Here is a 72,089-nt window from a genome sequence, read left to right on the forward strand (position 1 = left end):
CTTTTTTACCATTCAGGAAATTTTGGTCCAGAGATGTTAAGTAACTTTTTCAAATTAATTATAACCAGTCCAAATAACCTTACCCCCAGCCGAAGGCTTATTACATTTTTTGCCCCAAATCTAAAACGCATTAAAACGTTATCTTTGAAGTCTTATTGTAAGATGGTATTTTGTTGTTTTATCATTCTCTATTGTCTTCTATTGATCTTTGGTCTTCACACTCAATCAAAGGTCCTGCTTGCTTTTTCATTATCTAAAAGGTTTCTAGAAAAGAGTTTCTCTACAAATGATGGGGAAGGGGTGGAGAGGGGGCGCAGCTTTACTTTGAACCCTAACGTTGAATTTACTTTGAATTTCAAATACCATTAAAAGAGAGGTAGGATTTATGTAATTATGAAATGATGGCCTGGATTTTAGAAAGCTTGAGAAAGGCCATTCTAGGTCATTTTGTTTGTTTGCTTGTTTTTAGCTCACAGTTACCAGAGTTCGCTATGTGCTGAAAAGTGTATGCAGTGTTGTTTGTTTTGTCCCCTGCCCAGAATTCAAGACAACTATTTTACAAAGATTAAAACTTAAAGAAGCATTGTGGAATAAGGCCTTGTATGCATCCCCAGTTTTCTAAACTATACCTCATTATGATTTAATAGTGCAAGGCTGATCGCTAGTTGCTATCTCACATTCTAGAACAATTTGTGGTGAGTTAAATGCAATTATATGTGTCATAATTTCCTTTAATAAAGTTGATAATGATGGTGATGTTGAAACCAAATGTTGGACACAATTCTTCCTTATATTCATTTTAGCAAATAAAATGTTAAAATCTGAGGTTAATCCTCAAATTCTGTTCTTATATAACTGCACAAAAAAATAAACTTAATAAATCTAGCATTTATATTGCACATTTAATAGAAAAATTTTAGGCCATAATCACTGTAGCTGCTGGGCATCTTATTTCTTCAAGAATTCTTTCAGTGCATGCATTAACTTTGGTTAAATTTTTCTGGAGTTGAAAGGCAGAAGAACATATAAGATATATGATTTCAGAAGCATCATTGTAACAGACCAATTTCAAAAGATTCAGTTGCTAAATTTTACTTCATAGTTCCTTTGTAGATCAGTTATTTAGATTTTAAAAGAGGAGAGAATCATGTGATGTTATCTGCCTGGTCATTAGTCTCACACAATGAAAACAATAAAATAAGACTAGAGAAATCATTCTTCCAATGATTGTCATTGAACTGTTACATTAGCAAACATTCACAGTATGAAGTCTCTCTCAATCTCCAGCATATAAAGAAGTGCAAAAAAAAAAAAAATTCCAGTCCTGTTACCTGCAAACAAAACTTATTACATATTCTCCAATGTCATTTATTCTATAATGTTAGACATTTGCTGTCAAATCTTCCCAAAATTAATAACAAAATATAATCAATTTCTAGAGGCCCTTGCAGCCTTTTTAAAAGTTAATTTCCAGTTAAAAATAAACTTTAATTAAATCCAAGATAAAATTGTGACCTATATTCTATTAAATAATTTACTTTCTTTTTTCTCTACGCAGCAATTCTTACAATTTTTAAAAAACAACTACAGAATCCAAAGACATATGAGATGCTATTAAAGCACTGATAAATGACTGTTCAAATTCATTAGTTCTTACATAGTAAATACTTCAAAATGCCAACTTTTCCCATCACTGCACAATTACTAACATTAACAATTTACTTCACACACTCACACTCACACACACACTCTCTCTCCATTTTCACTAACATCTTTTCTAGTTAATGTGCAAAACTCTTGCATTCTAATAAAAATATAAAGATAGATTTGCTCCTATTTAAGCCTCCCTCTTCTCCAGGATATATCATTTATTTGATATGTAATACAAGTTTAGGTACAATTATGCCATGTATAACCATTAAATGGTGTACTACTGTATGCATTGGATCATTTGCATATTTCATTTTCATAACTGCACTCTCTATGCATAAATATATTTGGAGATGCTTGGGGGGGCAGTGGCAGGTGGAGAAAGCAATTCACACATCAGTCTCCACAGCCTTTGCATTAGAACAGTTGTTTTTATCTGTCTCACTGTCATCCCCCTTTCCCTGACACTTCTCCTCCTTTGCACACAGAGATTCCTTAACTCCTTCTTCCATCTCTAGATACTCTGACTTGTCCCCCAGGGAAGAAGAAGTAGAGCTCCGAAATTTCTTGAGCAAATTAGAGGGGAGGTATGGGCAGCTGACTGCATTCTGCGTCAGCTGTGTCTGTTCCTCATTTTCAGTTTCTCTGTGGTAGAAATAGTTAAAGTTAGAGACAATCACTGGCACTGGCAAAGCAATGGTTAAGACACCCGCAATGGCACACAGGGACCCCACAATCTTGCCCCCCACAGTGATGGGCTTCATGTCCCCATAGCCCACAGTTGTCATGGTCACCACAGCCCACCAAAATGCATCTGGGATGCTTTGGAAATGGGTATTAGGTTCATCCGCCTCTGCAAAATACACAGCGCTGGAAAAGAGGATGACCCCAATGAAGAGGAAAAAGATCAGAAGGCCCAGTTCCCGCATGCTGGCTCTGAGGGTGTGGCCCAGGATCTGCAGGCCTTTGGAGTGCCTGGAGAGTTTGAAGATCCGGAATACTCGGACCAGACGAATGATTCTGAGGATGGCAAAGGACATGGCCTGCTGCTGCTGACCATTGCCACCCCCCTGTTGCTGGGCCAGGTCGGTGCCCAGTGTGATGAAGTAAGGCAAAATGGAGACAATGTCAATGATGTTCATGATGTTTTTGAAGAACAGTGCTTGGCTTGGACAAGCAAAGCAGCGAACCACAAACTCAAAGGAAAACCACACAATACAGACCGTCTCCACGATGAAGAAGGGGTCATTGAATATCGTGTGCCCTGAGTTCTCCAGGTGGGGTGCTGAGGTGTCATTCAACAACCCACCATGCCCTCCAGCACTCAGTGCCATGACGAGATCCCTGTCGTCCCTAAACTCAGGCAAGGTTTCCAGGCAAAAGATGACAATAGAGATTAAGATGACCAGGACGGACACAATGGCTATGCCCCTGGCGGGACTGGAGCTCTCTGGATATTCGAAGAGGAGCCAAATCTGCTTTTTAAATTCATTCTCAGGGAGGGCCCTGTCCTCCTCTTCTCTCACAAAGCCCTCATCCTCCCGAAACTTCAACAGGGCCTCCTCCCCCAACTGATAGAACTTCACCTCCTCAGTGAAGATATCAAAGGGGACGTTGACTGGCCTCTTCAGGCGGCCTCCTGACTGGTAATAATATAAGATGGCATCAAAGCTGGGCCTGTTCCTGTCAAAAAAGTATTCATTGCGCAAAGGGTCAAAGTACTGAGTCCTCTTTTCAGGGTCTCCCAGCAAAGTCTCTGGAAACTGGGCCAGAGTTTTCATCTGAGTCTCAAAGCGTAGGCCTGACACATTTATCACCACACGTTCACAACAGTCACTGTAGCGGACTGAACTGTAGCCACCACCGCCCTCATCCTGGGGCAGCAGGTCCGTGTAGGAACACTCATCACCGTGGTCATCTTCACTATAGTAAAACCTTCCCTCTTCTTCCTCCTCCTCCTCCTCTTCCTCATCTTCCTCCTCCTCACTCAGCTCCCTCAGGATCTTCTCCTCAGAGCCACTGGGCATCAGGTCAGAGCAATGAGGGAAGCTGCTCTGCCGGTGGTGGGCTTTCTTCTTCTCAGGCCGCTGTCGCTTCCTCCTTCGACTTCCCCGGCTGCTCTGAGGGTCATGGGAGGTGCAGGCCCCACGTGACTGGTGGTGGTGGTGGGACCCCCCACCAGAACCCCCACTTCCTTCGACGGCAGCTGTGGCCGCTGCAACGGCAGCTGCCGCAGCTGCCCTGGAGTGAGCAAGCCTCTCCCGCTCCCGGGCCCGGGCCTGGGCAGCATAACCGTAAGGCATGTGACTGTTGCATCCTGAGCTCTCCGCACTCACCATTGCAACCTCCATGGCGGTGGTTTTCGGAAATGACTGGTTCCAGTTGTAGAAGAAGAAGAAAGAAAAATAGGGCAGCTTCTTTTCTCACCAAATTAAGGTAAGTTTGGAACCCTTAAGCAGATTGCTTGGAAGACTAAGGATATTTTCAGTCCAACTTTGCATTTTCTGTTTTTAAATCAGCACGCCCCATGCTCTCTCTTCTCAGGGATTCAACATTGCTCTCCAGAGCTTGGCTGGTCGAGATAAACAGCCTAGCACTCTCAATCCTAAGAAGTCAGAAAACGCTGGAGTCTCTCAGACACCTATGTTTTGGGGGTAGATGTTCGAATTTGGAAAAGTGTCTGGGACGTGCTTAGTAATGACGCTGCAAGATTCAAAAGCAGCAAGTGTCTGACAGTCAGAAGTTATGCCTAGAAAATGAAATATATTTTTCTCCCATGGAAATTGGCCAATGCTCAGTCCATTAAATTTAAATAAAATGCAAATAAGCCTTTACTGTTCGCACTTGCCTTCTAATGATGGCTCCACCCATGTTAAGATGTGGTTTGAAGTATGTCCAGCCATTTCTGCTCAAAGTCTATCAGGATGATTCTCCAGGCTCTCCTTTTAAATTCATCAAAGGCTTCCTGGACCCAGGTGCAATGCCACACCATAGATAGAGGCAAAGACCCTGGGAGGTAGAGAAGGTGCTAGATGAGGTGTCAGCAGAAGCAAAACCAGCTCTGAAGTCTCCATAGACATCAAGGAAATGCAGAGCATCCTTCAGCCAAAATCATGCAGAAGAAGCGCTTCACCTGAAAAAGGATTGGAAACAAGCATAGGAAAAAAAATAAAAACGAAACAAATCATAAAGAGCAAACCGAGCATTTGTCTTCACATACACATCCTTCTCTTAACTTCAAGCAGGTCATATAACACACTAAGCACCCATACATTTTAAAGAGTATGGGGCAGGCTATTCTTACTCACTAAACATCCTTCTTTGCTTCTTCTTCGGTTATTATATTAGCTCAGTATTTTTTATGGCAACTCAATTATTTTTCCTCTCTCCCCTCATGGCCCACATGGCTCTTGTTTCTATCTTCCCCTTCACGAACACCAGGTCTTAATTCTCACTGTCACTCTCTTCATTCCACAAAAAATAATGCTGTGACTTTATAACTGCTTCCATCATTCATCTATGTCGAGGCAGTTTTTAAAATTTCCACTCGTAAAATGTTTCTGAATTAAGTGCCCTTCCACTCCTCCCTATCTTCTGACTCAGGATTAGGGGAGTCAGAAGAAAAAAAAAAGAAAAACAAAAACCAAACAGCATTCTTTTGTCCAGACGGCACCACTTGAATGAGCTTCAATCACCTCATCCATAAAGTACAAATAATAATGCAACTTCCCCGAGCCCATGTTTGTAAGGATTAAATGAGATAATGGATGTTGATAAAATATCACAGTGCCTTTTACCTAATGAATGGCAATGAAACACTGGCAGTTATGAATAACATGACAGTAACCTATGTTTTTATTGTCTATCTACACAGTCCCAAATGTTTGTGTCCTTAGGCCACTAAAGTAAGGGAAGATGGAATGTGAGGACATACAGGACATCTTGAGACTCACCAATGGCCTGTGTTAACTTGGCACTGCCTGACTCCCTGTAGCATGTCCCCATTGTTTTTCTGTCCCCCTTAATCCTGAACACCCCATACCACCCACAGACTAGGAACTAATGCCAGTTTCCACTTCCCTAATAATCATTTTCTCTCCTTGTGGTCGCCCCATGTTCACCTCAGTGGTTCCTCCTACACTCTGCTCAAGGGACTATCTCCTTAGTTTTTAAATTTCAGCTTGTGTGGACTTCATTCTTAGCCTATAATACACCCCCACCTTCACTTCAATAAATCCACATCCCCAACATCCCCCTCCTCTCTCCGTCTCTCTCTCTTTGCCCACTTTTATTTACAATCTTCCACTTCCTAATCACATGTCCCTTGCAGCTCTGATCTGCTCCCTCTGTCACCTGGTCCTTCTTCTTCCTTAGTTTGTTCTCCCAAGATCCAGGTAATTCATCTCCTCAGCCAAGTCCTGTAAAAGCCGCCATCCAAATCTCCTATCTCCTCTTGACTTTTCCATGTACTCTGTTCAACAAGACTTCCAAGAATGCAGGGAGTAACCCAGAGAACTGGAGAGAATGATGATAGCCAGAATTCAGGGCATCTACCAGCTTCTATTACTGGAAGCACTTGGAAAGCATAAGAGAAATGGCTTTTTGAAGCCATTAACAGGATTCAGCTCTTGACCACCTGCTGCTTCTTGCTGATCCTGTCAGCCTAGCAGCCTAAACACACTGAATTTCACGAAGTGACAAGCATAGAAGTGGCAAACAGAAGTCTTCCCAATCATATACCCCTTCCCAATCATACTCAATTTCCTAGGCAAGAAGGGCATTTTGATTGTGACACAAACCCCAGAAAATACACCACTGAGGGCATCTCACATGCTAGCTCCCTTCCTTGGCCTGACTGCTAACATCTCATACGCTGAAATGTTTACCCTCAAGGAGTCTCTAAATCTCTGCTTACAAAACCATCCTGGGGTGATATTCACTGTGGAGTGTCAGGCCAACATCCTTTCAAGACTTGCACAGACCAGATAGCTTGAGAGTTTGCTCAGTTTCTTCCCCAGCTCCCCCAAAATGATCATTTCAATGAAGCCCCAGTGTAGCCCAAGTTCCTGTATACCTGAGTACTACACATACCTGCCCTCCCACCCAACTGACTCCCAGAAGGTCATGAATTAGAGAGTCTTCTAATTCACCATCATCTCTTCGGGAGATCTAGAACTGCCCTCTTTCTGCTCTACACCAAATAATTTCACATTTATTTTATTTATTTGGGATTTATTTATTTATTTATTTGGGATTATTAGTTTTTGTTTATCTAACTCCCTCCTCCACCAGACAAATAGCAAATTGCCTTCTTTTTATTGTCTATTAGTTACTTCACTATCTCTGATTTAGAAAGAAAGAGGGAGAGAAAGAAGAGAAAAGAAAAATCATTCCTCCAGCAAACCAGACTGGTTTTAAAATCTCTCTTCTTTCTCAAGGTACTCCTGTTAAGAGAGTCTATTCAAGTCAATTCCCAGGAGCCTTTATGAGAGTGATCTTTGCAGAGGAATTTGTCTTCTTCTTTAACACCATTAAACTAACAGGATTTTGCAGACTACCTATTCCCTAATTCCGGCGCACCCCCCCCAAACAACAGCCAAACATCCCGCCCCTCCTCCTCTCACCGCCCCCCACCCCCAACAACAAGGCTGTCCGTCTCTCAGTGCCAATTCCTGCAACTGTGTCAGGGTGGTACCTGAACCTTATCTGAGAGACAGAGACAGAGAGAGAAACTGAGACAGAGAGAGAGAGAGGGAATCAGAAAAGCCAACACCGTGAGAAATATACACTTCAACGCACGCCATTTATGCAGCCCCTATGTATGTTGCTCAAATGCTCGGAAAATGCACGCGAATCCAAACATTGGGAAAGGCAGCAATTCAGACCCGTTCACCAGCTGTTCCCAAAGGAAGGGAACCGGTGAGGATCGGAGGAGGCGAAACGATGCTAAATCTTAACCCTCTCGTTGGGAAACGACATCTTTAATCGCGCCCTCGCCTCCAGACCTCAGTTCCCGCTCCAGCACATTAGCCAGGGCGCACTCACCGCATCCCCAGGGTTGGGAAAATAACAACTGTTGGCCCCCCGGAGCGCCGCGCAGCATCCGCACCTCCCTTCTCCCACCTCCTGGTTTATTTTTAACCGCCTTCCATTCATGCCCTTCTGTCACATTCCCGATATTATTTATCCCTCAGAGGTCCACTGTTTCTTAACAGCCAAAAGAAGAGGGCGGAGGAAGGGTTTTTTTGAAAAGGTATCATACTTACCGTTCCCCGGCGGGGCGAAAAATAAAAATAAAGAAAATCCACCGGCTGGCTTGTTTTTCCCCCTCAAGCTGCAACAGCTGGAGGAGGGGAAGAATGATCTTGGAGTGTTAAAGGGAATCACTCGGGTTTGGCAGGTGGAGGCTCCAAATATCCACGGAACAAGTTCTGTTGCCTGGCCCGGCGGGGGGCACAGAGTCCTCGCGGCTGGAGCCTGGGGGTGGGGGTCGGGGCTGCCCCAGAGAAGACCCCAAGACTCCTGGTTCCTCTGGAGTTCAGTACAGGAGGGATTGCCTGGGAAAGGAAGTCAAGGTTCCCCCGAAAAGAAGCAAAATCCTAGACAGCAGTGATCACTTGTTAAGCCCGAATTGCTCCTCCAACATCCATCCCTCTCTCGCTCTCGCTGGCTGCGGGAGCAGCACACGCCTCCCCTGGCCGCGAACGCGCGCCGGGCGGGGGCGGGGCCAGGGCCGAGCCGAGGGTGTGGCGTTCGCGACGGTCGCCAGGGGCGCCTCCAGGAGCGGCGGGGAGGGCGCAGTCACGACGCCGCGACTCCCCGCACTCTGGCCGGGCCCCCAGACTCCCAGGATCCGGGATCGATTCCAGGAGTCTTTGGCTGCGGTCCCCAGAGGAGAGGAGCAAATCCTGGAGAAGTGTCCCTTTTGGGGCCGGAATGGGGGTTTCGACGGCAGCGCGGGAGTCCCCAGAGGGCCTGGGAGCGGGGAGCTCCCCGGGAGGTGCAGTCCTGAAAATGGGGTCCTTTGGGACATCTTCTCCACTCCCTAACTTGCTTTCTCCAGATCTCCCCTCGAGCCTCGTCCTCTTCTCCACACCCCACCCCCTCCCAAAGCGGGTTTGTCGGGTTGGGAGCCCGGGGCACCTCCGGCGAGGTTGCAGGCGGGGAGCCCTCCTGTGCCTGCCAGCGCGCCCAGATCCCCCAGTCTCCGCCTTCCCTGCACACAGGAGTTGAGTGGCTTCAGGGTCGGGGTTGGGCCTCCGGGGTGCGGAGGAGACCGACTTTCAACCTGTATTCCACCCCGGGTAGGGGAATGTTACGAAATTGGAATCAGGCCCAGGCTAGGGGCTGTGCAAGGGAAGCAGCAGTCCTACGGGAAGAGGGTTGGAGAGATGAATGAGTTCCAGGGTGGGCCCGGGGCTGGGGGCTTTGGAAAGCGGGGAAGAGCCCGCAGATAACCTGTTGCTGCAAAAAGAAATACGGCTCTGGTACCGACCGAGGGCTCTTTGGATCCCTCAGGATAGAAATCAAGGAGATCTTAGCAGAAAGCAAGTTTCTTTGGTTTTCTTTCTTTTAATTAAATCTTGCGCGCACAAGGGAGCTAACACCAAGAAAAAAAAGTGGGCTGCTCCTCGAAGTCAGGGTATGGGTTTCTTTTACGGGCCTCTCCCATAAGGGGACATAGGGGAACTATGGACAGAGCATATAGAGGTGGAGATTTTCTGGTGCACTTCTTCATAGAACCTATGTATCATTCGCATTTTAAATCTCCACCTCTGAGCGTGAATTTTTGCATTAAAATAAGGAAAAGGTCACTGAGTTGAAAGTTAAACCTAGCTGCAAGCCGGGACCTCGGGCAAGTCCTTGGTCCCCTAAAGCAGGAACGTCTGGTTAAAAACTTCTTGGGCCTTTCATGCGGACTGGCTGAAGTTTCTATCTGAGGAAGGGTTTCTCCTTGTTTCTTGCTTATTTCTTTGGACCACATTAAAACGGTAAAGTAGACAGCTCGCCTGTCTGAGGCCTGCCAGAATCAAGCAGGCTAGAGGTTTGGCTCCGGGAAGTCTCTGTCTTATGCTTATTATTATTATTTTGTCTTTTTGTTCTTTTCCTTTTTTGTGGAGAATGGGGTTTAAGCGTGCTCCACAGGGCCCAGCAGCCCGAGGATCTCTATCTTAGTGATCTTTCCCACTGCCCATTTCTATTAAAAAAAAAAAAAAAAAAAAAAGGTTCTACAGTTCATCCCCACCCCACTTCCACACACGCGAGCGTGCGTGAGTGAACACATGGACACACACACGCGCGCGCGCGCACACAAAACCAGAAGTTCAAGTGGCGACAGGGTCTCTGTAGAACCTCTCCCAGCGCGCCCGATGAAGCATGCAGGCAGTGGCGGCGCGTGCCCGGACTGTTGGAGCAAATCCGACCTTGGGCGGGTTGGTTGGCGCCGGGACGGTCACTGTCGTCCTCGGGGAAGCAGCTTTGTTCAAGGGCCCTATTGGGCCTCCTCCTTTTGTGATGCTCAATTAATTATTAAGGGAAATATTCCCGAGCTGAATTATAGATATGCCCTGCACTCACTCACCTAACCGCTGCCGGCTTGGAAAAGGACACCTGGAGGGCTGCTTTTTGTTGCTGTTTGATTTTTCTTTTATCTTTTTAAATAACGAACACACCCTCAAATGGAATTGTAATCAGTGTGAAGAAAAAAGAAGAGAAGAAATGAAACCTGGAGTGGACCCTGGTTTTTCTAACTTCTTTCAGCTAATGCAGCTTGAAATTTTGGCATGCATAAGTTAACCTGTAACCCCTGGCCTCAATCCTGGTGGAGGAGCTGAGAGAAAGGCAACTTCATGCTGGCTCTAGAGACATTCTTTGCCTCAATTCATTCCCTACTGCAGTTCGTTCCAAAAGCAGGGAGAGAGGTTTCTCTAAAAATGAGAAAGATCATATTCACTGGCCCCAAACCCTCTCTGTACCTCTACAATATGATATCACACTGTACCCTTTCATACATACCAGAAGCAAATAACTGGTAATATTTGTTGTTGGCTCATTCAAAGGATGTTTCTTGGGATGGTAAAAAGCAAGGGTGAGGGCACAGGATCTTGGGACCTGTTTCTCAAAAGCAATTTATGAGATCAATCCAGTGCAGCAATGGAATGCTTTCAGGGAGATGAAAAATGAGATGTAATGAGGTGCTAAAGATGAAAGTTACATTGAAGCTTGGACATTTTAATTGAATCATGTTAAAACTTTATGAATTATGCTTCCCTTTTGCTGTTTGTTCCTATCCCAGATAATTTTAAAGTTTTCAATGCCTGAGAACTTCATAAATATCTGCATTTCTTAGGTGCCGGGTAATCTGAATTACTAAAATACAACAGGAATGAGGCTGAGGAACAACTCTACTCTTGGGAGGACTTGGTTAACGCAGGTAAGATGAACTGAGTGTCCACCTAGTACCTGGCTCTGTGTTTAGTTCTTTGAATGTATGTTATATACCTTATTTGCATACCTAAATGCTTTTTTTTAAATGTGGTAAGTACTATTATTACCACTATTTTTTAGACAAGGAAATGAAGGCTTACGATGATTAGCTAACTTGCCCAAAGGTTACATAGCTAATTATGCAGCAGAACTAAGCCTTATATATCTGACTCTGCAGTGCTATATATATGACTGACCCAGTGCTAGTGATAATAATACCATGTGGTCTATGCCCGTTCGTTCATACAAACTAGTGGCTGTCACAGAGGCATACACAGATTATGAAACAAGGGGATTTGTGTTATGGTGGATGTATGAGAACATTGCTCCTTGGGTGCAAAGAGTGGAGCAGCATCTAATGCGAAGGAAGAAAGCAAGAATTCCCAAGGAAAGAGGAGCAATGTCTCAAAAATATTAAGTGTCGGTGTGGCTGCCATGGAGAATACACAGGCACATGATACTGGGATGGAACAGAAGCAGCTAGAGCTGGCAATAGGTTAGGACTGACTGGGACATGTCCCCTCCCAACCTTCTCCCACCACACATGCTCACACACTCCTAGCTCTTTGTCCATTTAAATAATTAATTCATAAAGCAAACAAGAAATATTCTATCTCTCCTTGAAATTATCCTAAGAATTCCTAGAAACTAATAAACAGTAGCAAAAAGATTCTTTGCTTGAGACCAACAAAAATCTACCTTGTCTTAGTCCCCAAACCCTGTTTACTTTTTATTTTTTTTTTTGAAATGGGCTCTCGCTCTGTCTGTCACTCAAGCTGGAGTGCAGTAGCATGATCACAGTTCACAGCAACCTCGAACTAACTCCTGGGCTCAAGTGATCCCCCTGCCTCAGCCTCCGACATAGATGGGGCTAACAGTATGTAACACCACGCCCAGTTATTTTTATTTATTTATTTATTTTTACTTTTTGTGGAGACAGGGTCTTACTATGCTGACCAGGCTGGTCTCAAACTGGCCTCACGTGTTCCTCCCACCTCGGCCTCCTAAAATACCAGTGCCTGGCATGAGCCACTGTGCCCAGCCTCTCTTTTCTTTAAAGAGGAAAATATTATTTTCTTGCTTTTCTTAGTCATCGACTAGTCAAAATTCTTTAAGCTCTCCACCACCAAATACACCTATTACCACAAAGAATGTAATCCTGGCTTTGAATTCTCTTAGTGGTGGTACAAATGTTCCAGATCACACTATGAAGCCTTTGCTTATAGAGAAAGGGGCAGAGGGCAGCAGATCGTCTCTGTACAAAGCACCATAGGAAGCCCTGTAGGATACGAGCTAGGTCCATTATACATGTTTTTGTTCTCTTTGAGGACTGTGGTCCACAGTGAATTGCAATGTTCTATTTACCCCTCTGTCTCCCCAAACATGCCTGTGATACTTCACTGAGAACAGGCACTATATCCTGAGCAGCTAGCATTGTACTTGACCCAGAGTAGAATGTGAATGAATAATGGAAGAGGCTTCCCTTTGCCAAGAAAGTTCAGTGAATGTGTTGTGAGAGAACTAGAGGATCGCTTTTTCACCTGCTCACCCCACCCTCTCAACTATCTCACTTTTAAAGTTCTGAAGTGATATGTAGGGTGGGGTATGAGAAGGCCCTGGGGATTTGGTTCCATGCTCCCATTCCCAAATTTATGGATGGGGATATTTTGAGCAACCCATCATTCCTTATAAAATGTGAGTCACTCAGCTAGTTTTTTCTTGTAGATCAGTTTTCAATGGCCGTTTGCCACCACTTCCTATTCTATCTTATGCATATCGACACTGTTCAAAAAGACATCAGAAAAGCATATTTGTCTCTTACAACAATGAGTGTCTTATTCCACTTCAGCTGCTATAACAAAGTATCATAAACTGGTAGCTTATAAACAACAGAAATGAATTTCTCACAGAATTGGAGGGTGGGAAATACAAAATTAAGATATCAGAAAATTCAATGTCTGGCAAGAGTCCATTTTCTGGTTCATAGATGGTGCCTTCTTGCTGGGTCCTCACAGTGTAGAAAAGGCAGCTCACTGAGGCCTTTCTTATAAGGGCACTACTCCCATTCATAAGGGCTCAGCCCTCATGGATTAATTAATCACCTCCCCATAAGTCCTGTATCCTAATATCATCACTTTGGGGGTTAGGATTTCGACAGAAGAATTTAGAGAAGACACATTCAGACCATAGCTGTGCAAAACATCCACCCCGGAAAGAAAGACTGACTGCTCATTCACTGACTCTGATCACAACACCCTGCCAGACACAATAGTGATTAAGACAGCTTCTGCCTGTCCTGTGTGTACACTTGTCTAGAGGGCAGGAGACAGACAAGTCAACACACTTGGGTGGTAAGGTGCTGATAGAAATCACACAAGGGGCAGAAAGAAGTGTCACCTAATTGAAGTTGTAAAGGAAGTTCCTCAAGGCAGAAGGAGTTCCATGGAAAAGCTCAATGAACAACAATAGCATGTGTGAAAATAAAGAAAAGCAGAGGATCTGCTATGAAATGGGAAAGGGAAGCAGCGAGAGAGGACTCTGATATGCCATGCTCAAAGTAGGATCCATGAGAAAACACCGCATGATAGGAATCTCAACGTTTTTCCACCTTTACACACGGGACAGATGTAGTTCATATGCACTACACACTCCCTTGAGCAAACCCAGATGAGCAACTGCAGCATTCACTAAATAGACTGAGTTGCAGGCATTTTCGGGCCTCCTGGCTGCAATGATATCACATTCTCCTTCATTTATGAATGCATCTCAGAGGCCAAGTGGGGGAAATTGAATTGGCACAAACTTAAATAATCTCAGATTTTGTTTTCTAAATGCAAGTCTATTTTCAAATGCCCCTCTTTAATTGAAGTAACTTGGTTTTTGCAACACAGCCCATTATTAACACTGATACTGTGGTGCATCACTGGTGTTGAGATCCACTCTGTCAGATAGAATCATCGTTTGATTCTTTGTTTTCCTTATATGTGCTTAGGAAATGGGGTGATTATGGAGATTCATTGAAAGTGAAGTACCAACCCTGGCACAGACAGAAATCATCCACAGCCTCATCCGCTAGCATCAATCAGGAACAAACTTGGGGTAGAGGTGAATCAAGACAAGGTTTGAATATGGGATGATGTTTTAGCTCTACAAATACTACCATCACCATGCCTTTTGCAGTAATGCCTAATAGTTCATGTCACAGAGTTTTCCCCAGATGTCTAAATGTCATCTTTTTAATAAAAGCTAGAGATCATGGTATATGCCCTGCAAAACAATGTGTTTAGAAATCATTGGCAGCCTCTTTAAACACAGTCAATGACATTAAGATAGGCCAGCGATTTCTCTTGAGAGTTGATTCTTCCCCTTCCACTCCCATTTTGATTTTGATCAACACCTTTCACCCCCACAAGGACAGCCATCACCAAAGCTGACAGAGAGTCTCTGTTCTCCAGCATAAGAATGTTTACATGCATTTCTCCAGGCTGCCAGCATCCTGACTACTTCATCAGACCAGCATTCCTTTAGATTTGGTTAAGTGTTAGAAAAAGCTTGTCCAGCACAGGCTTTTCAAAACAAGAACCATACTTGTAGGAAGGATATTCTCATGTGGAAGAAATTCCCACAGGGTACAGATCAGCTGGGAAATCTACCCAAAATTAATTCTGTTACTTGCTCACTGTCTTCCACTCCTGGCTAAAGACAGAAACACAATTTTGGGGATTAGCCAACTGATATATTTGAAAACAAAAATTTTTAATGAACCAAGCTGAGAATATGGGTTTCATAAGGATGCTAACTTTCAGTTTCTCATCATTGACTCTTGGGAACTGCACGTCACACATCAGGCTGTATGTACACTTGAAACTCCTCCAATGTATTTCTCAGTCTCACATATCAGCTCTTGTTCTGAGTAAACATAAAAATCTTAGGCTGTCATCTCCAAAGGTCATATGGGGGTACAAACACTGCCCATTTCCTTTGGATGGTTTTTAGCAGAGACCTCTTCTTCATTCATATATAGGTTTAAATGTGAAAAGAAATTTATAACATTAAATTTATAAACTTATAGTGAAATGTTAATTATTCCTGGCAACGGTTGAAAAGAGTTATGTAAACATTAGACCAAAGCAATTGCTCTTGAATTGCTTGAGGGGCTGGAACAAAGACCAGATCCTGGGGTTATACATTTATCTCTCCAGCTAAGACAACTCACCTCTGTAGTTGTCTCAATTTTCTTCTCTGTAAAAATGAGTACTATAGCATCAGTCCTATTTCACAAGATCATGAATATGGATCATATGAAAAAGCGTATGGGAAAGAATTCTACAACCATAAAAGTATAACATAAATATAGAGAATCATCATTTTAAAACAATAACCATCTGTCATGAACGGAATGCTTATGTCCCCACTAAAATCCATATGTTGGAGATGAAACCTACTGTATCAGCACCTTGATCTTGTACTTCTCCCCCAGAACTATAAGAACACAGATTTCTGTTGTTTAAGCCATTCAGACTATGGTACTTATTGAGTAAGCCAAATCCAAAAATCCAAAATCCAAAATGCTTCCTAATTCAATCTTTTTGAACACTGACATGGCACTCAAAGGAAGTACTCATTGAAACATTTCGGATTTTGGATTTTCAGTTTAGGAGCATTCAACCAGTAAATGTAATTCAAACATTCCAAAAAACAAAAAATTCCAAAATCTGAAACACTTCTGATCTCAAGCATTTCAGATAAAGGATAATCACCCTGTATTTTGTCTTTGCAGCCTTAGCTAAGACCTCATCAAAACTAGGTAACAGATATGTAGACTGTTGTTACTAGCAAACTTTGCCATGGTACCTGAAACTCAACAATGTGTTGGCTATAAATGGTTCTTACCGGTTCTCTTTAAAGGAATTGGTAGAAAGGTTTCTAATCAACCCACCATCGGGTTGATAACATGATACTAAAATTTTATTAGTCCTTTATAATCTAAAACTTACTCCTCAACCAACTTGGAGTTTTTGGCAGTTTTTGTTGTAAAATGGCTATAGATTACACTAGCTTAACCATTTAGAATGTTACCAGTATTCATTGTTCATTCAGTCAACAAAATTTTACTGAGAATCTACTTTGTCTCAGGCAGTAGTCTAAGCACTAAGCAGTAGCGATAAGTGAAGACAAGGTCCTTACCCTTGGACAAACAAATTGCAGACAACAATAAGTGTTACACAGAAAATAACAGAATAATGGAGTGTCAGGGAAGGGAGTTTCAATTCTGTTTGGGTACCTAAGAAAGCCTCACTGAGATAACAGTTGAGCTGAAGATGATACGACAAGAAAGCTTGGTCTGGGAAGATCTGGGGCAGAAAAAAGAAAAACCATTAGCCAGAGTGGTTCAAAAGTTAGTAGGTGAAGAGTAAAAAGCCTTTCCCAAAAGGAGCCCAGTGAATACAAAGCATCTAATGCACAATTGAATTCTACCATACCACTAACCTAATTAATACACCCCAAGATGGGATTTCAGAAACACATCTCTCTTTCCTTCCCTCCTTCACTTAGCACCTAATTCTAGCCTCAGCCATTCTTCACAGTGCTGGGAAATGGATAGGAGTGCACCCCTAGGAAGTTAGAGAGATAGTCCTGGGGAAGAGGGGAGAATTCACAGTTCTACATCTGAATATCACTCACACTGACTTAAGAGGCAGTGATGATTACTACTCCCAGGTGTCTTGATTTGTAGATGTAATTAAGGATTCCTTTCACTGGTCTAGTGCTGCCTGTTGTCTGAAAGGCAAGATGGGCTGCATTCTGTTATAGCTTCTGTTTTATTCAAGGTTCTTTTGGTAGCAAGGAATAGAAAGCAATTCAAGCTAGTTTATATACAACAGTGGTGAAGAGTCAGATTTTACAAGATTCCAGGAAAGAGCTGAGGAACCAAGACTCAAAGACAAAAACAAATGATTAGGTCAGGAGCAGTGGCTCACACCTGTAATCCCAGCACTCTGGGAGGCCGAGGTGGGCAGATCACAAGGTCAGGATATCAAGACCATCTTGGCTAACACGGTAAAACCCTGTTTTGACTAAAAATACAATTAGCCAGGTATGGTGGCCGGTGCCTGTAGTTCCTGCTACTCAGGAGGCTGAGGCAGGAGAATCACTTGAACCCAGGAGGCGAAGTTTGCAGTGAGCAGAGATCGCATTACTGCATTCCAGCTTGGGCAACAGAGCAAGATTCCATCTCAACAATAACAACAACAACAACGACAACAAACCCAGATGATTAGCCAGGCTTCTCTCTCTCTACCCACCCCGGACCTCACATCCCTGTCTCTACCTTTCTCTCAGTTCTGAGTCTCTGCTTTTCCATATCCCCATGCCTGTGGGCCCCTAATGGCTGACTTTGTCCCAGTGTTACTTAATCTTTCAGATCAACAGTATTTCACATACTTTCAAATTTCCAGAAGGAGGAATCTAATTGATTTCCCTATTTGAACAAGACCACTCAAATCACAGTTTACCACTTTAAGTGGTTAAGTCACCTGTGTCCCAAAGAGGAGTGGAAGAGTCACTTATCTGGGTCTGTGGGTGGGATGAGATTTTCTGAACAGAGCCAACACAAGTCCGGTACCTTAATTCTGACAGCAACAAGCCCAGTTGCTTCAAAATCTTGGGAGACCCTTGGTACTCGTACTTATAACAGACCCTCACAGAGTCATATTTAGTATGATTAAAATTTACACATTCCACATAAGAGTTTATGTAAACTATTTTACAGTTGGGTTGCAGCAAACCAGTATACAAGGTTGCAATGAACTTATGTGGGTTTTCTTCTGTCACTCAGAGCTAATAATTTCATTTTCAGAACATCAACATTTTATAGCCTCATTAAAAACTTATGGGCACAAGGCACGGCCCAGAAACTGACCATAATCCCTGCACAAAGAAGTAGCTCGTTGATTACTGTCAAATACTTAAATTTATTGGCTTTTAAAGAATTGTTGAATCATCGAATAGGCTGATAAAGTCCCTATGAAAGGTATCCTCGTTCATCAGTTTGTTTGTGCGTGACTTGCTGACGTATATGAATGCCTGTGTTTATGTTGTCTTCTATATTGTGTGCAAGCTATACTAGGAAAGTTAATTATTAAACTCTGCAAATGCACCCAGAGGCCACTGTGATGCACCCAAAATAAAATCTAAAAATAACTAAGTAATAAATAACCATTTGCAGATGGGAATTGTTCTTGCAGTTTGCTAAACAACAGCAGGTTTCTTTAAGACATTATGACATTTTTCCTGATATTTTATTAGATGTACTAAATCTTCCTCCACTTAAAGGCAGATAATTTGAATAAGAGCGTGATAAAATTGACTGGATTCTAATTAAAGTTAATTTTAAGACAATACCGAACTATTGCTTTTATCTTAGAATAATTTCATGTATGCATATTATTCTATGTTAGCTAAAGCACCGAGAGAGTCATTTCTGAGAGGCAGAGCATTCCAGCAATTATTTTAGAATCTGCATTGACAAAAATGTTAAGGGCCACTCTTCAAAGTAATATCTTGATTACTTGTTCAGGTTTATTCAGAAAGAAAAAAAATTATTCAAAAGGAACAAACTAGAGCTAAACATTTTTCTATAGCCTTCTTTGTTGCAGAAATATGTATGTGAGGAAGTTTCAGAATTTGCGGTAAGATACTTACTGAAAAATGTAAGGTGGATTAAGGATTCTTAGCAGGGCGACATATTAACCTTTACAAGACAATTAAAATAATATTAAATGACTAAGATTTAAGACCAATGTGCACAAAACTAGCTTGATATCTGATCATCTGGGAGAGTTTTTCTATCCATGACTCAAGCACAGTATTTGGTGCAGTCTTTCATGGGAGCTTTAGTTTATAAGGTTTTCTGCCACCACTAACGTGTACATATTTAGGGCCTAGCCATGTGCTTCATATTTAGCTCAACAGAGTCCCAGTACTACTAATATATTTAATAACATAATTAATTTTCTGCTCAAGATAGTGCTCATCAAATGATGGACTCTGGATCTGGTTTTAAGCTAAAAGAATAGTATAGTATACTCTTCTCTTCAACTCAAAGGAAGTTGTTGAATATCTTATTCCCAAGTTGAATGTGATGTATGAAAAAATATTATGTCTCATTTATTTTGATATGTAAATTACAGGTTAAGAGCACGGACTTCAAAATCAAAACATATCCATCAATTACTATCTATATGACCTTGATTAAGTTTTCTGAAGTTTTCTAACTATAATGTTCTCATCTGTAAAATGATAATGACAATGCCTGCTTTCTAAGGTGTTGTGAGAACTGAATGAAATAAGTTATATGAAAGACAAAATGCAAAGGACAATTGAGGAAATTATTTTATTTAGGCTAGTACAACATGAAGGGCATCCATTAACGAGGAAAATCTCAAAGAAAAGGAAGGAGCCTGGGTTTTTATAGAAACATATAGATAAGGGACTCACCCTGGAATCCTATGGGTGTTAAAGGACAGGTGATAGGAGGAAGGATGAAAGTGAGTGTTAACTTGAAATATGCCTGAGCAGGGATGTCCTTGGTGATTTTTCTTCTTATGGCTCTTTTCTGGGAACACAGAACTCAGATAATGTGATAATGTCCAACAACATTGTCAGTCTTTTCCTATTGCTCAAGATAAACGAATTTCACTCATTACTCAACATGCAGCAACTCAGAAGCAATAATAAGCATCTCACGTGGGGTGAGGCAGGGTTAAATAAATAGTCTCAATGGTTCTTGTTGGCATTGTTACTGTAAAACTAGTTGAACTGGTCAGTTGTTTCATAGGCCTGAGGTGAGGCATCTTAAAAGAGTGATACCTAAAGTGGAAAAGAGAAAACATCAATGTAATAGGTGGCACTAAAAAGTCGGTTGTGGAACCTGAGTGTGACCAGTGCAGCAGATTCTAAGAGGTTGCTGGAGGAAACCTTTTGGTCATACAATACCATTGGTTAAGCATCTTGAAGCTCTCCAGCTAGAATAGTCTATGTGAAAATCTATGGTTTTCTTAAATAATCAAGGATATAAAAAAGCCAACAGAAACAGAATCTTTGCTACTGAGGTAGATTACACAGAAGCTAAAGAATAACCATTTATTTTCTCTTATTAAGAGCAGGCTAGTAATTTTTTAAATGCTACTTTAATAGAGAAAACTAAATGCTAGTTTTGCAACAGTATAATATTTGATATAACATTCTTTTTAAAAATGTTATTAAAAAATCAAACTTTAGCCAGCTGTGGCTATGACAAATAAAATTCCTTTACCAAAAGTATTTTATGCCTTTTCAGAGTCATATATATCCTTACAATACAACTCTTCAAAGTGGTGAAAATGAACATGTTCATTAACAAACCCAAAAATATGTAGCATATAAAAGTAAAAGTAAAAAGTATACAAACTTAAAACTATGATAAGTAATTGTTTTGACATTTTATGTTACTTAGAAATAATCTAGGAATCTAACAAACAGCCCATAAGTAACTCAATTTATTTATTTATTATCAGTCAAAGATTTTAAGCTACCTAAAGATTCTGGAAATTATCTTCAAGCTGGCATACTAAAAAATATAATTGCCAATGAAATAAAGTTTTCAAAATAATTATTAAATTTGGTAAATACAAATTTACATCTTTTATGACTTAAACACTAAGTAGAAGAAATATTAGCATAGTTACCAGTAAACCTGTAAAAGTTTCAAAAAGACATAACCAAGTAAAATAGAAATCTACATGAGTAGTAGAGTTAACATTGATAAATTAAACAAAACGTGGCTGTTTTTATTAAACTAAAAATATTGATGTCTCATTGGTAAAGATTTATCTAAATTATGTGAACTTGAAGTCTTAAAACATTTCTGAGTTGGTTTTTATAAGAACATTTAAAAAAATTAGCATGCTAAAAGTCTTAGAATTTCTGGTAATTTTGGGAATATTCCATTTATAAGCAATAATTTACCTCTAAGCCAATCAGAATAGAACTTTAAGAAATTTTACAACCAAATTTGGTAAAACCACCTAGAAGCAGGAAAATATACTCATACAATGAGAGGTAAACGCCTCTCAAAATATAGACATAAATGTACAGAGAGAGAAACTGTTGTGTATAGCCTCAACTCTAAAATTCAGTCATGGGTCAAGCATAAACACAGAAATACAAAACTCACTGGTCCATGTCAAAGAGCTATTCTCATCTCAGTGAGTACAAGGTCTCAATTGATTTGACTTCAAAATAGACACATAGACAAACACAAAAATACACTAGAGTTTCTGACATCTTTCACCCAACAGAGACAAGATCTCTATAAATCATTCATTTCTTTACAGAGATCAGCAAATGCTCAGACCGCAAAACCAGAAGAAGTGGGCACCAGAAATCAAGTGAATATTCAAAAAAGAAACCAAATCAAATCCTTACCATGCTACTGGTAGACAAGAGCCCATATCACAGGACCAGAAGTCAGAATCACCACTGGGTCTTGAGTTCCAGATCACTAGTCAGGAGCACACCACAAAGGGCTCCAAGAAGCCTTACCTAGGTATAGTAAACAGGTACTCCCAAGACAAGGGCTGATCATATCCTGGTTATGGCACTAAACTGAGAAAGATAAGTGTACCAAAGAAATTATTTTATTTGTTTGTTTGTTTTATTTTTGAGACGGTGTCTCCCTCTGTCACCCAGGCTGGAGTGTATTGGTGGGATCTCAGCTTACTGCAACCTCCACCTCTGGGGTTCCAGTGATTCTCCTGCCTCAGCCTCCCGAGTAGCTGGGATTAAAGGCATATGCCACCACACCCGGCTAATTTTTGTATTTTTTAGTAGAGACAGTGTTTCTCCGTGTTAGCCAAGCTGGTCTCAAACTCCTGACCTCATGATCCACCTGCCTCGACCTCCCAAAATGCTGGGATTACAGGTGTGAGCCATTGTGCCTGGCTTAGAGATGGTTTTATTTAGACTACTGCAAAGAATATTCAATAATGAGAAACATCTCAGAAAAAATGAAGGGGGTCTAGGGTTTTTTAGTGACAGGTAAGCAAAGAAGCGATGCAGGAGTTAGTGGGGGTCATGAGGAGGGATGGAGCTTGAAATACATCAGCTCAGGGTGATCCTTATTGAGTAGGAGGATTTCTTCACCATTGCTGCTTTCCAGGAGCTAAGCACTCAAAATTTTACATTGTTACATTGTCAATTATATAACATGTTTGTTCATTAAGAACACAGTAGTAGCAATTGTTGGAAATGGCAGCACACTTCACAGTACACTTTCTGTATTTTAACTGCCTAGGATCAAATCCTGACTATTCTTCACTAACTATATGACTTTGGAAAAATATACCATCTCTGATTCTTATTTTCTTATCAGTTCATTGGGCATTAAGATAGTAGCTTCAGCATAAAGCTGTTGTGAAGATCAAAAACAGTAAAGATGAAAAATTCTGATAAGCTGGTGATCTGTCATAAACAATACTATTAACATCACCAGTTGTAACTAAATGAATGCCTCAAGAAAGAATATAATTGTTCTATTCCTAAAATCTATTTGACAAAGTAAACATTTTTATAATTCAATGACACATTTTTTTATTTACCAGGTTAGTTTGGTAATTTTAATAGAAACTTTTTATAACTCTTAACATAACTAAACATTTTCATCACTTCATAAAGATAGAGGTGAATTTTTAATTTGTTTCTTCAAAAGAAATATTTTCATTGCACAGTAAACAGAATATAAAACAATTAATTAAATATTAAAAAACTAAACCAAAATAAAATTCAAAGAAAACTAAATGGTGTTTCTCTGTGTTGTGTTAAAATCCATAATTCTGCTTTTTTCTACCCTTGCTGATGCAGACTACCAGGACAACTGCCTAAGGATGGTTTAAAAATATATGTATTTTAAATCTTACCATCTTCTTTCTCTTTGGATGATTGAAGTGAATGGAAAGAAAATCTCAACAGATCATGGTTCCTGTGGACATAGTTCTGGGAGAGCAAAGGTTTTGCTATTGAAGAACAGAAATAAAGCAGGCCTATAAATTCCTTAACAATCATTTTAATTATCTTCCTCTACATGGACTTTAGAGTGCTTCATCACAAGTTAAGTCTACACCTTTTTCAGTTCTCAGTCTCCCACTGATGCTAGCAATGCCATTTAAATAATGACCTTTACAATATTAAGGAGAAAAATAATTTATGCTGATTTTCTTGACTCTCTTCCTGTGATGAAGGAAAGTTTACAGAAGATGGGAGGTGGGCAAAAGCAAGTTGAGGAAGTTTTTGTCCTTTTAGGCTGTCTTTCAGCCTTTTACTTCTGCATTGCAAAGATGTATTACCTGCTTTCTAAGGAAAATCAAACTAATAACCTTTGACTAAGTAATCATTTGAATCATCCCAAACATTAAAATATAAGACGAGAAAAAATTTCATTCATTCCAAACACTCAGAAAAACAGGCAATTGTGAACAGGAGAGGTGTAGCCTTAAGAAGCTTCAAATCTACCCAAATGCTTCAGAAGGCAAGGATAACCCTTATGTGATATGGCAGCAAGTATTTAAGACAATGTAGACATTTGTGTGATCTCTAAAATTAGATGGCCTTAGCTCAACTCTGATACTTATAGGCCATGGGTAAATAACAACTATAAACTTCCGCTTCTTCATCTAAAGAGTAAGAATCCTGGAAGCATACACATTGCAGAATTGCTTTGAGGATTAAAAGATACAATTTAAGGACAATGTTGATCCTTGAACAACATGGTATGAACTTGTGGGTCCACTTTGATGAGGATGTTTTTCAATAAAAGTTAGGATGAGTGTGTCTTCTTCTCCTGCCTCCCCTTCTACCTCCTCCACCTCTTCTGCCTCTGCCACCCCTAAGACAGCAAGGCAAACCCCTCTTCTTTCTCCTTCTCCTCAGCCTACTCAATGTGAAGAGAATGAGGATTAAGACCTTTGTGATGATCCAGTTCCACTTAATGAAGAGTAAATATATTTTCTCTTTTTTATGATTTTCTTTATAATATATTTTCTCTAGCTTACTTTCGAGTAGGTATAAAATATTTAATACATATCACATACCAAATATATGTTGAATGTCTATATTATTGGCAAGGCTTCTGGTCAACAGTGGGCTATTAGTAGTTAAGTTTTGGGGGAGTAAAAAGTTATACACGCATTTTTGACTGTGTGGAGGTCAGCACCCTTAAGTGCTATATTGTTTGAAGGTCAACTGTAGTTAGCTCAGCTCCTGGCCCATGTTAAGTATGCTAATGAGAAGTAACCATAGTAGTAATGGTTGTAGTAAAATACTATATGAATAATATATATTATTAAACATACACAGGCTACATGCATAACCTATAATTAGTATATCTGAGAATATATAATTAAATAGAATTTATGGTGGTACAGATACAAATGTTATGGGAAGTCAAAGGAAGGAAGAACTGTGGGGGTATCAATAGAGAGATTACTATGACAAGTAAGCTGTTGATAAATTCTAGCTGCTTTCATTATCACCAGTAGTGATCATAGTAGACTTCATAGAGGAGGTTAAACTTTAGCAGAACCTTAAGGAATGAGTGATATAAAGATTTCAAAAGGGTCTCTCATGTGACAACAGCAGCAAGTAGAAGTCACTGATGTGGGAAAGGAGCATGATGGATTCCATTAAGGTAAAAGCAGAACTACTATTTGATCCAGCAATCCCATTACTGGGTATATACCCAGAGAAATAGAAATGATTGTACCTTAAAGACACTTGCATGTGAATGTTCATTTTAGCACTATACACAATAGCAAAGACATGGAATCAACCTAAATGCCCACCAATGAGAGATTGGATAAAGGAAATGTGGTACATAAACATCATGGAATCCTATGCAGCCATAAGAAAGAATGAAATCATATCATTTGCAGGAACATGGATGGACCTGGAGGCCATTATACTCAGCAAACTAACACAGGAACAGAAAACCAAACACCACATGTTCTCACTTATAAGTGGGAGCTAAATGATGAGAACTTACAAACACAAAGAAGGAAACAACAGACACTGGGGTCTACCTGAACATGGAGGGTAGAAGGAGGAAGAAGGGCAGAAAAGACAACTATTGGGTATTGGGCTTAATTCCTGGGTGACAAAATAATCTGTACAACAAACCCCTATGACATGAGTTCATCTATGTTACAAACCTTAACATGTACCCCTAAACCCAAAGTAAAAGTTAAAAAATTAAAATAAAATAAATTTAGAGAAGGAAAAAGAAACATAAAGAGAACCAGTGAAGATGTGCTCTGATTTTTCTACCAACAAGTACTTACTATCATCATGTTATTAACAGCCACTCTTCTTCATAGTGTTTATTTATAGTTATCATGTATAGTGAGCTAAATAATGATACTGAGAGGGGAGAAGATGGCGCTGTAGGACCAACTCAGGATTGCAGCTCCCAGTGAAAACACAGATGGTGAGTGGATGCTGCATTTCCAGACAGATCTTTATTGCCCACATACCAGGAGATTCCCAGGTGTAGGAACCCCATGGGCCGCCAGCGCAGCTGTCTGGGCCGGCGCGGCTGTTTGGGCCGGGGCCGCAGCACAGCGGCACTCCATACAAAATACACTAGTTGGGTTCCCCTGTTAAACTGGCAATTGGAGATTTCAGAAGGCAGATTAGCACATTCATCTGATTAAACGGGACTTAAACAGAAAACCAGGCTAGGAGATTCCCGGGCAGCAATGTTGTTCCACCTGGCGCAGTGGGTCGCTGCACGGGAAATCACACAGATCCCGGCACCTTTTCAGCAGGCGACAGGAACACCTGGGAGAGAGTCAACCATTCAACTTAAAAAAAAAAGGGGGCTCTGAGGCAGGGAGCCAGGTGATCAGGCTTGGCGGGCCCCACCCCCACAAAAACAAACAAAACAGCAATTGGAAACGCTCAGGGTTGAGAGTTTCACGGCAAGCACACCTGAACCCAGGACAGTGCAGCTCGGAGGGGGAGGGGTGTCCACCATTACCAAGGCACTTGACCACTACGGAGGTACTCTGCCATTGCTGACACACCCTGCCATTGCTGAGGCAACCCGCCATAACAGAAAGAGTCCGCCACTACAGAGGTGGGCCACCATCACCATGGAAGCTCTAACCACACCCATATAAACAGGACTACAGAGAATTACACATGGCAGCAGGGCAGAACCCATGGCAACAGGGCAGAGCCCATGGCAGCTCAGCATAGCCACTACAGGACAGTGCAATGGATACTCATAAATAAAGCCCTAACTCCCCAGGACAGAGAACCTGAGGAAAAAAACGGGCTTTATGAGTTCTGCTGCAGCAGACTTAAATGTACCTGCCTAGCAGCCCTGAATAAACAACGGAGCTCACAGCTCAGCATTTGAGCTCCTATAAAGTACAGACTGTCTCCTCAATTATAAAGTACAGACAGTTTCCTCAAGCAGCTCCCTGACCCCCATATATCCAAAGAGTCACCTCACAAAGGACTGATAAGACTGACATTTGATGGGCATCATTCAGGGATAAAGATAGCAGAAGAAACTGGTAGCAACACTCATGGTTCTGCAGCTGCTACAGGTGTACCCCAGGCAAGCAGGGCCTGGAGTGGACCTCAGCAGTCCTACAGCAGAGAGGCCAGACTGTTAGAAGAAAAACTAAGAAACAGAAATACTTCATCATCAACAATCTGGATGTCCACTCAGAGACCCAATCAGAAAATCAGCAACTACTCAGACAACAGGTGGATAAATCCACAAAGATGGGAAGAAACCAGTGCAAAAAGGAGGAAAACACCCAAAACCAGAACAACTTGCCTCCTACAAGGGACCACAACTCCTCACCAGCAAGGGAACAAAGCTGGGTGGAGAATGAGTGTGATAAAATGACAGAATCAGACTTCAGAAGGTGGGTAATGAGAAACTTCTGTGAGCTAAAAGAACATGTTCTAACTCAATGCAAAGAAACTAAGAACCTCAAAAAAAGATTTGAGGAAATGATAACAAGAACGGACAACTTAGAGAGGAATGTGAGTGAATTGAAGGAGCTGAAAAACACAACATGAGAACTTCGCGAAGCATGCACAAGTTTCAACAGCCGAATTGACCAAGCAGAAGAAAGGATATCAGAAGTTGAAGATTAACTCAATTAAATAAAACAAGAAGGCAAGATTAGAGAAAAAAGCACAAAAAAGAATGAACAAAGTCTCCAAGAAATGTGGGACTACGTGAAGAGACCTAATCTACGTTTGATAGGTGTACCTGAATGTGACAAAGAATGAATCCAAGCTGGAAAATACTCTTCAGGATATTATCCAGGAAAATTTCCCCAACCTAGCAAGTCAGGCCAATATTCAAGTCCAGAAAATACAGAGAACACCACAGAGATATTCCACAAGAAGAGCAACCCCAAGGCACATAATTGTCAGATTCACCAGGGTTGAAATGAAGGAGAAAATGCTAAGGGCAGCCAGAGAGAAAGGTTGGGTCACCCACAAAGGGAAGCCCATCAGACTTACAGCAGATCTCTTGGCAGAAACCCTACAAGCCAGAAGAGAGTGAGGGCCAATATTCAACATCCTTAAAGAAAAGAACTTTCAACCCAGAATGTTATATCCAGCCAAACTGAGCTTCAGAAGTGAAGGAAAAATAAAATCCTTTGCAAACAAGCAAGTACTCAGAGATTTCGTCACCACCATGCCTGCTTTACAAGAGCTCCTGAAAGAGGCACTACACATAGAAAGGAACAACCAGTACCAGCTATTCCAAAAACATACCAAACAGTAATAGAGCATCAACAAAATGAAGAATCTGCATCAACTAATGGGCAAAACAGTCAGCTAGCATCAAAATGGCAGTATCAAATTCACACATAACAATATTAACCCTAAATGTAAATGAGCTAAATGCACCAATCAAAAGACACAGACTGGCAAATTGGATAAAAAGCCAAAACCCATTGGTGTGCTGTATCCAGGAAACCCATCTGACATGCAAGGATACACAAAAGCTCAAAATAAAGTGATGGAGGAAGATTTACCAAGCAAATGGAGAGCAAAAAAAAAAGCAGGAGTTGCAATTCTTGTCTCTGATAAAATAGACTTTAAAGCAACAAAGATCAATAGGGACATTACATAATGGTAAAAGGATCGATACAACAAGAAGAGCTAACGATCCTAAATATATATGGACCCAACACAGGAGCACCCAGATATATAAGGCAAGTTCTTAATGACTTACAAAGAGAATTAGACTCCCACACAATAATAGTGGGAGACTTTAACACTCCACTGTCAATATTAGAGAGATCAACCAGACAGAAAATTAACAAGGATATCCAGGACTTGAACTCAGACCTGAACAAGCAGGAACTTGCAACCTGCTAGTCATTTACAGAACTCTCCACTGCAAATCCACAGAATATACATTCTTCTCAGCACCACATCACACCTACTCAAAAATTGACCACATAATTGGAAGTAAATCACTCCTCAGCAAATGCAAAACAACTGAAATCATAACAAACAGTCTCTCAGACCATAGTGCAATCAAGTTAGAACTCAGAATTCAGAAACTCACTCAGAACCGCACAATTTCATGAAAACTGAACAACTGGCTCTTGAATGTTGATTGGATAAACAGTGAAATGAAGGCAGAAATAAAGAAGTTCTTCAAAACCAACAAGAATGAAGACACAACATACCAGAATCTCTGGGACACATTTAAAGCAGTCTCTAGAGGAAAATATATAGCAATAAGTGCCCATATGAGAAGAGTGGAGAGATCCAGAATTGACACGCTATTGTCAAAATTGAAAGAGCTGGAGGAGCAAGATTAAAAAAAACTCAAAAACTAGCAGAAGACAAGAAATAACTAAGATCAGAGCAGAACTGAAGGAGATAGAGACATGAAAAACCCTTCAAAAAATCATTAAATCCAAGAGCTGTCTTTTTGAAAAGATCAACAAAATAGACCACTAGCCAGATTGACAAAAAAGAAAAAAGAGAATAACCAAATAGATGCAATAAAAAACGATAAAGGGGAAATCACCACAGATTCCACAGAAATTCAAGCCATCATCAGAGAACATTACAAACAACTCTATGCACATAAAATAGTAAACCTGGAAGAAATGGATAAATTCCTGGACACTCGTGTCCTCCCAAGCCTAAACCAGGAGGAAGCCGAAACTATGAATAGACCAATAACAAGGTCTGAAGTTGAGGCAGCAATTAAGAGTCTACCACACAAAAAAAGCCCAGATCCAGACGGGTTCACAGCCAAATTCTACCAGACACACAAAGCGGAACTGTTACCATTCCTTCTGAAACTATTACAAATAATCCAAAAAGAGGGAATCCTTCCCAAATCATTTTATGAGACCAACATCATCCTGATACCAAAACCTGGCAGAGACTCAACAAGAAAAGAAAAGTTCAGGCCAATATCCATGATGAACATAGACACAAAAATCTTCAATAAAATACTGGAGAGCCAATTGCAACAGCACATCAAAAACCTTATCCACCATGATCAAGTAGGATTCATCCTGGAGATGCAAGGCTGGTTCAACATATGCAAGTCTATAAGTGTAATTTGCCACATAAACAGAACCAAAAACAAAAACCACATGATTATCTCAATTGACGCAGAGAAGGCCTTTGACAAAATTCAACAGCCCTTTATGGTAAAAACCCTCAATAAACTCGGTATCAATGGAACATATCTCAAAATAATAAAAGCTATTTATGACAAACCAACAACCAATATCATGCTGAATGGGCAAAAACTGGAAGCATTCCCTTTGAAATCCGCCACTAGACAAGAATGCCCTCTCTCACCACTCCTATTCAATATAGTACTGGAAGTTCTATCTAGAGCAATCAGGCAAGAAAAAGAAATAAAGCGTATTCAAATAGGAAAGGAGGAAGCCAAATTGTCTCTATTTGCAGATGACATAATAGTATATCTAGAAGACCCCATCATCTCAGCCCAAAATCTCCTGAAACTGATAAGCAACTTCAGCAAAGTCTCAGTATGCAATATCAATGTGCAAAGATCACAAGCATTTCTATACACCAATGACAGATTTAAAGAGAGCCAAATCAAGAATGAACTGCCATTCACAATTGCTACAAAGAAAATAAAATACCTAGGAATACAACTAACAAGGAACGTAAGGGACCTCTTCAAGGAAAACTACAAACCACTGCTCAACGAAATGAGAGAGGACACAAACAGATAAAGAAACATTCCATATTTATGGTTAGGAAGAATCACTATAGTGAAATTGGCCATACTGCCCAAAGTAATTTACAGACTCAACGCTATCCCCATCAAGCTACCATTGACTTTCTTCACAGAACTGGAAAAAACCACCTTGAACTTCATATGGAACCAAAAGAGAGCCCACATAGCCAAGTCAATTCTAAGCAAAAAGAACACATCAGGAGGCATCACACTACCAGACTTCAAACTATACTACAAGGCTACAGTAATCAAAACAGCATGGTACTGGTACCAAAACAGAGATATAGCCCAATGGAACAGAACAGAGGCATTGGAGGCAACACAACATATCTACAACCATACAATCTTCGATAAACCTGACAAAAACAAGCAATGTGGAAAGGATTCCCTGTTTAATAAATGGTGTTGGGAAAACTGGCTAGCCATATGCAGAAAGCAGAAAATGGACCCCTTCCTGACACCTTACACTAAAATTAACTCCAGATGGATTAAAGACTTAAACATAAGACCTGGCATCATAAAAACCCTAGAAGAAAATCTAGGCAAAACAATTCAGGACATAGGAGTGGGCAAGAACGTCATGAACAAAACCCCAAAAGCATTGGCAGCAAAAGCCAAAATAGACAAATGGGACTTAATCAAACTCCACAGCTTCTGCACAGCAAAAGAAACAGTCACTAGAGTGAATTGGCAACCAATAGAATGTGAAAAAATTTTTGCAGTTTACCCATCTGACAAAGGGCTGATATCCAGAGTTTACAAAGAACTAAAACAGATTTACAAGAAAAAAACAAACAAGCCCATTCAAAAATGGGCAAAGGATATGAACAGACACTTTACAAAAGAAGACATACATGAGGCCAACAAACATATGAAAAAATGCTCATCATCACTGGTCATTAGAGAGATGCAAATCAAAACCACATTGAGATACCATCTCACGCCAGTTAGAATGGCGATCATTAAAAAATCTGGAGACAACAGATGCTGGAGAGGATGTGGAGAAATAGGTACACTTTTACACTGCCGGTGGGAGTGTAAATTAGTTCAACCATTGTGGAAGACAGTGTGGCAATTCCTCAAAGACCTAGAAATAGAAATTCCATTTGACCCAGCAATCTCATTACTGGATATATATTCAAAGGACTATAAATCATTCTACTATAAGGAAACATGCACATGAATGTTCATTGCAGCACTGTTTACAATAGCAAAGACCTGGAACCAACGCAAATGCCCATTGGTGATAGACTAGACTGGAAAAATGTGACACATATACACCATGGAATATTATACAGCAATAAAATATGATGAGTTCATGTCCTTTGTAGGGACATGGATGAATCTGGAGAACATCATTCTCAGCAAACTGACACAAGAACAGAAAATGAAATACCGCATATTCTCACTCATAAGTGGGTGATGAACAATGAGAACACATGGACACAGGGAGGGGAGCACTACACACTGGGGTCTATTGGGAGGACAGTGGGGGGTGGGGAGCTGGGGAGGGATAGCATGGGGAGAAATGCCAGATGTGGGTGAAGGGGAGGAAGACAGCAAATCACACTGCCACGTGTGTACCTATGCAACTATCTTGCATGTTCTGCACATGTACCCCAAAACCTAAAATGCAAAAAAAAAGAAAGAAAAGAAAAAGAGAGAAATAAACCTAGGGAGGAGGAGAGGAGGAAACAGCAAAATAATAATAATAATAAATTAAATTAAATAAATAAATAATGATACCACCCTCCCCCAAGTGTCCTAATCCTCTGAATTTGTGATTATTACTTTATTTGGTAAAATGGTATTTGCAGATGTAATCAAAGATCTCAAGATGAGGAGCTCCACATTCTGTATCATCTGGGTGGCCTCTAAATCCAATGAAATGTATCCTCATAAGAGAAACACAGCAAAGACACACAGAGAAGGGTCTGTGATGGCAGGGGCTGCCACAAAGGTCTCTGACATGCCCTGAAGACATTTTCCCCCTTGTCTTTGGGATTAACATTCTGCTCCTTGTTTCTTATGCAAATTTCTGCAGCCAACTTGAATTTCTTCTCAGAAAATGGGATTTTCTTTTCTATCACGTTGTCAGGCTACAAATTTTTTGAAATTTAATGCTTTATTTTCCTTTTAAAACTGAATGCTGTTAACAGCACCCAAGTCACATCCTGAATGCTTTGCTGCTTAGAAATTTCTTCTGCCAGATACCCTAAATCATGTCTTCAAGTTCAAAGGTCCACAAATCTATATGGCTGAGGCAAAATGCCACCAGTCTCTTTGCTAAAACATAACAAGAGTCACCTTTGCTCCAGTTCCCAACAAATTCCTCATCTCCATCTGAGACCACCTCAGCCTGGATTTCATTGTCCATATCATTATCAGCATTTTGGTCAAAGCCATCCAACAAGTCTCTAGGGAGTTCCAAACTGTCCCACATTTTCCTATCTTCTTCTGAGCCCTCCAAACTGTTCCAACCTCTGCCTGTTACCCAGTTTCAAAGTCACTTCCACATTTTCATGTATCCTTTCAGCAATTCCCCACTCCTGGTACCAATTTTACTGTTTTAGTCTGTTTTCATGCTGCTGATAAAGACATACCTGAGACTGGGCAATTTACAAAGGAAAGAATGGAGAACTCACAGTTACATGTGGCTGGGGAGGCCTCACAATCATGGTAAAAGGTAAAAGGGACATCTCACATGATGGCTACAAGAGAAGAGGGCTTGTGCAGAGAAACACTCCATTTTAAAAACCACCAGATAGAGACTTATTCCCTATCACGAGAACTGCATGGGAAAACCTGTCCCCATGATTCAGTTACCTCCCACTGGGTCCCTCCCACAAAATATGGAAATTCAAGATGAGATACAGGTGCAAGCACAGTCAAACCATATCAAGGTGGAAGACCCAGATGAAAGGACAAGGAAGTTAGCATTGTGGAGAGGCTAGAGAACACTGGGGAACATGAGGAAGAGCAGCTTTGATGTGGCATTGGGGGCTGACCAAGACAATGGGTTAGCCTGAGCCTGAGTGGGCTTCCTAAAAACCAGAGTCAGAAGAAACTGGCTATAGGTGGGACCAAATAACAACAGCTCAAATAACAGGTAATGTCTATACTCCCTGCCTTTGTTGTTTCAGCTTGCTATAGAGTTGATTCTTTTGTCTCCCTAAACTTATTTTATCAACACCTAACCCCCAATGTGAAGGCATTTGGAGATAGGGATTTTAGAAAGTAATTCAACCATAAGGGCAGAGGCCCCATAAATAGGATTAATTTCTTTATTAAAAAGACCTAGAGATGTCCCTTCCTCCTATTGCCATATGAGGATGCGGCAGAAATACGGTGGTTGTCTATGAATGAAGAAATGGGTTCTCACCAGAACCTGACCCGGCTGGCACCCTGATCTCAAATTTCTAGCTTCCAGAACTGTGAGAAATAAAGATCTGTTATTTATAAGTTATTTAGTTTATAATATGTTGTCATAGCAGCCCGACATGACTAACACACTGCCAGTTTACTGACTTTTTGATACATAATCGATAACTTTGATTATTTAAAAATGCTTGTGGGCATGGAAATGATAGGGAGAGAAAAGAGGACAGAAAATGCACATGGAAATTGGCACATGCTCTTCAGGGTTTTGCAGAAACCAGGTGGTAGCCCCAAAGGAAAATCAATAACCACTGCTTCTATTTGTGGCTCTGTTTCCACAGAAACAGGTTTGTGGGTGAATTTGAAAGGCAGATTTACAATGCCAAAACAATCAGTCCAAAAAGAAGAAAAGTTCCAGTCAAATAAACTTTTTTACTATAGTGACAAATTTTTTTACTTACATTTTTTCCATTTAATTAACTGAATTTAAAGGGGCATTATCAAACAAGCTCAGCCATGCTCCTGTAAGCACAATAATATTGACATGTGGGGGCAATATTAGCTTCAGTGTAAATGGAATGCATGGAAAGTTGTTGGAAAATATTTAGCTGGCCCATGAAGTTGAACCTATTTGTAAGAATAGCAAATATAGTCAAACTTTAGGGAGCTGTGCTAGTAAGGTTACCAACACTGAAAAAGGAAAAAAAAAAAATATCACTCTTGCTTTCTGCCTTTCTATATCTTAAATGTCATGCCATATATGTTTTAGGCCCTCAATTAAAATGTTCTTGAAATTATCTGTCAGAAGAAGTATTTATTTATGACCCCCTACTATAGACAGAATAAAATCCTTTCTAAGACCCATTCATTAATAAAATGAACAACAGTATCAAACTCAAAATACTAACTGTTTAGAACTTTAATCATTAAAAAATATAAATTTGTGACAGCTAATTTTTAAGCTGTCTTTAAGCAATCTAAGTCTGTAAAGGCAATGCGAGCCTCATATATTAGAAGGGTGCTTTAGCATTCAGTCTCAGATCTGGATCTTCCTAAATTCTCCTGACTTACAAGTTTCCCTAGACTCTGGAGTGGTGACGAGCCTGCAAGAGTTGTAGAGGAGAGGGCAGGAGGAGGAAGGTGACCTCATTGGCCTCAGCTGTCACATCTGTGAGAGATTTGAAGAAAAATAAAATTGAGATCTAGGTAGATTTTTATATTTACAAGGAAATCTTAATCTTTCCATAACACTCCATAATCCCCATAAATTATATAGGTTAACCAAGTTTATTTTGTTTCTCACTTCTTAAATTGGATCCTTCCCCTTATCTCATCTTCTACTATCTTACCTGAAATGAGCATTGCTAGTTTCCTACCTACCATCCTTTACTCCCTTCTCCCTTAGAAACAGCATCCCAAATGTAATGACCATTATCTCTATTGTACATTACTCTAAACACCTCCTTAAAGTACCTTCTTAAAGCATCTTTCTGCGTCTACTCTAATTCCTTAAGTTCTTTCTCCTCAGCTCACAGCAGAGTTACCTTTGTAAACTTTGATCATATCATATCAATTCCCATTTAGATGAATTCCCCTGGTATTCTGACCAAGACCCAACCTCCTGACATAGACTCACAAGGTTCTAAGTAGCCAGACAATGCCTCCAGCATTCAGCAATCTTTACTCTTATCAGAGAAGTGACTTCAGCAATCTTCATTCTTATCAGAGGACAACCACAAAAGCTCTCCCCACCCTCAGGACCACTGTCCTTGCTGTTCCTTCTGCCTGGTAGGCCTGACTTAAGTACTTTGCATGGCTGGCTCCTCCTTATCATTCAAGTCAGAGGCAGATGTCACAGGCCTTTCCTGCCCACCTAAAGGACCCTCACTGCCCAGTCACCATCACAGCATCCTGTTTCACACAATTCATGCCATTGATCATTATCTGAAATACCCATATTTATTATTTAATTTTCATAGACTAGAAGATTTTTAAGTGCAGAAAGGCTTTCATTACTCTACTTCCAGAGCTTAGTAAGTGTTCAGTAAATATTAGCTAGATAAAAGAGGGGAAAAGGAGAGAAGGAAAGAGAGAAGAGAAGGAAGGAGGGAAGAGAAGGAAGAAGGGGATTTAGTTAGGAACTTCAGTTGCTCTCCATATACAGGTAATCCATGTACATTCTAAGATTTATCAAGCCCACTAGCTGAGGAATATAAAACTACATTAGTATCTTAAAAATATAGTGAAAGAAAATTTTAAAAGAGCTTGATTTTAAACTCAATGATGACATAACCTATTTCTTTTTTTTTTTTTTTATTTTTTTATTTTTTTAAATTTTTTATTGGATTATAGGTTTTGGGGTACATGAGCAGAGCATGCAAGACAGTTGCGTAGGTACACACATGGCAGTGTGCTTTGCTTTTCTTCTCCCCTTCACCCACATTTGGCATTTCTCCCCAGGCTATCCCTCCCCACCTCCCCCTCCCACTGGCCCTCCCCTTTTCCCCCCAATAGACCCCAGTGTTTAGTACTCCCCTTTCTGTGTCTATGTGTTCTCATTTTTCATCACCCACCTATGAGTGAGAATATGCGGTGTTTCATTTTCTGTTCTTGTGTCAGTTTGCTGAGGATGATGTTTTCCAGATTCATCCATGTCCCTACAAACGACACGAACTCATCATTTCTGATTGCTGCATAATATTCCATGGTGTATATGTGCCACATTTTTGCAATCCAGTCTATTATCAATGGGCATTTGGGTTGATTCCAGGTCTTTGCTATTGTAAACAGTGCTGCAATGAACATTCGTGTACATGTGTCCTTATAGTAGAACGATTTATAGTCTTTTGGATATATACCCAGTAATGGGATTGCTGGGTCAAATGGAATTTCTATTTCTAAGGCCTTGAGGAATCGCCACACTGTCTTCCACAATGGTTGAACTAATTTACACTCCCACCAACAGTGTAAAAGTGTTCCTTTTTCTCCACATCCTCTCCAGCATCTGTTGTCTCCAGATTTTTTAATGATCGCCATTCTAACTGGCGTGAGATGGTATCTCAATGTGGTTTTGATTTGCATCTCTCTGATGACCAGCGACGATGAGCATTTTTTCATATGATTCTTGGCCTCGTATATGTCTTCTTTCGTAAAGTATCTGTTCATATCCTTTGCCCACTTTTGAATGGGCTTGTTTGTTTTTTTCCTGTAAATCTGCTTGAGTTGTTTGTAAATTCTGGATATCAGCCCTTTGTCAGATGGGTAGACTGCGAAAATTTTTTCCCATTCTGTTGGTTGCCGATCCACTCTAGTGACTGTTTCTTTTGCCGTGCAGAAGCTGTGGAGTTTCATTAGGTCCCATTTGTCTATTTTGGCTTTTGTTGCCAATGCTCTTGGTGTTTTGTTCATGAAGTCCTTGCCTACTCCTATGTCCTGGATAGTTTTGCCTAGATTTCCTTCTAGGGTTTTTATGGTGCCAGGTCTTATGTTTAAGTCTTTAATCCATCTGGAGTTAATTTTAGTGTAAGGTGTCAGGAAGGGGTCCAGTTTCTGCTTTCTGCACATGGCTAGCCAGTTTTCCCAACACCATTTGTTAAACATGGAATCCTTTCCCCATTGCTTGTTTTTGTCAGGTTTATCAAAGATTGTATAGTTGTATGTATGTTGTGTTGCCTCCGGTGCCTCTGTTTTGTTCCATTGGTCTATAACCTATTTCTAATGATTGCACTGGTTTCCTTCAACATTGTACCCTAGCTGGATATTCACGAGTAAAGTAACTGGACAGTTAAAAAGCAGAATTAGACAATAGATGCTGGGCTACTCAGCACAATTCTTGCTCAAAAAAGCTGACAAATCTCAACAATTATTAAAGTGTTATAGATTATATCTTGCTGTCAACAGATTTTCTAAATAGGCACTTGGCTCTCTCATTTATAATAAGACCAAAAGAATGAGTCACCCAGCATTGAGTCCATATGCAATGTTTGATACTGTGTTCTCTGAACCTTGGCAGTATATTTGCTTCCCCTTAATAATGATAGTAGCACTTTCTTCAGCTGTCAGCCAGCCATGCCTGCTAGGCCTTTATTTCCTTTCTCTAAAGCTCTCTATTATTGCAGCTCCACATATGCATCTGATTTGGTCTCTGTCCTGTGTGGCTGCCAATGTGTGGAATCTGTTTGATCTTGAGGAAACTATAGGAGTAGGAATAGAAATTGAATGGAATCTCACATTATTTTTCCCCTTTAGTTGGGTTGGGTTCCTCGGAGATAAAAAATAAAGAAGCATTATTTTCAGAATAATGATTTCAGAACAGATTCCTAGAGAAAACTTCATGTGATCTTAATAGCTAATAAGAAGCAAATAATGGACTATAAAAACATTTCAATTATAAACATGTATTTAACCAAAGTTTAGAATAAAATGTAACAAAAAAAGCAGGCACTGACAGATGCAGAAAATAAATTACCTAATCATTCCTAAACTCTTAGAACTAGCCACTTATCTACTCCTTGCAATACAAAATTTCCATGGAGAAAAGATACAAAGAATACACATTAAACCAAAGTTCTGAATTTGATTGAAACTTAGTTTTACACAGTCATATTTTCCTGATATTTTTTGTGGTCTGTGCTTATAAGCTTATGACAGCCTATCATGAAATCAGACATAAGCAAAAAAAAAAAAAGTTTCCTGTGATACACTAAAGCCAAAAAAAGAAAAGGAGATGAAATAAGGAAGTGGAATTTAGAGGAAGGTTAATTCTCTTGGAATACAAAGAGCACTATATTTCATCGTGATAAACAGGTCTTTCCTCAATAAATGGGGTGTAAGTATAAATCTTTTAGTTGTGGGCAAAAGTTACAAATGAATCATGCCATTATAGGGGAGCCAATCTGGCAATTCATACTTAGATTCAAAGAATGTTTACTACATGCCAAGTGCTTTGCCTAACAGTGCCTTATGTTACCTTATTTCTCACAATTATCATATAGACAAAGCATCATGGTCAGCGTTTGTCATACGAGAAAATGGATGCTCAGCAAACTGAATTCACTTGTGCTTAGTTGCACAGCTTAAAATGGCATCTCTGGAAGTCACCCCTATGTTTCTAGATTCCAAGTGATTTGACAGACAGGTTCAGAACCACGAAGGGAGAGAAATGAATCCTGGAAAGCTAGAGGTCAGGATATATGAATGAAGAAAAAGTTTATAGATAGAAGGAAGGGTATGACGCCTGTAATCCCAGCACTTTGGGAGGTCAAGACAGGAGGATCACTTAAGGTCAGGAGTTTGAGACCAACCTAGTCAACATGGCAAAACCCCATCCCTACTAAAAATACAAAAATTAGCCAGGCATGATGGTGCATGCCTGTAGTCCCAGCTTCTTGGGAGGCTGAGGCACAAGAATCACTTGAGCCCAGGAGGCGGAGGTTGCAATGAGCTGAGATTGCACTACGGCACTTCAGCCTGGATGATAGTGACACTCCATCTCAAAAAAAAAAAAAAAAAAAAAAGAGAAGAAGAAGAAGTAAGCCTATAAGGTTTAAGATAAAATTCTCAGATAAATAGTAAACAGATTAAAGGGTTTCCTACTCCTGAGAAAAACTATAAATACCATTTATAATCTATCTTACTCTGCTGCCTCAGCGTATCATCCTGACCCTAAATGTGGGTAATCCCCAAAGCTCTGCCCTTAGCTCCTCTTGTTACTTTCTTCCTCAGGGATAGCATCCACTCCATACGCCACCTAGGTAAAGGCAACTCCCAGAGGACACCTCTAACCTTGACCTCAACTGGGACCTTTAATCACATCATGTCCAAATGCTGGACATTTTCACCAGCATATTATAACCTCCTCTCAAACTCAGTATTTGTAAAAGAAAGAATGCCTTTCCTCCCCCTTTGGCACTCAAACTTCTCTTGCTACCCTCTCTTCTTCTGCTACCCCTATTTCTATCTATGATAAATCATCCCCATCCAAGCCCCCCAGTACAAAATTCAACAGCATTTTTTTCCCTTTTTCTTAACTGTCACATTTTTCCCTGGGTTATATTGATTGTATCTTTTAAATTTCTTACATTTATACCTTCTATTCTTATAGATATTAAAGAAAAATGTTCTTTAAAACTATAAAATCAAGACTCTCGTGTAATTAAACAAACATATGTTAAATATTATAACTCTTTAACAAGGAACCAGTATTCCAATCAAAGAACCACACATGTAAGAGCAATAAGAAATGCCAACATGAATTTATAAGTAGATGTAAATAATTTATAAGTAGATATAAAACTAGTTTACTACATGAGTAGAGGGGGAAGGAAAACGAATTGTTCTTAGAGCAGACAAATCTCATTTCTGGGTCTAGGAAGAAGATTAATTTGTATTGCAATCAATTAACCACAACTTCATTATAAATCTGTGAAAAACAGCTCACAGACAATGAAAGACACGAACACCCATACATTCAGATAAACTGGCAGAGTGCTCACTAGAAAACACCTACTTTATCAGCTGAAAGTACCTAGAAATCTTTTCGTTCATTTCAAGGTCTTCCACAAATTTGCTTGATTCAGGTGTTAGTCCTTCATTTTGGACTTTAGAACTTCATATGTGGATTATTGCCATAGTTTCTAACTCCTCTCCTTACATTTGTCCTCTGAATGAGTTGGCCTTAACACTCAGCTTGACTAAACTCTGGACATGTTGTGTGCGTGTGTGTGTGTGTGTGTGTGTGTGTCTGTGTTTGAGACATAGTCTCATTGTGTCACCCAGGCTGGAGTACAGTGGCGTGATCTTGGCTCACTGCAACCTCCTCCTCCCTGATTCAAGTGATTTTCCTGCTTCAGGCCCCTGAGGAGCTAGGAATACAGGCACACACACCATGCCCTGATAATTTTTGTTTTTTAGTAGAGATGGAGTTTTGTCATGTTGGCCAAGCTAGTCTCTAACTCCAGACTTCAAGTGGCCTCCCAAAGTGTTGGTATTACAGGCATAAACTCTGTGTCCAGCCCAGACAAGTTTATTTCTAACTATAGGCTTCTGTCCTCCCTTTTCATACAGCATTTACTTTAGAAAACTTGCAGTTGTAAATTCTTTCTCTGACTTTGAGATGTAAAAGAAAAACTTCAGCCGAATTAAATTTAAAGGAGTTTAATTGAGCAACAAATGATTTGTGAATTGGGCAGCCCCCGAGAATCACAGCAGATTCAGAGTCTCCAGGGACGCCTCGTGGTCAGAACAGCTTTATAGACAAAAAAAGGGAAATAATGTACAGAAATCAGAGGTGAGGTATGGAAACAGCTGGATTGGTTGGTAAGGTGATTGGTCCATTGGTTGGTAAATGGACAGGTCGGCATTTACCTTGTTTGAACACAGTTTGAACACTCCACAGTATGAGTGATTGATGTATGGCTGCTGGGACTGGCCAAGGCCCAGCCACTGTTGCAGCCATACACTCCCAAGTTAGGTTATCAATCTTGTCTACGTATTAAGTTAGGTTTCATTTTGTCCACATGAACTCAAATTTAGAAATAGGAAGTCCTTCTCAGGCCATATTTAGTTTGCTGTAACAGATGTAAATCTTCCATGGCCCAGGAATGTCTGAAGAACCTGGGACTCATCCTTTTGAAATGTACTCATCAAGAAAGATAGCACTCTTATCGTCCAGTCTCTGTGGAGGGATGTGAGCCTAACTTTTAAAACAGCCAGTCAGCAATTCCAGAAGCTCTCATCACATGAATCAACCGCCCCACCAACTTCCTTCAGTATTTTTCTACTAGTGCATGTCAGTGCTTAAAAAGTCTCCCACTTTTCATTCAGCAAAAGTTGAGTTTAATTTCTCTTCTTATTTTGGTAATCTTGAAGAAGGTCTTCCTGTTTAACTGGTCTGAAGCAATTTATTTTTATTATTATTATTTTGAGAGACGGTCTTACTCTGTCACCCACAGGCTGGAATGCAGTAGCAGTATTTCTGCTAACCTCAGCCCCCACCTCCCAGGCTTAAACAATCCTCTCACCTCAGCATCCCAAGTAGCTGGGACTACAGGTGCACACCATCATGCTTGGCTAACTTTTAAATAATTTTTTTGTAGAGATGAGGTTTTATCATATTTCCGAGGTTAGTCTTGAATTCCTGGGTTCAAACAATCCCACCTCAGCCACAAAAAGTGCTTGGATTACAGGTGTGAGCCACCATGCCTGGCCTGAGGCATTTTTTTCTTTTACACCTCTACGTTGTCCAGTCTATCATCAACATCAACTCTTTCTAAAATACCATTCAATTCAGAGCCTTCTTTTCTACCAAAATTGTCACCCACCATCACCAGCAAAAGCTCTTGGGCTCCAAATGAGACAAACATGTTTTATTTGAGCTCTATAACATTAAATGAATTAATCTAGTATTTTCAAGTTAGTATATTCTACATAAAATTTTTTCTTAAACAATCACAAGAACTGGCAACCCTACAGAGGTTGCTTTCAAGTCTGGCTATAATCAGCTAGAACTGCATAGTATGACTCACTATTAGCAAAGGCTGGCTTGTCACATTCCCTGTTCCTACGTCCATGGGGCCTGTGCACTTACACCTGGCCCTTTTAGCCTGGACCCTGTGGGCATTTCCGTTTTTCAATCCTCCTAGTCAATGAGATAAAATCCAAAGTCTTAATGTTTCTCTACGAAGTTACTTATATGGACAGCTTTGCCTCTTACTTTGTTTTGCCACTTCAGACTCTTCCCTGCTACCCTGGAATAGGTTTTTCTTGACTTATACTGTTCTTTCTATCTGGAATGTACTTGTCTTGTTTTATTAACCTTACCTTCAGCCATCAAATTCCATTTGAGATTTAGAACCCAGTTCATGTGTTGCCTCTTTCAGAAAGTCTCCACTAACTATCCCAGCTAGATCTAGTCAGTGATAATTATTGTCCGTCCAACTCACAAAAGCCTGTATCAAGCCCTCAAGGATAGAACTGTTCTTATTTATCTGTGCACCTACTCCATTCTCCACACCCCCAGCTTTCTAAAGCACAGTGGTTGAATATGATTAAATTGAATTGTAGTTGTTCTTTCCATCAAAATTGGTTTAGCCTAAAATTAGGGTCAAATCTTAAACTTTCTCTTAATCTCTATAGTCTCTGGCCCACGGTCTTATATGCAATATACAGTCAGTAAGGGAACAAATAGGATACTTCCAAAAACTTACCTAAGAAAAGGTCAAAGATGCATTGAAGGGATTTTAGGTTCATAATTCATAGAAGCAAGCAAATAATTGGGGTTGTCAGGTAGTTACAGATGAATAACTTTAGCATGTACCAGATTTCCTCTCTTTGTATAAAGTGTAATAGTAATTTTTCCTGCTGTAAAAGTAGGATGATTTAAACAAACATACATATGAATATACAAAGAAAAAACAGAAGCAGGCCACAGTCTGAAATCTGAAGAAGGTAATTCTCTTTCCCTTTAGTTGTGAGGTGCAGATCCCTAACAATGGAACCCTTCCATGGGGGAAAATCTTAAGTATTTTAATTTACTTGTTTTTAGTGGCTTATAGCAACACTGGTTATTATTGCATGGTTTCTGTGGGCCTAGAACCCAGTGGAGCTTAGCAGGATGCTTTGTCCCTGGGTCTCTGACAAGGCTACATTCAAGGGTCAACTGGGGATGGATTCATTTCTAAGCTCACTTGGGTAGTTGGCAAGATTCATCTTTCTCTCACAAGTTTTGAACTGAAGGCTTCAATACCTCAGTGCCTATTGGCCACAACAGGTCTCATCCAAGAAGCATCCACTCACTGACTATTCCATTTCAGCATTAGGGAAGCCAGCACAGGTACTCTCAGACCATCCAAAAGACAAGAAAATCAAGTCACAGCAAGGTCAAATCACTTGTTCAAGAGCACATCAAGTTTCAAGGAGACAGGGCGAAGTTAGACTCCTCACTGCCCAAGGATGCAATAGGAGAGAGGTGGCTGCAGGGAGCCTGTAGGGCACCAGGGAATTTAGAACCAGTTCTGTAAGTGGAGCCCAAACAGGAAATAGGAAAAAAATGACTCACATAGATATACATATCCAAAATGGAACAACAGGCAATACATTACCGTAAGGAAAATGGCTGTGCTTTGGTCAAGGAATAGGCCAAAGTCGACATCTGGGCCAGAGTGACTCAGTGAGTTTGAAGTGCATGTGCACAATTCCATGTCTAATGTAAACACAGCTGTGTAGCCATAACATGGGAAAGCCATCCCTTGGCTCTATGCCACTATTGTCTGTAAAAGGTATAATTGCCCTGCTGACCCTGTACAGGCACGTGCACAGAGAAAGAGAGCGAGCCAGAGCTGTCCATCTTTGCAGATGGACAGAGGGGAGCCAGGACACAGCTCAGTTCACTCATGCCCAGAGAAAGAGTTAAGCTGCTTACCCTAAAGGCAAGGGACAGCCAGCCTCATAGCTGTGTGTGGGAGTCACAAGAATAAGCAGCCAAGACAGGACAGACAGTGTGAGGAAGCTGTTGATGAGAGCTGCTGCTGAATAAAGCCATATTTCACCTAACTATGGTTCCCTGAGTGTTCTTTCAGTTTTCTGCTCATCCATCCACTCCCTTCAGACCTCAACATGACATTTGGCTTAGTCGTGAACATGACAATTGACAATGTCAGAAGGATGAGGTGATTGGATCTTTAGCCACTAAGGGCTCCTGGGTTGGCTGTGTGACCTTAGCATGGGCTGTAGTACCTGGTGGCAGTGCTGCTGCTTGGATGAGCCGAAGTGGAAATGTGAGAGGCAATGGACAGGTCTCCGGCGAGTGTGGAGAAGGCAGTGAAACAGCTGGAAGCTCACAGCACCAAGAAGGAACACACCTTCACCAGCAGAGTAGATGGGCATTTCTGACTGCACTAAATGAAGTACATGCTTGGTCCCTGTGGGACATGGTGCAGGTAAGGGACCTTCAGGTGCAAGTTGAGGGTATGGGGGCCCAAATGCACAACTTGGAGCAAAACCTGGGGGTGAAGGACATCCAGGTGCAAGCAGGGCGCTTGGAGAAGGTGGCTCCTCTGCTATGGGCTCATCCTGTGATCCGTCAGAAGGTAGAACATCAGCAGCCAATGGGACCCCAGGGTAGAGCCCAGGGACCCCCCAATGGTGGAACACACTTCTTATAGTGCTTACACCCCCACTGAGTTGTGAGCCTTAGGTGAGCAAGGCAGGCAGCACCCAGGGGAGCACCTCCCAGCCTGGTTACTCTGTCTTTAAGATGAGGGGGCTGACACCATTTCTTGCTCCACTTCTGAGATGGAGAACGTGCTTTCTATCACAATTCACCCCTCCCTTTGTCAGCAACTGCAGCTGTGCTGACAGTTGGCACAAGGCCAAGGTGACCACATGTTAATCAAGTGACTGATGACAGCCATACAGACTGTTTGGAATGATATTGAAGAGATACCAGAGACTGTGGTAAATGGCAATCATATGATGATTTGGTGCAGGTACTCCAGGAGATGTATATGCAGCAGGCTATGTTCAATCTGAATACCTGGAGGCTGGATGATGAACATTTTACCTCCCACGTGAGGGATCTTGTGCTGGGCTCAGTACCTCCAAGTGATTTTAGCTCTCTAGCTGCTCTTTACTCCAGATGTGGGGTGCCACATTAATGAAGTGACTGCCCTCAGGAAGGCCCTCAGGACTGCCCTCAGGAAGTGCTATGGCTGCCCTCAGGAAGGCAGAAGGCCATCGGCAGGACCAGGGAATTTGCGCCATAAAGAAGGGGAAGGTGCCCCCTCTGCAGGTAACCACCCCACGAGATCAAAAGGGGCTCCAGTGACCAGCCTGCAGAAGTGGATTGATTTAATTACAGCTGGGGTTACTTGAGAGAAAACTGATAGGAAACCCAATGGGATGTTGGCTCTGGGGGGGCAACTGTCCCCAGAGCAGCAATTCCAGGGAATGTCTAAAAGGGCACAAAATACTATTGCTCAACTCAGCCCCACCTAGATGCTGTACTCAAAGACTATTTGCTAATGAGTGAAGCGACTGGACCCTTCCTTTGATAGGGAACTGGCTAAGGTGCCTGGCTTGAGGGGGAGCATGACCAGAGGCCACATGTGGAACTGGCAATCTACTGGTCTCCCACCAATCTACAGTGAGTCCTAGCACTGGTAGGTACTGGTGCAGACTGCAGTCTCGTTTTTGGGAATCCAGATACGTTTCTGTACAAAGCTACATTCATTGATGGTTATGGGGGCCAGTTGGTGAAAGTGAAACCTGTGTCTCTGTATCTTAGCAATGGCCACTTGGCTCCTCGCTTATTAACTGTGTATGTTTCTCCTTTACCTGAATATATTCTGGGGGTGGACATTTCACATGGTCTGGACTTACATACCAGGGCTGTAGAATTCAGATTCTGGGTTCGTACAGGAAAGACAGTACTATGTGGACATACCCACCACCAGTCCCACGTCTTCTATAATCACAGCCATAGACAGAACATAGAGAAACTCACCACGTGGCTCTCAGCCACTATTGTTTGTGTGGTGTATAAATGTAACGATGACCCTGTGAAAGGGATGCTGAATCAAGCCATGTCTCATTTACTGTCTCCCGAGTGTTCTTTCAGCTCCCTGTGCCATTTTAGACATTTAGTATTTTGTGCCCTTTTAGACATTTCCTGGAATTGCTGCTCTGGGGACAGTTGCCCCCACAGAGCCAACATCCCATTGGGTTGCCTGTCAGTTTTCTGTCAAGCAACCCTAGCTGTAATTAAATCAATCCACCCATTCCCCTCAGCCCTTAGCTAGGGCTGGAACCTGACCCTGAGCATGACATTTGGTGTAGTAGTGAACCTGACAATTACGAACTTTGTTTTAAAAAGTTTTGTAACAGAAGCACTTAGGCAAGATATTTGATGGGTAAATTTTTGTAAAGTTTAAAGAAATAAGTTTTATACTTTTGCAGAACTTCCCTCAATTTTTAATATAAAGGCAAAAGTATACAAATAACTAAATATAAAATATTTAGCATAGAAAACTAAAACTACAAGTTTACTCACTTATGAATAGTAATGCTAGTTTTTTATATATAGGACCTTAAAAGAATAATACATTATAATCAAGTGTGGTTCATCCCTAAGAGTCAAGGATGTGTCTATATTAGGATATTATGGCAGAGATGACCTGCTGTCCACGAAAAATTCTTATCCTTTTATCTGTGGTATATTATTTGCTGCTGGAAATTAGCTGCCCAAACTGAAACTACATTTCCCAGCTATTCTTGCAATTGGATGTGGCTATGTGATTACACTTTTAGCCAGTAGAATGTAAGCAAAAGTGGCATGTGCTACTTCAAACTACATCTTGCAAAGAACTACTTCATGATCTTATTCTGTTTTAAGTGATTGGGGTGCAAATGATGCCAATATCTTGGAGCTATTTTTTTATATTCAGCTTTTATTTTAAATTGACTGGTACATGTCCAGGATGTACAGGTTTGTTACCCAGGTAAACGTGTGCCATGGTGGTTTGCTGCACAGATCATCTCATCACCTAGGTATTAAGCCCGGCATCCATCACTATTTTTCTTGATGCTCTTCCTCCTTCATCCCAACAGGCCCCACTGTGTTTTTTTCCCCATGTGTCCATGTATTCTCATCATTCAGCTTCCACTTATAAATGAGAACATGCGGTGTTTGGTTTTCCGTTCCTGTGTTAGTTTGCTGAAGACAACAGGAACTACATTTTGAAGATGGTACAGACTGTTAGTCTAGGTCTCTGAATGGTTATGTGGAGGAAGACTGCCTTGTTAACCTACTCATCTCTAATTTTGTCATGTCACAATAAACTTTTGAACTATCATGCTCTTTGATTCTGTTTGTTGTAGAAGTTAACCTTCCCTACCTAATACATGTTTATTAATATAAATCACTTAAATGACAAGAAAAGACACAATTATTATTAGCACATTTAATAAAAGCATTTGATAAAATTTAAATTATCAACTCTGATGTCAATTATTTTTGGGGTCTGACAGCATCCCTGACCTTCTTACAGTCTGATTGTCCATTCTCTATTTCTTAACCTTCTAATGAGTTTCCCATTCTTGTTTAAACTTGCCTGACCCACCTGCTGTCACTTGATACCATGATCTAACTAATACAAAAGCCAAAACAAAAAATGTACTAGGTTTTAAAGATTAACATTTTTCTTCTATTTTTTTCTTTATCAGAAAAAAGTATAGTCATCTCATGATATACTATATCTCATGATTCAAGAATAATTTTGATTTTCTTCTAAGTAAGCAGAACGCCTTCCTTCTTTAATCCCAAAATAGTACAGGGTAAATTTATTAGTTTGTTAGCACTTACAGGAAAAAGGGCCTATCAAGGTTCTGCCTCATAGTACAAAATAATATCACCTATTCTATGACCCAGTAGCGAGAAATTGGCTTTGGTGATGAATTGGCACATGTTGGTTTAATGCAATCTGTTACCAACAAGATCAGTAAATGAAGCAAATGTCATTCCTCTCGGGTAAAAGAATCCACAGCACTGGCAACATCTCTGGCAGATATTGTAGCCCTTCTTCTTTATCTAGGCTTTGTGTAATGTTATATAATGTTCTGTAACTTTAAATGGAACAAGCCTTAACAGAAAAAAGATTCTTCTGCTTACAACTGTAAATTGATACAAAGTTATTATCTTCTATAAAAACCATCGTGGGTTCACCATGGCCTTCTACATGGAAATAATTCCTGTTTCAGAAATTATAAAACTTGCAGAAGAGCAGAGGAAACTTCATTCTGTTCTTACAGAGTGATCCCCAATGGAAGCCTTTATAAGTAAACAAGGGTAGGCATGCTACTGAGAAATATTTAAAATATGTGATTACCATGATCATCCTTTTTGCTACAAATGCTTTGAATTGCTTCTGGCATCTTGGCTTTTCCCTTATAGATTATAGTCATTCCCTGACTTGATGTGATTTCTGTATTATTCAGGTACTTTTGTAAGCAAGTGACAGAAGCCCAACTCAAAATAGTTTAAGGAAAAAAGTGGAGGAGGCAATTTATATTGGCTAATGTACTTAAGAAATTCAGGAGATTATAAAGCTTAAAATAGGCTGGATTCAGACACTCAACGTCTTCACTTTTTGGTTAAGTTCTTCTCATGTGGTGGCAAAAATGACAACTGTCAATTCTAGGCTTATAACATGCTTAGACCCAGAGATCCTACTGAAAAGTTCTTTCTTGAACATTGGAATCAGTGCCCTATGTCTTGTTGTCATCTTTGAACCCATGACTGTCTTGTGCAGATACAGTGCTCTGATTGGTCAGGCCCTGTGGGACATATCTCTTTCAGTCTTAGTTGTAAAATTGTCTTTGAGCAATCGATTCCTATTTATGGGACTCTTTTTTTTTTGACTGATGAATAAAAGAAGAGTCAGCTTTAGTCATTGAGTGGTTCTTTTTTCTGTTCAGAGCTTTCTGAACAATGTCTAAACAGAAGTGGGGTCACTGCTCCACTGACATCATGCCCCAACCCATTAAGCTAATCAGTACAGAAAGTCAGCAACAATTATGATTCAGATCAACTACAGAAAAATACCAAGAAGGAAGAAAAGGGAAGAGGAGAAGAGAGAGAAAGAGAGGGAGGGACTGAGGAAAGGAGAAAAGAAGGAAAGAAAGGAGGGACAGAGGAAATCAGTATATATTAGATGTCAGATTCTCAGCCCACAACATCAGGCATGCAAGAAATTTCTCAGTAGAATTTATTTTCAGTCAACCTAATACTGACTGTGATCCCTAGCTTCCTGGGTTGAAAGGTGATTTAGCCTGTTAATGTTGCAACATTTCCCACCCATAGTTGTGTAAAACACCAGGATCAAAATAGCACTAAGACTTTGGGGAGGCCCACCTGGTGATAACTCATCCATACTGATGCCCACTCAGATATCCGTAATCATTCCAGTCCACATGGTCACCTGAGGAGAGGTTGCTCTACTGCTTTCCTCTAGGCTGAGGCTAAGGCAGAGTTGGGAGGTCTAGGAGATGGCAACCATTTCTCTGTGAGATCTTGATATCTTTGCAAAAGCAACATAATCCCTGAGCATAGGTATCCTCTCTTCTCAGAAGGCATAAACTTTCCTGTTTTTCCAATTTTGTAGAAGCTTCCCTCCCTGCTCAGCTTATTTCTGATTAATGCATCTGCTCCCAACTCTCCCTGTTTTAGAATGCTAGCATAATCTTTCATGGCTTTAAAATCCTGAAAAAATAAAGCTCAACAGAACAGAGAGAGAATTATCAAAGCTTCTGCTTTCTATGGAATACATTACAAACATTCCAGAGGCAAAATTATGAGCATAGCTATGACTTTAAAATGAGGGGGAACGTAAATGTGGGAGAAAAAAAATCACAATTTAATATTTCCTTCTAGATTACTAGCCGCATTTCATTGGAAGAAAGACAAGAAGGATAAAAAGAAGCAAGAGGCTAAGTTCTGAAAGTTTAAGTAAATTACCAGTAAGAGGTAAAACCTGGATATATTTCAGTCGGTGCTCTTTGCAAAAGTATCCTAACTCAATACCTCATTCAATTTTAAACTTGTTCAAAAATTAAAGTTAAGCTCCAAAGCTAAAATCATCTATTGATTTCATTACTCTTCTAGTTGTTTTATTTCATCAATTTAATTGATTATTCCTTTATAAATAGCTTAGATATCTTGGAAATATGCTTGGTTTTAAGACTTTGATCATGTTAGGAATGCCTTTCAGACTAAAAGTTTTCATAAATTCCAAGAGTATAACTTAGGACTCAAAATGGCACAGATACTAGAATCTTATGAAAAGTTAGAAACATTGAAAATAAAGTCCCTGAACTCCCATTTCTTACAGCTCCTTGATAGCAAAGTGAGATTGGGGGTCTTTTTTTCATTTGCAATTTTTCCAAGCTGTCTTACATCCTTAAGACATCAGATACCTGAAACTAAGCCAGAGGGCAGATTTCCTACCGTTAAATTTGTAACAAGGAATCAATATGTAAATCCTCTGCTTTTACTCTGTATGTTCAAAGACTGGTGAAAGTTCCCAGAAAGTCTGTGGGTTAGTTGAAGTCCAAATACTATGACAGAGAAAATTGTACTGTGAAGAGTTGTTTAGCAACAAAGCTAACACAGTAGGGTCTTTTCTTAGCTCTTTATAATAATGGCCTTTCTTGATGCCCATAAGCACTGAATCCTAGAACCCTTAAGACTTATCCATAATTTAGAACAACAGAGGTTCTATTTAGGTAGAGAATTATGATTCTAGAAGGGAAGTTCAGGGAGTTTATAGATTATTAGATAATATAGTCTCTGTAAAATAAATAATGGCCTTGGTTTCAAACATTGTTACTGAAATTCAGTGGGGTTTCATCATGAATGCATTTAACTTTCTGGAATTAGATATATGAAAAAAGAACTTTAAGAAAAAAATCTTAGTTGTTGGCTTTTGACTTCAAATAAGTCATATCCTGCTGGTGATTATAGGGGATTTTTAAAAGTAATTTTGGCCTTACTCAAATTTTGTCGCAAGTACTAAATTTTGAATCTAATCCCCACATAATAGGATGCTGCTGCAGTGTTGTCAACCTGAAAATGATAGCCAGGTTTTCAGTGGGATGATGTTAAAAGGCCTGCAGCCAAGACTATTCTTTGAGGTGATTCTTTGCAAAGTGACCTTCACTTTCCTCACCTGCAAAGTTGAGGCAATAATTATCACACTCCTTCCATCATAGTATGGCTTTTGTAATAATCAAATCACATAATATACATGACAGTATTTGGTAAAATTCCAAAATTTTACCAAATTAAGAGGACACAGATAGCAAAGAGAGAAGCACTACAAGTAGCCAGTTAGGTAAAGTGACTCTTACTGGCATTCTAATTTCTTCACCCAGTTTCCAGCCCCAGAGAAGCCTCGTTCTTTGAAATGGCTGTGTTACTCAATAAATCCAAATTGTCTCCTTGCATTCTTTATCCTTTATCCCCCAGCCTCCCACCAAAATGAATAACTGCCACATTGCCAAAGACATGGCCAACCTTGTCTTATTAGCTCCAGGAAAATAATCTGATAGGCCTCACCACTCTTTTTTCCTTCACACACTTTCTTCTTTTGGTTGCCAAGACACCCCAGTTACCTGGATTTTCATTCTCAGAATTCTTCTTGGGATTCTTTGCTCGCTCTTCTTCATACCCTTTTCCTTTTCATGTTGGAATGCCACTGAGCATGATCTTTTAACTCTGCTCTCTTCTCTGTCTACCCATTGCTTTTATTATTTCATTCAATCACATTTATTTACTAATGACTCCAAAATTGATATCCTCATCCTGGATATTAAATCAGAACCCCACATTCAAATATCCAACTATATAATACTTTCACATAGATATTTATTAGAAATTAAAACAATATTTCTAAAACAACATCAAAAGCATTATCCAAAAAAGAATAAACTTAATAAACTGAATGTCATTAAAATGAAAAACCACTGTACCACAAAAGATTTAATTAAGGAGGCATGTTCTTGGCCTATTTGAATAAGAACCTGAAAATTCTATTTCTTGATAAAGGCAATAAAAACTCTGGCAAAATTTGAAAAAAAAACAAAAAAAAACACAACTTTCTCAGAATTCAGAATATTAGGCAAAGTCTTACAAAAATCCAAGGAGTGTTTGCTAAATTAAAATAATGAAAGTGAATCTCAGTATGAGCAATGAGTTTTGTGACATTTTAACTTATCCTATTGCCATTCCCCCTTCTCCAGCTCTGCAACAACCTTAAAAATCAATAATCTCACCACCATGAGAGCTGCAAAAGACAGCAGACTGGCAGTCAACAAAGGGGGAAAATTTGATATTTGGTATTTCTAAAAAGTCCCATACTCTGAGAATGAATACCAGTTGACCTGTCTGAAAATGTTCTGAAGAGCTCCATTCTCAGAGTTTATGTTTATTTGACCTAATTTAAAGCTCACTGTGCAAACAGTCCTATTCCTAGGGCATTTGTCAAAAACTATCAGGGCAATTATTTAACATCACAGCAGCTTCAAGTATCAAGGTCTGTTGGGACTTACAAGAGGCTCCACAAAAGACTTAAAGGGAAAAACCGAGGAATGAGATGACCATAGGAGGTTTATAAGCTTGTGAGAATCTGTAAGGCCACATACATGTGCTTATATCCAGGAAGGTCCTAAGAAGGTTCTAATCATTTCCCTGTGGTTAACCTCCAGGCTCTGTTCAAACAGGGAGTACAAGCTAAGACTCAGCTGTGAACTGCCTTACTCAGCATTGAAGGTATGCCCTAACAAACCTACAGAAATCCTACAAAGATTAGGTGGCTAATTTCTTCAAAGAATTTAAGAAAATCTCTGTCCAGTTATTATCTGGCCACTAAGGTAACTGAGCAAAGACTACACTACAGTGCCAGACTACACACACAGTGGCAAAACACACAACAAATAATATAGACTTGACAAAATTAGTCCAAGAAAGTCACTAAACAAACAACAAAAGCAACAACAAGAAACCCTGGTGAAGCAAAAATTGGATTTCCCAAGTTGCTACTTATGTTATTTAAAAATGTCTAATTTTAAAAAACTAAAATTATGAGACAAAGGAACAGAAAAAGTATGATGCATACACAGGAAAAAAAATCAGTCCTGATAAAGCCCAAATGTTGTACTTAATTGACAAAGACTTTAAATTACCTATTATAAATATAGTTAAAGAAAGAAAGGAAGCTATGTCTAAAGAACTAAAGAAAAGTATAAGAATGGTGATAATCAACACACATAAATATTCCAAAGTTGAAAAGTACAAACTCTGAAGTGGTTATGAAAATCAACAGCAGATTTGAATTGACAAAAGAATGAATCAGTAAACTTAAAGTCAGGTCAATTGAGATTATGCAATCAAAAAGTAAAAAGATTGGAGAAAAATTAACAGAGCCTCAGAAACTGTGGGACCTCAATGAGTATGGCAACATATGCATAATGGAAATCTCAGGAAAGGAGAAGAAAAAAGAAAGAAGCAAGAAAAAAATATTTGAAGAAATAATGCTCAAAATTTCCCAAATTTAATGAAAGACATTAATTTATAAATCTAAGAAACTCTAAAATCTCTAAGTAGGATAAACTCAAACAGGTCCACACCTATACACATCATAAAATGCCTATTGAAAGTCAAAGACAGAGATTCTTGAAAGCATCAAGGTAGAAGAGGCTTATGTACAGGAATGCTCACTAAGATTAACAGATGACTTCTCATCAAAACCATGGAGTACCAAAGGAAGTGGGACAGTATGTTCAAAGGGCTGAAAGACTGTTAGTGAAGAATTTTATATCTGGCAAAACTATCTCACAAAAATTAAAGAGAAATTAAGACATTGCTAGGTAAACAAAAACTGAGAAAATTTATCCCTATCAAACCTACCCTACAAGAAAAACTACAGGGAGTCCTTCAGGTGAAATGAAAATGAACTAGAGAGTAACTCTAATACAAAGAAATAGGTAACTACATAGGCAAATATAAGAGATAGTATAAATATGTTTTAATTTCTAACACTTTTCTTCTCCCATATTGCTAAAAGATATAAAACTCTGTTGATATGCTTAAAATGTACTAACATTTAATATGTATAATAATAGCATACAAGTAGGGAGGCAATGGAGCTACAGGAGAGCAAAGTTTATATATACTATTAAAATTAAGTTGTAAGTTTGAATCCATAATAGATTGCTTTAAGTTCAGAGGTATATTATTTTGGACAAAGATTCTGCATGAAGCACTAAAATAATCCCTTTTACTCTGGTCATCAGAACACTTACTCTATTTAATGGAATGAAGTATTGCTGGATTCTAGAATCACAATAAAGCCAATTGAGGTCTTAACTAAACTTACCGTAATTTTGTCTTTTGACATCCATCACTTGGTGAATGGATAAACAAAATATGATATATCCATTATATGATTGTATTATATGATCTAGTATTATATGTATTATATAATATAGTATTATATGATATAACTTTACTATTCAGTTATAAAAGAGAATAAAATATTGATACATTTTATAACATGGCTGAATCAAAAAAAAATTATGTGAAGTGAAACTAGCCAGAAGCATAGGACTACATATTATACAATTCCATTTATGTGAAATGTCGAGAAATGTCAAATCTGTAAGAAATCAAATTAGTGGTTGACTGGGGCTGGAAAAGGGAACAGAGATTAATTGTAAATATGCTAAAGGAAAATTTTTATGATTAAATCTTCTCAATTGGATTGAGAGAATTGTTACACAATAGTATAAATTTACTAAAATATTGAGTAAGATTCTTAAAATATGTGATTTTTTTGGTATATAAGTTATATCTCAATTTATGTAAATATACCTTAATATATAAAATTCATAAAAGTTATAAAATCATTCAATCTACAAGTTACTTGCTTTAAAATTATTCAACCGATTCCTATTGTTCTTAAGCAAATTTCAAAATCCTGCATACTCGAGTCCCTGCTTGTGCTTCCAGATTTATCTAACCCATCTTTCCCTCTCATTGTACACCAGGCCCCCTGGCTTCACTGACTTCCTCTTGTTCCTTCAGAAGCTTTACTTGGTTCCTTTCTTACTCAGATATTTTTTCTTCCTTTCTCCTTAAAAATTTTTGAGGTATAATTCATACACAAGAAAACTGCACATGCTTAATGTACACATCATGATGAGTTTGGACATATGGGACACATGCACACACCAGTGATACTATCACTGTAACTCAGGTACTAAACATATCCATTACCTCCAAAATTTTCCTGTGTTCTTTTGCATGTGAGGTTTTCTTTTTTTTTCTTTTGTTGTAATTTGGAGGTGTTTTTTTTTCTTTTTGTCAAGAATATTTAGCATGAATCGCCACACCGTCTTCCACAATGGTTGGACTAATTTACACTCCCACCAACAGTGTAAAAGTGTTCCTTTTTCTCCACATACTCTCCAGCATCTGTTGTCTCCAGATTTTTTAATGATCGCCATTCTAACTGGCATGAGATGGTATCTCAATGTGGTTTTGATTTGCATCTCTCTGATGACCAGTGACGATGAGCATTTTTTCATATGATTGTTGGCCTCATATATGTCTTCTTTCGTAAAGTGTCTGTTCATATCCTTTTCCCACTTTTGAATGGGCTTGTTTTTTTTTTTCCCTGTAAATCTGTTTGAGTTCTTTGTAAATTCTGGATATCAGCCCTTTGTCAGATGGGTAAACTGCAAAAATTTTTTCCCATTCTGTTGGTTGCCAATTCACACTAGAGACTGTTTCTTTTGCTGTGCAGAAGCTGTGGAGTTTCATTAGGTCCCATTTGTCTATTTTGGCTTTTGTTGCCAATGCTTTTGGTGTTTTGTTCATGAAGTCCTTGCCTACTCCTATGTCCTGGATGGTTTTGCCTAGATTTCCTTCTAGGGTTTTTATGGTGCCGGGTCTTATGTTTAAGTCTTTAATCCATCTGGAGTTAATTTTGGTGTAAGGTGTCAGGAAGGGGTCCAGTTTCTGCTTTCTGCACATGGCTAGCCAGTTTTCCCAGCACCATTTGTTGAACAGGGAATCCTTTCCCCATTGCTTGTTTTTGTCAGGTTTATCAAAGGTTGTATGGTTGTAGCAATGTTGTGTTGCCTCTGATGCCTCTGTTCTGTTCCATTGATCTATATCTCTGTTTTGGTATCAGTGCCATGCTGTTTTGATTACTGTAGCCTTATAGTATAGTTTGAAATCCGGTAGTGTGATGCCCCCCCGCTGTGTCCTTTTTGCTTAGAATTGACTTGGCTATGTGGGCTCTCTTTTGGTTCCATATAGGGGGGAAAGGGGAGGGCCAGTGGGAGGGGGAGGTGGGGAGGGATTGCTAGGGGAGAAATACCAAATGTGGGTGAAGGGGAGAAAGCAAACAAAACACACTGCCATGTGTGTACCTATGCAACCGTATTGCATGCTCTGCACATGTACCCCAAAACCTAAAATGCAATAAAAAAAAGAATATTTAGCATGAGATATATGCTCATATTTTAAAGCACATAATACTGTATTGTTAACTACAGTTACATTCTTTCCCTCAGATCTTACAGATGAGCTATCCTCTCTGCCTGCAAAGTGCATCCCATCCTCTCTTTTCTCCCTATTGATGAGACATCTCACCCAAACACCACCAGTTGTGATATTATCCTCAGTGTTTATGCGTATTATCCTCTTTGTTTATGTGTCTGTTTCTCTTGCCATCAGTGTAGTGACATTTTATCTCCCAGTGCCTAGAGCAGTGTCTGGTACATGGTGTATGTTCAACCATGTTTACCTAATTAATGAACATATAAGACACCTGTCCTCAGCTCCTATTCTAAACTCTCTCTACTATCATCTTTCAGTCTCCCAACTATCTACTTGACAGAACTAGCATAGTATAGTACCTGTTCTATCTCAATTTTAAAGATGGATCTTCTCGTTAATGTTTAGATTCTCATAAGAGAAAGTGATCTCAGTAGATTATTGTTCTTATTCTATGTCCCAATTCTTCTTCCATTTTTTCCTTAAAATTGGTTGTTGGCCCCACGCACAGAACCCTTTTTCTTGTCAATGGACATATGTTATTATGTATAAAACAAGCAACTGTTTGAGTCCATCAATTTAAAGATGAAATTCAATATTTTGTCTCACACATTATAACCCCTGCTTGCCAGGGAAAACATGGCAGAACTCATTTATTGGAATTATATTGATTTCATTTCACTTGCTGCTTTGGCAGCCATGAGCATAACAAAATAAGTAAGCAAATTACAAAGGAGCTTAATGGTTTAAAAACTCAGGCACCATTTTCTAAGTAATTGTCAACCCCCATCCAACCACTGGTGTCTGTACAGATTTTAAAATGAAGTCATGCTGTTTGCCATAAATCTTACTTTAAACACGAAAGGTGCAAATCAATATATGGAACTGGACTGCAGGCAACTGTGAAAATGGGAAGTCTATTCCAGGCCATGAAAAACTTAACAGCAGGGCTTCTAAACCCAAGCTGGCCCTAGTAACTTTCCCCAGCCCTCTCTCAAAGTAAGGAGAGAAAACAGAAATGAAAGTTAGAGAACTTTTGCCCTAAGAATCTATAGTGCATTAATTTCAAAATTCCTTTCTCTGTACCCTTTGGTTCTCTGCACATGGAGGTGAGCACTCCTCCTCTTCTTTCTCATCTTCCATGATAGAGCCTATTACACCAAATTTAGATGTACAGACAAAATTTTCCTGTTGTACTTAGAAGCCAAAAATTTATTCTTACTTTTCTTTTGGGTAGCCAAATTTAGAGTTCTTCTCGCCCTCTTTTTCTTGGGAGATTATCTAAATTTCCAGCAAAATTACTTATCATCCTAATATGAGAAAACCAATGGCTCTCTTGGTGTCCATGGCTAATATATATATTGCCCATTTTAAGGAATAGAGACAATAATTTTACTTAGAAACATTTTCTATCTCCCTTCCCAATCCTTGTTTACTTGGGTCATGGCTCTGCCTTCATTGACATGACTGAGCTCTAAGACTCTGCTCTACCTGCAATCAGGCTGTGTCTTGGACTTCTATTGGTCTATGCTATGTCATTTTCCTGACCCATTAGAGACACAAGCCAGGAACCTTGGTTCTAAACTCTTCTAAGTTTCAGATTTCACTCAGGCATGTGGATACTTTTCACCCCATTCCCTGATAGGCTGGATGCATTCTACATTCAGAATGCTACAATTCTCCCCTAGCTCCCCTCTGCATTTCCCCCAATATGTATTATAGTAACCATATATTCCCTGTCCATTTTTTAGGGTTCACCTTAGTCTGGCATAGCAGATCTGGAATGCTGTTAAATAAGGCTCACAGCCCAATTGTGTTCAACTAGCAAAAATCCTAAGCATCCCTTTCTACTTGATTTTAAATTTGACATGTTGGGACAAGGAGGTTGCCTTCATAGAAACTTTTTAAAAACTATTTCAAACAATCCAAAAAGAGGGAATACTTCCCAAATCATTTTATGAGACCAACATCATCCTGATACCAAAACCCGGCAGAGACCCAACAAGAAAAGAAAACTTCAGGCCAATATCCATGATGAACATAGATGGAAAAATCTTCAATAAAATATTGGCAAGCCGAATGCAACAGCAAATCAAAAAACTTATTCACCATGATCAAGTAGGATTCATCCCGGGGATGCAAGGCTGGTTCAACATACGCAAGTCTATCAACGTAATTCACCACATAAACAGAACCAAAAACAAAAACCACATGATTATCTCAATTGACACAGAGAAGGCATTTGACAAAATTCAACAGCCCTTTATGCTAAAAACCCTCAAGAAACTCGGTATCGATAGAACGTATCTCAAAGTAATAAAAGCTATCTATGACAAACCAACAGCCAATATCATACTGAATGGGCAAAAACTGGAAGCATTCCCTTTGAAATCTGGCACTAGACAAGGATGCCCTCTTTCACCACTTCTATTCAATATAGTACTGGAAGTTCTAGCCAGAGCAATCAGGCAAGAAAAAGAAATAAAGGGCATTCAAATCGGAAAGGTGGAAGCCAAATTGTCTCTATTTGCAGACGACATGATAGTATACCTAGAAGACCCCATCACCTCAGCCCAAAACCTCCTGAAACTGATAAGCAACTTCAGCAAAGTCTCAGGATATAAAATCAATGTGCAAAAATCACAAGCATTCGTCTACACCAATAACAGACTTAAAGAAAGCCAAATCAAGAACGAACTGCCATTCACAATTGCTACAAAAAGAATAAAATACCTTGGAATACAACTCACAAGGAACGTAAGGGACCTCTTCAAGGAGAACTACAAACCACTGCTCAACGAAATCAGAGAGGACACAAACAGATGGAGAAACATTTCATGTTCATGGTTAGGAAGAATTAATATCGTGAAAATGGCTATACTGCCCAAAGTAATTTACAGAATCAACGCTATCCCCATCAAGCTACCATTGACTTTCTTCACAGAACTGGAAAAAACCACCATGAACTTCATATGGAACCAAAAGAGAGCCCGCATAGCCAAGTCAATTCTAAGCAAAAAGAACACAGCAGGGGGCATCACACTACCGGATTTCAAACTATACTACAAGGCTACAGTAATCAAAACAGCACGGTACTGGTACCAAAACAGAGATATAGACCAATAGAACAAAACAGAGGCACCGGAGGCAACACAACATATCTACAACTATACAATCTTTGATAAACCTGACAAAAACAAGCAAGGGGGAAAGGATTCCCTGTTTAACAAATGGTGTTGGGAAAATTGGCTAGCCATGTGCAGAAAGCAGAAACTGGACCCCTTCCTGACACCTTACACTAAAATTAACTCCAGATGGATTAAAGACTTAAACATAAGACCTGGCACCATAAAAACCCTAGAAGGAAATCTAGGCAAAACCATCCAGGACATAGGAGTAGGCAAGGACTTTATGAACAAAACACCAAAAGCATTGGCAACAAAAGCCAAAATAGACAAATGGGACCTAATGAAACTCCACAGCTTCTGCACAGCAAAAGAAACAGTCACTAGAGTGGATCGGCAACCAACAGAATGGGAAAAAATTTTTGCAGTTTACCCATCTGACAAAGGGCTGATATCCAGAATTTACAAAGAACTCAAACGGATTTACAGGAAAAAAACAAACAAGCCCATTCAAAAGTGGGCAAAGGATATGAACAGACACTTTATGAAAGAAGACATATATGAGGCCAACAATCATATGAAAAAATGCTCATCGTCACTGGTCATCAGAGAGATGCAAATCAAAACCACATTGAGATACCATCTCACGCCAGTTAGAATGGCGATCATTAAAAAATCTGGAGACAGCAGATGCTGGAGAGTATGTGGAGAAAAAGGAACACTTTTACACTGTTGGTGGGAGTGTAAATTAGTTCAACCATTGTGGAAGACAGTGTGGCGATTCCTCAAGGCCTTAGAAATAGAAATTCCATTTGACCCAGCAATCCCATTACTGGGTATATATCCAAAAGACTATAAATCGTTCTACTATAAGGACACATGTACACGAATGTTCATTGCAGCACTGTTTACAATAGCAAAGACCTGGAGTCAACCCAAATGCCCATTGATAATAGACTGGACTGGAAAAATGTGGCACACATACACCATGGAATATTATGCAGCAATCAGAAATGATGAGTTCGTGTCGTTTGTAGGGACATGGATGAATCTGGAGAACGTCATCCTCAGCAAACTGACACAAGAACAGAAAATGAAACACCGCATATTCTCACTCATAGGTGGGTGATGAAAAATCAGAACACATGGACACAGAAAGGGGAGTACTAAACACTGGGGTCTATTGGGGGGAAAAGGGGAGGGCCAGTGGGAGGGGGAGGTGGGGAGGGATAGCCTGGGGAGAAATGCCAAATGTGGGTGAAGGGGAGAAGAAAAGAAAAGCACACTGCCATGTGTGTTCCTACGCAATTGTCTTGCATGCTCTGCTCATGTACCCCAAAACCTAAAATCCAATAAAAAATTAAAAAATAAATAAATAAAAAAATAAACAAAATTCTGAAAAAAAAAAAAGAAAGAAACTTTTATGACACTTTGCTTCTCTAATTAAATGTGAGGTTTGCTAATGACAGGATTCTACTTCTACAATCTTTTATCAACAGATAGTTATTTATTCTATAAACTCAAGTAGATTTTTTCTTTGAGCCAGTCTCTGTCAACGTTATGAGGTGAGGGTTTGGCAATAGGAGGGCTCATATAGTCCTCAGTGGTGATAGGGGAAAAACCCTTACCCAAAACATGTTTATAAACTTTGCTGTTTTCTACCAGGGAACAAAACTAGAAATGGGTTTGGTGGGAAGCTGTTCTGGGAGGTGCCTGGCATACCTTTAAACTACATATAAAGCAGAGGGCCATTGTAGACATAGCCTGCAAAGAAAAATATGTGGTTTCATTTTTTTAAGGGGAGAGGCAGTTCAAAACAGATTCTTTGTGTACTCTATTGGAAATACTCTGTGTTTCTTTTTTTTTTTAATTGTACTTTAGGTTCTGGGGTACATGTCAGATCATACAGGATTGTTGCATAGGTACATACATAGCAAGGTGGTTTGTTGTCTTCATCCCCCTATCTCCCATATCTGGTATTTCTCCCCTCTTATGAAAGGCTCTCTTACCCACATGGAAACTGACATTCTCTTGCTCTCGTATTGCAGTTACAAAAATTCTGATATGGGAAAAATATTCTAATTCAGTCCAGAATTGAGCTTACTATGCCATCTGAATCATCCCACAGTAGCTTGCACCTCTGTGGGTGCTAAGAAAGAAAAACAAAAACAAAACAAAACCTTGTTGACTAATGCTTCTCTTGAAAATAAAAAAAAAAAACATAGTAATTATCTTTTCCCTTTTAAAAAATGGAACAACAGTTACTCTTTGTAGATCCATAGCACCTACAGAGCTTAAAACATTCTCCAGGCAACTTGAAAATATGCTATAATCCTAACCAGAAACCAGAAATAAAATGTAACAATGTTCCCACTTTATGGATATTAAAATGACACATAGGAAGAAAAGAGATTTCAAATTGTACAAATATAATAACTCATATTTAGTGAATGTTAAGCACTGTTCTAAATAATTCATATACAAAACTCATTTAACCCACATTACAATCCTATGAAATTACTACTATTATTACCCTCCATTTTACAGATGTACAAGCAGGTATAAAGCAGTTAAGCTACGTGCTTAAGGTCACAAACACTATATTTAATGGAGTTGGGATTTGAACGTAGGCAGCCTGAGTCCATTGTCAACACTCTACACATGCTGCCTTTTAATACATATGTAGTAAAGCTTCATCATATAGCAAACTGGAATCCTGCTTCCATGCTAAGTGGCATTTAGCTATTCAGTGTCTTTTAAAATAAAAATTTAAGATTAAAAAGCGTTCTCAGCCAGATGTAGTAGCTCACACCAGTAAGCTCAGCACTTTGGGAGGCCAAGGCAAGAGGATCACTTCAGTCCAGGAGTTCGAGTCTTCAGTGAGCTATGATCTCACCATTGCACTCCAGTCTGCATGGCAGAGTGAAATCAACTTAAAATTAAAAAAAAAAAAGTGTTCTCTGTGATGGTAAATGAAGAAAAATTTAAGAAGGAAATCAAACTGATTTTCAATGATTTAAACTGCCCTCCCTAAAAGAAAGAGATTTAAATACAAGAGATATTAGCAATGGAGTTGGGCTTACCACTTCCTAGAGATTATTCTTTTTTTTTTTTAAAAAAAAGAGATTATTCTCTATAAAAGATATTCAAGGTTTTGTTTTGTTGAAATGTTATTTATCCATTCTAAAGACCTTTGCCAATTGAATCAGATGTAATATAAATATATATGAGAAGGACCTATGTTAATTTAATACTTTATCAGTTACTAGGTACTTCCCTAGAGGCATCGCATTTTATATTTGTTCTTGTGCACCGTTGAAGACACAGAGGCCCAGAGAAATAAGTGTCTTGTTCAGGGTCACACAGCTGTGAAGTTATGTGATTGTGGCATAAATCAATTCCTCTCTCTTTCAACTATACATCTGGAATATTTTAGCACTTTGCGATTTATGGAGTATTCATGCATTCATATTTACTATACTCTTGTAGTAGACCTAGGGGTGTGATTGTGTATAGCATTGAAGAATATGGACTTCCAGGTCAGATTGCCTTTGTTCAAATTCTGACCCTGCCACTTAGCAAGTGACCATAGATGAGGTACTTAATCTTTTGGTATTTCAGTTTACTCATCTCTAAAACAGGATCAAAATACTATCTACCTTGCAGGGAAGAGTGGAGAATTTATAAATATTACTTGAGATACTATAAGAAAGATGCTCAGTATATGTTAGTGCTTACATAGAGAAAAGCTTATTGTGTCAATTTTTTCAAAATATATTTTTTCCCTTGTGTATATTTGAGGTTTACAACATGACGTGAAAGAATACATATGGATAGTAAAATGATTACTAAACTGAAAAATATTAACATATCTATCTCACATGATTCCTATTTTTGTGACAAGTCACTAAAATCTACTTATTTAATGAAAATCTTTAATACAATTTTATCAACTTTAGTCTCATATTGTACATTAGATGTCTAAACCTGTTCCCCCTGTATATGTACGCTTTTGCATCCTATGACCTACATCTCCCCAGCCCTCTCCTCCAACCTCCTTCCCTGCCCATTGTAACCATTTCATTTTCTATCTCTGTGTATCTGAGCTTTTTAAAAAAAATTTATATTCTGCATATAAGTGAGATTATGCAACATTTTTCTTTCTGTATTTGATTAGCATAATGTCTATGTCCAAGCAGATTCATCCGTGTTGTGGCAAATGGCAGAATTCTTCTAAGATTTAATAATATTTCATTGTATATATATGCCAGATTTTCTTTATCTATTCATCCATCCACAGACATTCAGGTTGTTTACATATCTTAGCTATTGTGAATGATGCTAATAAATATGAGAGTGCAGATTACTTTACAAGGTGGTGATTTCATCTCCTTTGAGTATACACCCAGAAGAGAGAAGACTGAGTTGTATGGTAGTCCTATTTTTAGCTTCTTCAGGGACCTCCATATTTTCCATATTGGCTGTATCAACCTACATTCCCACCAAACAGTGTACTTATTTTATAGGTAAGTATCAAGTATATATAAAGTAGAAAATAGCCCATGTTATAGATAAAAGAATTGTAGCTTCAACTTGAATGGTTTGCCCATTGAAGTGGAATCCAAAGCCAATTCTACTGACTCCCAACCTACTACTTTCTCACTGTACCAGCTTGTATTATGTACAAATGTAGCCTTTATTGAATTTTATTCAAGTTAGAGAATTATAGACCGGGTTTCTAAGTCACGTGTGCATCCATGGAATTTAGGTTTTCTGAGAAGCCCCTAATGTCATATGAAAAATATACCTCTGAATATTTTTCTAGAAAAGGGCTTTTAGCTGCCGTCAGATTCATAATAAAGATCCAACACTCTTAAAAATTAAGGGCCATTGATTTTGAGATAGTATAGCATAATGTTTAAGATTCCAGGCTTTGGAAATGCCTAAGTTCATATCACCGGTGTAACACTTAATAGCTCTGTGACTACGGGCAACTTACTTAATTTCTCTGTAACTTTATTTTCTTGTCTGTAAAAGTAGCATGATAATTTGCAAGGATTAAATTAGTTCAAAATTTATAAAAACACTTGCAACACTGCTTGGAACATAACAAGCTTCATTTAAAGATTACTATTATTATAATTGTTATGGCCAGGGTATATAAACAAAAATTTGTCCACTTAGGAAGCCAGTTATTAGTATAGGTCATATCTGTGAGAACTCAGCTCTGTGCCTGGCCTGAGTACCACCAACCCTGGTACCACAGCATGGTATATGACACTTTCCCTCCTGGTTTTCACATACTACTCTTAGGTGGGATTTATTGACCAGCTTCCAGTGAATCAAATTTGGTACAAGTGGTGGGATGTCACTTCTCAGATTAGATTTGATGTTCTCTCTCTCTTTGGGGAGGTCCTGTGAAAAGGTCCATGTGAAGAGAAACTAGGGAAACCTAGTAAGCAGTTAGCAAGGATATGAGGCCCACAAACCAATATCTCTGAGAAATAGAGGCCCACGTGAACATGCTTGAAGGAAAATCTTCCTCCAGTAACATTTTCAGATGAGACTTCAGACTCAGCCAACAACTGGCTGCAACCTCCTGAGACAACTTAATCCAGAGGCACTCAGATAACCCAGGCCCAGATTTCTGACCCATAAATAGCAAGATAACACATCTTCACCATTTTAATCTACTACATTTAAGAGTAATTTGTTAATGCAGCAATAGATGACATACATGTGCCACATACTTTGTAGACATTATTTCATTTGGAATTCATAATCACAATACGATGTAGAGATTGTTGCCCCAATTTACAGAGAAAGCCGAGAGAAATCAAAGACCAACCAGCCTGGTAGTAAATTTTGCCTGACTTTAAAGCCCATGCTCTTTCTTAGGATATTAATTTCATTTACCCATTGTTAAGATTACTTTTTACTTATGTAAATTTTGTTTTTAGTAATTAAAATAAGAAATACTAAAGTTATTCAGGAATGGACTTCAATATGGTTTTAAAACATATTATTGGTCTGTATTTTAACCAGAAGTTGAAATGCTGAGTACCTCTCATTTATCAAGACACAAGGTTTTGCCAAGATTTATGCTATAGAGAATAGGATCTAAGATTTTATAATCATCAAATTATAAACTCTAAACCTGGCCTCTTTACTTCAATCTCTACATTATTATTATAACAACTTATTTTTGGAACACAGCTCCTTAAAAAATCACTCTTTGTGCTTGAATTAATCATGGCTTTAAATAAAATGGATAATTATTCATTACCTACTCACGCCTATCTTCAAACAGAATTTTCCTCAACAAGTTAGTAGTCGCTTGTCTCCAGATCCTTTGACTCTTGGGCCAGTAGTCTATCAGTTATATCCTCAATTTCCTAGTGCAAGAAATATTTAAAGTCCTAGGCCAGTTAATGATTCATGCCAAATAATTAGAGAAAGCAATAGAACCCACTTATACTTGTCATCAAATTTGAAAGAAGACTCTAAGAAAGAGATAGTTCTGACTTCTCCAGAATATAGCTAAAGTTTCACAAACCAATTCTTTAACAGAATTCTCTCCCTCTGCCCTTTTTAAATAATTAGTGACTTGAACTCAATGGAATATTAAAATTTGATCACTGGTTACTGTAGCAAATTGAGAACAAATTGAAAATCATTAATCCCATAGATAAAAATGTCAGTTGTCTAGGGTATAGAGACATTCCAGTGAAATATGTTATTAAAATTATTAGACATGTTTTAATATTTGAGATACCTATATTTCTGTCTATCTATTTCTCTGTCTGTCATCTATGTTAGAATAAGCCTGTCACTATTGAAACTATAACTAATTTTACAGTAGACACATTTTATAATCTTTATTACTTTTTTTTAATCAAACACCTCTTAGATCACCAGTATCCTAGAGAAGTAATACCATCATAGTTTTCTTCTTCAGAGGCTGAGTTATTTGACTGTTCTAAGGCACTTTAGACTGAATCATAATGAACATACAGTACAAAAAAGTTAGAAAATGAAATTCTACTGTTTGATACTGCATATAGTATAAAATATTTTAAATTTAGTTTTATCATTTTAACAATCCATTTAAAAATCATCTTGGTTGACTTTACTCATAGTACATGCTGAAGACTAAAAATTGTTTGTGTAAATGTAGACAGCATATACATTTGGCGGTATGGTGAATCTCTGATTTGGTTAGTCATAAAAATTAGACTCAGAGATTTGCCACTGAAAATAGTGAAATTGTCAGGATTGACCATCAATATTCATTGCTTTTGCCATGCTGAACTTCCCACTTTTCAAAGATAAATTCAGAAAAGAAATTGGCATAATCATTGATAAAATACTAATCTCTGCATTCTACAATGTACAGTGCATTTTTGAAAGTGCACATACATTATATGGGGTGATGTAGTAGAAAGAGAAACAGGCTTAGGATCAAGAGATTTTGTCCTGTTTTGCCACTGTGTGACTTATAATGCAATTTTGAAAAAGCTGCCTTACCTTTCTAGAGTTTCTTTCTTATGTATAACATGATGAGACTGATCTGTCTTATGCGTAAAGTAGTAAGATTGATCTCAATATTAGTGTTCTAACTAAAAAATTATGACCGAATCTAAAATACCTTCAAATATCCAAATAATTCAACCTCTAAGAAATTATGATTATGTTGTTCCTTTTGGGCACCAGTGACCCAAAAAATATGTATTTCCCAATACAGTAGGTCTTTATTCTTCATGGATTCTATGTTTTCCCAATTTTCCTGCTCACTAAAATTTACCTGTAGACCCAATATTAATGCATGTATTGCCTTCATGGTTATTCATGGACACATACAGTGTGGCAAAAAATTTAAGTCACCCAATGTGCATGTTCCAAGCTGAGGTCAAATAAAGCAATGAGCTGACTTCCTGTTTAAACTCTCATGCTGTAAATAAGTGTCCTTTTTGCAGTCTATTTACTGCCATGGTTTTGATTTTTTTCTTTTTCTACTTTTTGCTAGTGATTCTACTGTTTAAAATGGCCCCAAAGTATAATGCTGAAGTTTTATCTAATGTTCCTAAGCCCAAGTAGGCTGTGACGTGCCTTATGAGGAAAACACATGTGTTAGATTAGCTTTGCTCAGGCATGAAGTATAATGTTGTTGTTATTTCAATGCAAATGAATAGACAATATATATTAAATAAGGTGTTTTTAGATGGAAATCCACACACAAAACATTATGCATTAACAGGTTAATAAGAATGTTATGACCAGAGACTAACAAGAACAGTATTTCCCTAGTAGCATTCAGTAAGTTCTTTCTGAATAATCCCTCAGAATAAATTATTCAGGAAACTTATAATTTTATTTTCATACAGTGTTTAAAGTGCTCACCAAGGTATTTGGTGTGACAATCATATTGTAAGGTACAGCTAAATATTTAGGATTCCATCATGTCTTTTCTATTAAGAATACTCCTCTCTGCTACATCCAAACATTGTCATCATTTTCCAACTTATTTCCACTCGAATAGTATCTGGGCAGTTCAAGATTTCATTTGATGTTATAACTGTCTTCAAAAACATGATTCTGCAGGGTCCCTCATTTCCTATAACCCAATAAAACACTTAACTCCTTTGAGTGTACATTCAGCCTGCTCAATATTCTATCTCTGGGAATGTAACAGCATCATTTTGACAGAAACATATCTGAACATCTTAATAGACTGGAGAAAATGCTTAGAAAATGGGATATAGGTGTGGGAGCAATATAATTTCAAAGAATGCACTTGTTTTCCCAATAAAAATACTGAACACCTGTGATCTGTGGACAACGTGATAAACAGATATAAGGAAAAGGTGAGGGAAAAGGTTGCTCTTGATATTTCACTCCTTTCTAACAGCAGATTGCTAAAGTTACTGCATTCAAATTTTGCAGCTATTGAAACTCTATTTCAAACTCTCACAGGCAATGGGTTTTATATTATATTACAACTAAAAGTTAAATGGGAAGATATACATCATATTTCACATAGTGCAATCTGTATGTGGTAGAAAAATGTATTGGGATATTAATTTGCCTTTTATTCTCACTGTTTTAAGTAATGTACACTTCTGTGCCTTAGAATATAGCAATGTTTTTGTCTTCCTTTTTCCCAGACATGGGAAGAATGCAAGTGTACTCAAAAGATCAGGTCCAATCTGGACTTTTTTTTCCCCAAAAAACAAGGCTTACAAGAGAATATGGAATGAGATGATCCAAGAGAAGAGATGTCGGGTTAGGAAAGATAGTGAATTTGCTTTTGGAGAAGGGTATCGAGAGTTTTTCCAGAGAATGGGAGGGTAGGAGACTGGGAAGTTCACAAGCAATGGGGAAATGAGGTGTTGTTCCATCTTCTACATGCAGGGAGATGGCAGCTGATATGATTTGGATTTGTGTCTGTACCCAAATCTCATGTGTAATTATATTACCCATTGTTGAGGATGAGGGGGGCCTGGTGGGAGGTGACTGGATCATGGGGACAGACTTCCCCCTTGTAGTTCTTATGATAGTGAGTGATTTATCATGAAACCTGGTTGCTTAAAACTGAAGCACCTTCCCCTTCCTCTCTCTCTCCTGCTCTAGCCATGTAGGATATGTCTGCTTCTCCTTCACTTTTCACCATAATTGTAAGTTTACTGAGGCCTCCCAAGCCATGTTTACTGTACAGCCTGCAGAACCTTGAGCCAATTAAATCTCTTTTTAAATAAATTACCCAGTCTCAGGTAGTTCTTTATAACAATGGGAGAACAAACTAATAAAGTAGGTCTCAGATAAAAATGACAGAAAGATATACCTGTGGTGGTCAGGGATTAGAGACTGCAGCCCTTTGCCTCAGCCAAAATCTAAATGCCCCTTTGATGGAGGTGGATAAAGCATAGGTAACAATGGTGACTAGTATACGCTGCAGAACCAACGGCTATTCTTCAAATACTCTTTAAGTACTGTGATTCTTTCAGCACCCTAGGTTCCCCACCAAAAAAATGAATTTCAGTTTTATTTTTATCAGGTAGGGAAGGCTGCTATCTAATAAGTCATTGATCTGATTTTTACAAGAAAAATAAAATTAAGTTTCTTATATTGTACCAAAGACTGGATCTTGTACTGGATCAGAGACATAGATCACAGCCATATGTTAGCTCATGTAGCCCTCATAACAACTCTAGGGTATAGGTGCTATTAAACCCATTTTACAGGTAATAAAATTGAGGCACAGAAAGGTCAAATACCTTGCCTAATGTCACAGAGAAAAGAGGTAGTAGAGCTGGTATTTCCACCCAAGCAGCCTGACCTGACACTCTGTGCTCTGTACTACACCACTATTCTGCCTATCCTGTCAAGTTCATATCAGGCCACATAACTCTTTTAAAGTGGACTGCTACAAACAATTATTGTGCTCATGTTTTATCTTCCTTTAGTTTTTAAAATTCTGTCATGCCTATTGTTCTTTATATTTCCCTTAGTGCCTGACACTGACCCTGAAAAAAAATCACTCACATGAATGTGCAAAAATCGAACTTGCTCACAGGTCTGAATACATGTGTGTGCAGATAATGACACACACATATGTATTTAGATATGTATATAGGTAATATGTATATATAGTCTTAAAACACATGGTCAGAATCAATCAGATTAAATGCAATAGATATCTATTTTAAATGCCTACAGCTATGCATACATGTTTCAAAATATATTCTCACCAGAGAATGCATTAATATATTTCATTATCTACTTTCTTCATGACTTCAGAATTTATAATAAAAATGGTAATTAGATGGACTTTTTTAAACTGCAGGTAGTAAACTCGTTCTGAAATTTATTCTAAATGGTACTACAGAATTATTTTGAGCCAGGAGTATATGATGTTGAAAGATTATGCTGTAACTAATGCAGTGGTGGACTCTGTTATGCACACCAAGATCCCTCTTCAGATCTGAAGAACTTATGCCCCCAGCTGCTGGAAATGCTGCTCACGGCTGACTGGTTCTCAGCCGTTGACAGAAATTAGTTTCAACCAGAGGAAAAAAAAAAGAAAGACATCAAGCAGGCTAAGAGGTGTCAGTTTCTTCAGAGGCAGGCTGCAACTGATGACTGGTCAATATGGGAAATATAAAGGTCCACCTCTTTTTTTTTCACAACTTGTGACTACACTGGTGAGTCATCACCACTTTCAAGCTCCCTGTGCAGATCAGCTGTGGCTTTCTTGGTATCAAAGCCCAAATTCCACCTCTGCCCACTCCTGCTTTTTTCCCTTTTCCTTCACAAGTGTTGATCCTGAGAGCCTTCCAAACGAAGTTCTTCATGCCATTCTTCACATCAGCACCTGCTTCTTGTGGAAATCAAGCTGTGACATCTAATGCATCCAAATGCATGCTACATGCTAAACTGACATCACACTTCTTTCTTTGTAGGAGCGCTCAATATATTTTCTTCCAATTTGTAGCATTTATGTGGCTGAACATGATAGAAGCAGACAAGTCATATCCAAAGCTTCAAGCTGATCCTGCCCTGCTGTGATTTGCAACATTAAAATGAGAAGATCCCTTTCTAACTAATCATTAGATCCTCATATGATAGTATCCATGGCTTGCAACTGTAAGAGCTAAAATTGGGTGCTGATAAGGTGTCAGGCACTATGCCAAATGCTTTGCATGTATAATTTTATTTAAGCCTCATAATGACTGTATGAGGTAAATACTATTTTCAATTCATTTTATAGTGACACAGTAATAGTTAAATAACTTTCTCAAGGTTACACGATGACATGGCATTCTGTCTACAGCCTCTTAATACTACTATATTGCCTCACCTATACACATAAGGACAAAAAGCTATAAAGAATTCAGCAATGCATTTAAATTACTTTCTATTTGATTCACCATAAAATAGCCCCTGAATTCATTTGAAAGATAGTAATACATAAGTATAATTTTTATTCAGCCAGCAGACAATTTTTGGAGGGCATAGGCAGTTG

General features: G+C 39.2%; 1 protein-coding gene across 2 annotated transcripts; it reads right to left on the bottom strand.

Annotated features, from left to right (window-relative positions):
- Nucleotides 1-883: 883 nt before the first annotated feature.
- On the bottom strand, nt 884-8,324 carry KCNA4 (potassium voltage-gated channel subfamily A member 4). Of its 2 annotated transcripts, none has more exons than XM_002807325.7 (2): nt 7,917-8,324; nt 884-4,783 (listed from the first exon to the last, which is right to left on the bottom strand). In XM_002807325.7, the coding sequence occupies exon 2, from the start codon at nt 3,999-4,001 to the stop codon at nt 2,040-2,042; it is 1,962 nt and encodes a 653-aa protein (XP_002807371.4). In that variant the 5' UTR covers nt 4,002-4,783; nt 7,917-8,324; the 3' UTR covers nt 884-2,039. The 2 variants fall into 2 exon arrangements, with proteins under 2 accessions (XP_002807371.4, XP_035118179.2); XM_035262288.3 differs by lacking the exon at nt 7,917-8,324 and adding an exon at nt 7,696-7,793.
- Between the last annotated feature and the right edge of the window lie 63,765 nt (nt 8,325-72,089).

This window comes from Callithrix jacchus, chromosome 10, assembly GCF_049354715.1.
Source record: "Callithrix jacchus isolate 240 chromosome 10, calJac240_pri, whole genome shotgun sequence".
In the NCBI taxonomy this organism is placed as follows: Eukaryota; Metazoa; Chordata; class Mammalia; order Primates; family Cebidae; genus Callithrix; species Callithrix jacchus.

What these genes read in the sequence shown, in the direction of transcription:
- KCNA4 (XM_002807325.7), bottom strand. Translation starts at nt 4,001, where the DNA reads ATGGAGGTTGCAATGGTGAGTGCGGAGAGCTCAGGATGCAACAGTCAC.